Raw genomic sequence first — 72,089 nt, 5'->3', positions numbered from 1 at the left:
GGCTTTGTTATTTCCTTTTTATCCCCTTTGACCCCAGCACCAGTGATAAGGCCAAAAGTGCCTCCACAGAAGCAGCTGTGCTGTTTTTTTTATTTGATGTAATTAATACTGTAGTAAAGGTACCCAGTGGGGTAATCATCGTTCTGCTTTACCCTGGTCCTAAAATTGGTTCTGAGGTCACAACTTCAGTCACTGGTTTTCATTTATTTATCGCTAAGTTAGAATTCCACTGTCTAGTACTATAACCACTGTCCACATGTGGCTATTTAGTTTCAGTAACAATGAAATAAATTAAAATGAACTTCCTCTGTCACACATTTCAGTTGCTCCGTAGGCAGACTTGGCTGCTGCTGCTAAGTCACTTCAATCGTGTCCGACTCTGTGTGACCCCATAGACGGCAGCCCACCAGGCTCCTCCGTCCATGGGATTTTCCAGGCAGGAGTACTGGAGCAGAGTGCCATTGCCTTCTCCCTAGTAACTCCTGAATGGGGTAGCCCCAATGTACAACATTTCCATCATTGCAGGAAGCTGTGTCTGACAGGGTGACTTAGACAATCAGTTTTGCTTGTACACATAGAATGGTTGGAGCATATACTATCACTGCTTTTAGACTCCTTTGCACAGACCGGCTAGCCAGAAGTTTCAGATCACTATAATCATGAAAACAGGAATTGGAACAACCTGACATCTCATATCAAATTCTTTTACAATCTTTGATCCAGTTCCTTTGCTTCTTGTAGGATAATTCTCTACAATATATGCTTCATTTTGTTTTTCCATCCATAGTAAAGACCTGGCAAAATACAACGCAACTGCACAAATTGTTTTGCTTTAGATATTGGAGCTATGTTGTTCTCACTCTGGGCTTCCCTTGTGGCTCAGATGGTTAAGAATCTGCCTGGAATGCAAGAGATCTGGACTCGATCCCTGGGTCAGGAAGATTTCTTGGAGAAGGGAACGGCAAGCCACTCCAGTAATTTTGCCATGGACAGAGGAGCCTGGCAGGCTACAGTCCAGCAGGTTGCAAAGAGTCAGACACAACTGAGAGTGTCTAACACCTGCGGAGTGAAATTACGATGAATGTATTACTCCTCTTCCTGTTTCTTCCCAACTAGGTTACTTGTATTTGTTCCCTTTTGTCTTATTCTCAGTCCTGCTTTCTTTCTATGAATCGTATCAGAACAAGTAACTAGAAAATCAGAGAAGATAGAAAATTTGCCACCACCGAAGAGATGGGAGCTGCTTGATAATCAAGCCTTTACCTCAAGATCATAGTCACTCAGTAGAAAGGTCAGGGTGTGGGGTCCTGATGAGTTGAAGGCATTTTGGTGTGTTAGTGCAGATGAGAGGCTGAACCGCAGGGCAGTTTTCTTGTTCAAGTTCACACGGCTCTTTGCAGCAGTCAGACTTTGACCTAAGGTTTGCCTTGTGCAAAAGCCATTCTCTCTTCATATACTCCAAGCTGCCTCTGAAAATGTTGGCATATGTGTTTCCTTTCTCAAAAATTCACATCTCTCTGGCTGCCTTTGGAGGAATGGTTGTGAGTGGATTTTGGTCTTAGGAGAGGCCTTGAGACATTTTCTGTTTTATTGTCGTAAAAACTCAAGTGTGCTAAGTTGGAACTGTAGCATGCACTTCATCCCGGAGCATTTCAAGGGCAACAGGAGACAGTCCCTTCATCAAGAGAGTGAAAATTACTTTCCAGAAGTGATTTCCAAGGAAGCCAAGAGAAGCCTGGCAGCTTTGGAGCCAGAGCAGTGAAGAAGTCAGGTGGGAAGCTGTGGTCATTTTATAAGTCATGTCCTGCCCATTTCCTGTCCCCAGTGCTCTGAGAAGCCTAGGAAGGAATGAGAGAGGGGGCCTAGGAGAATAAATCACAGTGATTATGTTGGACTGCTTAATAGTTCCGTAATTGAGTGCCGTGGGGAGCTTTTCAGCGTGGTTTGCTGGTACCTGTAGATGAATTGAACGTATTTCAAGGCTATTTCCTTCCACCAGCAACTTGCAAGAAGTGTAATAAAGTTTCTTAAATTTTGCTGCAAGTTAGAAACACCTGGAGGGTTTTTCTAATCTCAGTACCAAATTTGCACTCCAGACCAATGACATCCTAGTGGGTGAGAAGGGCTTCCCAGGTGGCTCAGTAGTAAAAAATCCACCTCCCAACACAGGAGGCATGGATTTGATTCCTGGGTGGAGAAGGTCCCTGGAGAAGGAAATGGCAACCCACTCCAATATTCTTGCCTGGGAAATCCCATGGACAGAGGAGCCTGGTGGGATCCTCTGGGATCCATGGTGGGAGTCCATGGGATCACAAAAGAGTCAGGCACAACTTAGTGACTAAACAACAATAAGTGGGTGAGAATTAGCATCAATAGTTTAGTCTATACAGTGGTCCCCAACCTTTCTTGCACTAGGGACTTGTTCTGTAGAAGACAGTTTTTTCATGGATGAGGACTGCTGCTGCTGCTGCTGCTAAGTCAGATGAGGACAGGGGTGTGGTTTGGGGATGATTCAAGTGCCTTACATTTATTGTGCACTTTATTTCTATTATTACATCAGGTCCACCTCAGATCATTAGGCATTAGATCCCAGAGGTTGGGGACCCCTGGTTTATAAAGATCCTGGATGATTCTAAAGTGCAGCAAATTTGGAAACCTTTTTTGACCTCTCCCTTCTCCCTCTTACTTACACTTTCTCCTATTATCCTTTCTCCGGCTCTTCCTGTCTCTGTGTATCCACCTTAACTGTTGATCCCCAAGGAGGGCCAGTGCCTGTCTCCTGGGAGGATGAGCCAAGCCCTCTACCCCACCCAAAACAAAGACAAAAGGCCACCAAGCCAAAGTGGTCTTTGGTGGCCCCTCCCCACCAGCAGGAGATGTCCCTGATTTGGTAACCTTCGAGTGCTCACTGAAGTTTGCCCCAGCTCTTTTCTGAGCCCGGCTCTTCTCCATCACCCCATCCCTGGTGAGCTGTGTGCCTCCTAGGTCAAGGCTTCCCAGAGCAGTGTCTGCAGATGAGTCTTCAGGCACCTGCCAAATCTGAAGAAGATTTGAAAATGTGTGTCCTTATTTCTTGGTGCTTCGGTTGGAAAATGGGACAATAATAATACTTACTTCACAGTGTTGTAGGTATTATAGATAAGAAATTGCCATCTTTGTAGGGCAGAATGATGGAATAGTGGCCGTTTCATAATGTTGAACCCTATTGTAAGTGCTCAATATATGTTATTTTCCGTTTTATTTAACTGTCATTTAATTTGAATGTGATTTTATTTATAGTAGTACTTTTTGTTTAGCTTTAAAGCTATGACATGGGCTTTAAAGAACTTAAAACCAGTCTTCTGTTTATATGTGAGTAGCAGTATAATTATTATAATAAGGATTCATTAGTTGACAGTAGGGGTAGGAGAGGTTCTGTCAATAAGTCTTTTTTCTATTCGAAGGAGAAAGCATTCTTCAAATTTGAGAAATCCTGCCCTAGCCCTTCCCTAGTCTGCTTCACTTAATTTACCTGCTCCATGTCTTTATCCTCATGGCAGGATGTGGATCAGAGTTCGGGATCAGCTAGAAAATCTGACAAGCAGCCTGGGCTTTTGATTTCTCCTGATAGAATACAATGTTGCATAGGTGCCTTTTGAAGACCTTTCATACCTCCCTTCTGGACAGGAGACCAGACAGTTCTGAACCAGCATGTTGACTCAAAGGAGAAATTGGATGCCTTGCTAGGCCACTAGAGGATGATTTTGAGAATTGTATTAGCCAGCAGGCATGGTTCAAAGTGCTTTATGTGTATCATCTCCTTTATTCCTCATAAGAGCCCTATGACATGGGCAGTATGATTTCCCCCATTTTGCAGATGAGGAAACTGAGGTACAGAGAGGTTAAGAAACCTGCCTATGGTCAGTCAGCTATCAGGAGCAGAGTCAGCATCCTAACCTGGACTGGCTCCAGAACCTGTGCCCTCAGCAACTGCTCCACAGTCTGTCCAGGCATTGTTTGTCCTCAGAACAATCCTAGGTGGTAGGTAGAAAGGTCTGGGGTCTTCCTGGCTCTGCAGCTGGCACTCCACACACTCAGCATCCTCTCTGCTCTGTTGCCCAGTGCCCGGTCAGCCCTGCACGCCCCTGCTGACTATGGCTGGGTGGTTCCCCTTAGACTGGCCTCCGTTCCAGTTCCAGTGCCTCTGCACCTCCTGCAGGAGACACAAGAGATGTGGGTTCGATCTCTGGGTCAGGAAGATCCCCTAGAGTAGGAAATGGCAACCCATTCCAGTATTCTTTTTTTTTTTTTAACTTTTATTTTTGCTTTATTTTACTTTACAATACTGTATTGGTTTTGGCATACATTGACATGAATCCGCCATGGGTGTACATGAGTTCCCAAACATGAACCCCCCTCCCACCTCCCACCCCACATCATCCCTCCGGATCATCCCTGTGCACCAGCCCCAAGCATCCTGCATCCAGTATTCTTGCATGGAGAATCTCATGGACAGAGAAGCCTGTTGGGCTATAGTCCATGGGGTCACAAACAATCGGAAACAACTGAAGTGACTTAGCACACACACACACAAGTGTTGGAGGACCAGCAGAAGGTTGGAGTTACTTGGTTGGTTGATTGCTTTTTCCAGCTCTGATATTACTTCCCTAGTTCTGAGGAGGCCTGCCTCTGTGAATCTGTTGACTTTCCTTCTTTTTCATTTTCTTTTTTTCCTTTCCATGAGAGTAGAATGACAGCATGTATTTTTATTCATTAACCTAATTCCCTCAGGGAAAATGCAAGAATATTATTAGGAGTAGTAAAAGTTTTTGACTTTGCATTATGCTGGCTGAGCCAGGTTTTTAGCGAAGAGCTCTCCTTAAGGAATAGAATACATGAATTGCAATCCTAAATCTAGGAAGGACTCTTGACAGGGGCCCATGCAGTAGGGACCCTGAGGTTTACCCTTCACTGCACGATGAGTTCACCTCTGGCTATGACACTTGGGAATTTTAACATCTATTGTTTTCTCCAATCCCTCAAGTTCCAGTGCCCTATTATTACCAGTATACTTATATGATTGTTCATATGAACCTAGAGATTAACTGGATCTTTATAAAGTGAAATGTGTCATGCCTGTCTCCGTTTCTTCCTTTCTTCCCTTTTCCAGTTAAGCTGCTTCCATAGGAAGGAATATGGACCTCTTATTGGATTTCATTGTTCAGTGTCTTATGACCTCCCACCCAGAGGGCCTGTGGAGGGGTGGTGCAATGATTGTGTTACCTGTCTCCTCTGCTTGGCATCTTACAAACGCGTAGCCTTGGTTGTAAGGAAAGAAGGTTAACATCACACCATGATCACTCTTGACTAAATGACTCAAAGATGCATCATCTGTCTTTTTTAAAAGACTTTTAAGAATTGCATTAATTTTTACTAATAGAGTTGAAAATTTTGTGTATTAAACTGGAGCTATTAACAATAACAAGTGTAACAGGAAACGTTACTTACAGCCACTTAGGTAACTATGGTAGATGGTGAATGAATGAATGAACAATGGTGGAGGATGGTGAATGAATGAATGAATGAGTTAACAAGTGAAATAGAAAGCAAGGGGAATGAATGGGGAACAGAAATAGGAAAACAGTAACAATGGAGAAGGGAGGGGAAACTCACTCTCACATGGCTGAATTCAGTGTCAGCAGTCAGGGAGCAGAATCTGTCTAGATAGCTGCATTTCCTTATACACAAGAAGCTACTCAGTAATTTTTTTCAGTAAGAAGAAAATTAATTTAGATGCAAAAACAAAAAAATCTTCTGTTACCAAGGATAATTTTCTTTTATTAATAATTCCCATATCCTTTTCTGTCTGAATGAATACTATATAAAATCTTATTAGAATCTGTTCTGCAACAGTAGTAGACTTCTTTAATAACCGTTATTTATGGAGGCTTATAAATGAAGATGGAGTGTTACAAAGGAAGGATGCTACCTCAATGATATAGAGTTAGAGAGTCATTTGATACATTCTTTTGCCTTCAAACCCAGAGTGAGGAAAGCATTCCTTCCTCACAACGACTGTATTAATCTGTAAAGTGTTCTTAAAAGTCAAATTATAGTTTGGACTCTGAGTTTTAGCAGACCCCAATACCCTTTCACAAAACCAAACTGATGATCTTTGAGTCATTGGGAGAGAGACATACTGTGTGTTGCTCAAGATATTGGTTATCAGAAACTTGGAGGATGAATGCAAGGATAATTTTGTTTTAAAAAACATACTACTTATTAAATGAGAAACATGGGGTAAGATTTAGTACATGTCTTCCTTGACTTTTGATGGGGTTAGGTCCTGAAAAGCCTATAATAAGTTAAAGTGTCCTGAAGTCAAAAATGCATTTACTACACCCAACCTATGGACCATGATAGCTGAGCCCAGCCTGCCTTAAGCAGAACACTTGTATTAGCCTACAATTAAGGCAAAATCATCCAACACAAAGCCTATTTTATATGGAGGGCTTCCCTGGAGGCACAGTGATAAAGAATCTGCCTGCCCAAGCAGGAGACGTGGGTTCGATCCCTGGGTTGGAAAGATCCCGGAAAAGGAAATGGCAACCCACTCCAGTATTCTTGCCTGGAGAGTCCCGTGGACAGAGGAGCCTGGTGGGCTGCAGTCCATGGGGTCACAAAAGAGCTGGGTACAGCTTAGCGGCTCAACAACAACTTTACAATAAAGTGTTGAATAGCTCGTAGAATTTTTTGAATACTGTACTGAAAGTGGAAAACAGAATGGTTGTATGGGTATATTAATAGAATGACTGTTGTTTCAGTTTTGTACCCTCATGATGGTGTGGCTGATGGGAACTGAAACTGCTGCCCAGCTTTGGGATGGATTGTATTGTGTATCACCAGCCCCATGAATCAATCACCAACCTGGGAAGAGATCAGAATTAAAAATGGATTCTACTGATTGCTTATTGCTTTTGCACCATTGTGAAATTGAAAAATCATTAAGTTGAACCACTATAAACTGTGGGGGTGGGGCTGTCTATAATTAGCTGCAGAGAACCCAGTGATTTGAAAAAAGTATAGCCATAGTGTTTTTACATAAGCCATTGTTTTAATGTTGGCTATTTGATTTTTTTTTTTTTTCTGTTTTTCCCACAAGAAGAGAGAGCAAGGCTGTCTTTCCTACTACACTGTAAGAAATCCTGAAAGGGCCCTCCACACCCGTCAAACTAGCAGTTACACAGTCTTCTTGAACTTGAGTCATCCATGGCTAAATGGAAACAGTTTTCAAGGCCTTTTTTGACAAAAACTTGATTAGGATTCCTAGAACCCTGGGCAAAACTCTATTCCATGCAAGATAGGAAATAAGATTTAAGATTGGTTGATTCTTCTGAATCTTGGATGAAAATCAAAGATTAGGCTGAATGCTGTTAATGGTTGATGGTGGGCTATATCCTTAATATTCTCCAGCCACTTCACAACAGCCACAAGGGCAGCTGGTTTAGCTTTTGAGATGAGGAGGAATATCAGTTGAAGAGGAAGAGCAATGTTTTGTAGGCTGCAGTAGAAGGGAGAGGAATGTTGGCTCCCTCCTGCCCCAGGATCCATGGAGCTTGGGTAGATGAGCACCTTCCACCAGAAGTCTCCGAGAAAGTGTTTTTTTTCTCTATGAGCCAGATTTTAGTCAACCTTTAAGCAACAGAAGGAATATTTCATGAAGAGGTTAGAGATGTGGGGTCATTTGTTTACATCCGGCTTTCTGATGTGTAAGAGGAGGTGAGCGAGGCAGAGAGCACTTAGTATGGATGAGCATGGTAGTGGCCACAGCCAGCTAGGAGGGGTGCCATGAATAATTAATAGGCTTCAAGGTCTCAGAAAGAATCCCCACACCAGGTCTCTAAAAGCAAGACAGAGTGGCCCCAAACACCAGGCAGGTTTCTCTGCCAGTAAACGTGCTTCAAACACTGCAGAACATCCCCATGGATTCACAGTAGGCAGTGCCAGCTTTTAACTGATTATTAGGGAAGTTTTGGAAACACTCTAAATTATCAGGGGAAAGATTAATATACTACTCCAAATACAAAGAAGACTGCCTCTGTATAGAACCAAGGTAACTCTGCTTTGATCTAAATGTTGGATATGGAACTGGGCTGTTTCGAACCCGAGAGCAAATGCGTTTACAATTAAATCCACTTATCGCTATCATATAGTTTCTTTCTTTTGAAAAAATATTTATTTATTTATGTGGCTGCACAAGGTCTTAGTTATGACATACAGGATCTTTAGTTGTGGCATATGGGATCTAGTTCCCTGAGTAGGGATTGAAGCCGGGCTCCATGCATTGGGAGTGTGGAGTCTTAGCCACTGGACCACCAGGGAAGTCCCTATAACTGTCGTATTGTTTCTGAGAATATTTTGAACTTTCACACTTTTGGAAGGTTTCTAAGATGAAAATTCCTAGAAAAAATAAAATGTAAATACGACATTTTTAAACATATAGAAACATTTAGTGAAAAACACAAAAGCAAAACTTTCTCCAAATTGCTACTCCCTTCTAAGTAAATAAAAAATGGGCAGACTAGCTGAAATGTACCCAGTGTCCCATTCTTGCCCTGAGAGTTCTTTGACTTTATCCATTTATGGCTGTGTGTACTTGAAAACCATCTTGTCAGTTCTCTGCTGCTGCTGCTAAGTCGCTTTAGTCGTGTCTGACTCTGTGCGACCCGAGACGGCAGCCCACCAGGCTCCCCCGTCCCTGGAATTCTCCAGGTGAGAACACTTGGAGTGGGTTGCCATTTCCTTCTCCAATGCATGAAAGTGAAAAGTGAAAGTGAAGTCGCTCAGTCGTGTCCGACCCTCAGCGACCCCATGGACTGCAGCCTATCATGCTCCTCTGCCCGTGGGATTTTCCAGGCAAGAGTACTGTCAGTTCTCTAGTACCTTCAGATTAATAGAGGAAGCAAACAAGCATATGGCCAACAAGCAGAAGAGACTTAATACAGCATCTTTAGAAACATGAACATACTGCTAGACATATTTGGCCAGCATCATTTATCCTTCAAGAATTGAAGCATTTTTGATCCAGTTGACCTCAAAATCAGCTTAGGGCAAAATAGAAAGGCAGCTTTTCCCTATAACTCAAGCTCTTGCCAAGGGGTTCCTGAAAAAGAAATACACATTTCTTCAAAGCATTGATTTTTATGCAAATAGATCCTCAATTTAAATTGGGAATATGTGAACATCGATCACCCTTTAGGTTATGGAAATGAAACATCAGTATCTGTGAAGTCTGAAAGAGATAGTTCTCTATTATTGACATTTAAAAAACCAACTCTAACCTTTTAGTTGATAAGTGCATGTTTTAGTTGATAAAGTGCATATTTGTTGCAAAGGAAAATATAACCTAGTGGCTGGACCCTTTTGGAAGAGTCTTAACTTGGTCAGAGCTCCTGATTTCAAGGGACAGAAAGCCACTTCAAACTAGCTTGGGCAAAGTGGTATTTATTGGATGGAAACTGAAGCATCCAAAGGAAGAGTTAAAAATTGATCAAAAAGCAAGGGTTGTACATAGCTTGGCTTTTTTCTCTATCTCTCCTCTATTTCTATTGGCCAGCAAGCTTCATTCTCTTCTTCTCCCTCCTTTCCCATGTTCTTCCACATGGGGAAGAACAGGACATACACATGCTCCTGAGTTTTACTTCCTGGGGGCTTCTTTTTCAGAGAGGGCTGATTAACAATGTCCTGTAGGATGGCTCATGAAAGACCATTGTGCTTGCCAATAGCAATGCATGGTGTGTGTGAATCAAGGAGCCATTCCATTCAGAAGGGGAAAGTGTAGGGCAAAACTGATTCCATACGCCCACGTGAATCGTCTTCACTGTTTAAACCTTATATTTGATTTGAAAGTTGTAATGGAGTAATATTCCATTTTTACAGAAGTAAATCATGTCAACAGGTAACCTCTCCACCTTCTGGCATTTGCTGAAATGTTCATGTGAGCTTCCATTCATTTTACTTTGCACTTCTAGGCTAATGAAGTTACTTAGAAGTCTGTGTTATTAGTTGTAGTGGACATTGGTATAATTCTGCTAGCCCAGCATCCAGTTTTCTTCTTCAGGTAACAACACCTAGATTTTCCTGTGGGAAACCAATATATCCATGTGATTTCCATGAAGTTGATGCTATGTGTTTGTCTCAGTGGTGTACTAGTCACCCAGCCCTGGCTAGTTAAGGTCAAAGGACAAAGCTCGCTCCTTTTTCAGGCTTTGCCTGGAACAGATGGGGAAGGGCCTCCCTGGGAATGCTTCTGAAACTGCTGGTGGTTACAGTTTGAGACCTGAGTGAGAATAAAGGCAAGAGAGAGGACAAGGCAGAAGTCCTCTCAGAGGGATGGAAATTTCTGATAATGGGATTAAAGTCCAGCTGTGTCTGAGCTGGACAGTCAAGTGAGACAGTAAAATTCTGCCCCTCACCCCTATCCTTCAATTTGGGTTACAGCTTGTTTGATTGGATTTCTGTGCCTGCCAACCAGTGTGAAAAGCAGGACTATCTTCTTGAGCAGAACTGCAGTTCCTAATTAGATCTCTTGCTCCAGTTCCTTATGTTCCAGACATCTATTTCTGCATGATAAACCACCTGAAACTTGGTGGCATAAAGCAGTAACCATTATTTCATTTATCTCATGGTTTCTGTGGGTCAGGAATATGCGAAGGGCTTGGCTGGGCAGTTCTCGCTTGGAGTCTCCACGCAGTGGCAATTGGACAATGGTTGGAACTGGGGTAGAAGGGAGGAGAGGGAGCTGGAGAGCTAGGGACCAGCAGGTAGCTCTCTCTGCTCATGAACTCTCAGCCGCTCTGTTTGGATGACTTGAGCTTTCTCACAGCATCTCACCCAAAGTACCCAGACTGCTCGTGCAGCTTCAGCATAAGTGTTTCAGAGCGCTGGCTAGAAGTTGAATCACCTTCTATGACCCAACTTTGGAAGTCACATGGTGTCATTTCCACCACACTCTGGTCAACTGGTCAGGAAGTTTGGCCCAGAATCAAGGGGAGAAGTAGATCCCACCTTGTAACAGTGACCTGTCAACAGGTTTGCAGACATGTTTTAAAACCACCACATATTATGGGCAGTCCCCAAATTGTGAGACAGGTACTATGGTCAGAATTATAATATTTAAGTGGACTTAGTTTTGTGACATGATACCTTTAATTTATACTTTTGGGAGCTGGACTAACTTTTTTAGATCATTAAGGCACCAAGCCTAATCTATATATACTGACAACTGAATCAAGAATTGTAATGATATTTCAGGTTTTAGAATTCTATTTTGTTCTTGTATTAAGGCAGTTCAAATTTTAATATGAGTAGCATTGAAAATATTTATATTTGAGTTAGTTCTCTACTTTACAATTGCTTATATATTGACTTAGTATTGAGGCATGTCACTTAGTACTTAGTTAATATATCTGTAACTTCCAGAAGTGCTTCACTGTTATCCAGTGATCAGTTTAAGGAATAGGAAGTAATCTTCTCTTATGGATTCTATATGAAATAGCAGTTAGGATGTAGATTTGTAAAGTTTGATCTCTGTTCTGACTCTGTTGCTTTGACTCTCTGACTAGAGTTAGAAATCCTCCTTTATACCATCTAGTACCATGGAGTAAAAATCAGAATGTCACTCTTTTCAACTTTCTCCCAAGTGGAGGAAGTCTAATAGATCTTGAACTAATTTTTTTTCTGTTTCAGAATGTAGCAAGTAGTCTATTGGAATAAACCCAGCAGTTGAGTAACTCATGCAAAGGTAATTTAGAGCACAAATTAAATCTGTCAGAATGGTATTAGATTTGCAAAAGCTCATAAATAACAAATGAAAGGTCACAGAGCTGTGAAAATGAGAGTGTACTTCTTCATAAGAGAGCTGTAGTCAGGGATGAATCCTCAGCACATATTCAAATAGCAATACACAAAATGGAAATGCAACGTCTTTTCTAAATCTCTAGAGCATTCCAAAGACACAGTGGACTCTAAGGAAAAGCATCAAAGTCCTAGAAATGACCGTTCATATCAATGAGTATGTCCAGCATGGTATCTGTGGGGTTCAGGGATTAGAGCTCCATAAACTACTGAGAATCTGAAAAGAAAAGATACATCCCTGTCAGCAGAGCCCATATTTCAGTAGCAGTTAGACTAATTGTGAATGCCTGCCGCTCATCTTTCACTTTTCATCTCCTAGAAAATACTAATAGAGTGAGTGGTGCTTCATGATTTATTGCAGAAATGTAAGCAGCTGGTGATATTAATAGGTAGTCCTGCCCATCCTGTTTTCTCATGGAAAAAAGATGGAAAAATAGCTGTGGCTGCTATAAAGTGGATGAGCTCTTTTACTGTTCATTGTAAGCACATCTTTTTTGTGTGTTGCACTGTGTTGCGCTTGACTTGTGTAAGAGAACACAATCTCTGTTTATAAAAAGCAATGTGTGGTCTTCATCAAAATTTAAAAGTTTTGCTTATCAAAATATGTCATCAAGAAAGTGAAAAGTCAGCACAGAGAAAAGGAGAAAACAGTTGCAAATCATGTATCTGAAAAGGGTCCAGAGTCTAGCATATAGAAAGAACCCTTATAACTCAGCAATAAAAAGATAACTCAATTTAAAGTGTGTGAAGTGTTTGAATAAATATTGCTCCAAAGAAGATATACAAATGACCAGTAAGCACATGAATATATGTTCAACTCAGTAGTCATTTGGGAAATGGAACTCAAAGCCACAGTGCTCTTTACACTCTCTAAGGTGGCTGTAATCAAATGTTTCACTGAAAGTAAATGTTAGTGAAGAAGCAGAGAAATTTTACTGATGGGAATGTAAAATAGTGTAGTCATAGTGGAAAACCATTTGGCAGTTCCTCAAAAGGGTAAACATAGTTACCATAAGATCTAGCAATTCCACTCTTAAGTATATACCCAAGAAAAATGAAAACATATGTTTATACAAAAAATGTACATGAATGTTAATAGTAGCATTAGTCACAAATAGACCAGAAGTGGAAACCACCCAAATGTGCATCAAATGTTGAGTGGTATAACAATGAAATGTTATACAATAAAAATGAATCATGTACTGATTCATATTACAATCTGGATGAACTTTGAAAACATTATATGAGGTGAAAGGAGCCAGATACAAAGGACTATATCTTGTATGATTCCACTTACATGAAATGTTCCCAATAAGCAAATCCATAGTGATAGAAAGTAGCTTAGCAGTTGCCAGGGAGTGGGGAGAGGAGAGACTTGGGAATGACTGCTAATGGGTGCAGGATTTCTTTCAGGGGTGATGGAAACATTCTAGACTAGATGGTGGTTGCCCAATACTATGAACATACTAAGAGCCCCCACTACATTGTATTGTTTTTAAATGATAACTCTTATGTGATATGAATTTCATCTCAATAGGAAAAACTTTAAATAAAAATAACGAACCCTGAAACAAAAACCTGTGGCATTTACAAGGATTAATAGCACATGCACTAGGGACAAACCTTGAGTGTCATCTTAGATTCCTGTGGCTGGTGCCTTCTTTCTCTTTCTTGGCCAGAGGTGCATCCACATGGGGTTGACCCTCCACACTGACTGCTGAAATGTCAAGGAGTGAGTTCTTTGTGGAGTGGATCTTGATCAATGGGAGACAAGAGACAGAACGGCACCAGGCAGATAAACTCTCCTTCGTTTCTTCCTCCATGGACCACACTGAGTGCAGCTGCTCCTTGGAATCATCTCTTTGCGGCTTGTTATGAAGTGGTGAGCAGCATAGTAACATAGGATCACATTGCTTTATATTTTCTAGCTTCATCTTGCTGCTGCTGCTGAGTTGCTTCAGTTGTGTCCGACTCTGTGCAACCCCATAGACAGCAGCCCACCAGGCTCCCCCATCCCTGGGATTACCTCTGTCTCTTTCTCCCTCCTGTTCTCTCTTTTTCCTTTACCCTCATTGTCTTGGGTTTGTTCCTCGCGTTCTTGCTGTTCTATCCTTTCTATATGTAATAGTTTACATCTGCTAACCACAGCATCCCACTCCATCCCTCCTGAGAACCCCTCCCCCTTGGCAAACCCAAGTCTGTTTTCTAAGGACAACTCGTAGTACACTTTTTAATATAATTTTATTGATTGATTGATTTTTCACTGTGCTGGGTCCTTGTTGATACATGGGCTTTTCTCTAGTTGCAGGGAGTGGGGGCTCCTCTCTAGCTGTGGTGCTCTGGTTTCTCACTGCGCTGGCGTCTCTTGATGTGGAACAGGGATTCTAGAGAGTGTGGGCTTCAATAGCTGTGGCGCGTGGACTCAGCAGTTGGGGCTCCCAGGCTCTAGAGCACAGGCTCATTAGTTGTGGCGCAGGGCCTTAGGTGCTCCATGGCGTGTGGGAATCTTCCTGGACCAGGGACCAAACCATGTCCCCTGCGCTGGCAGGCGGATTCCTTATCACTGAGCCAGCATAGTACAGTTTTAAGGTTGATAGTATTATCGTCATTTTGCAGATGAGGAAACTGGAGCACAGAGTTGTTAAGTAACTCCCTTAAGGTTGCACAGCAAGAGAGTACTGGAGTAAGGTTTCAAATTCAGGCATCTCACTCTTCCCCTCTGTGTGTTACTCATGCATCGTCAACACAAGCTGTGAAATGAAGGCTCTTGGCTGGGTAGCCATGCCAAAGAGGTTGAAGTAAGGTTAATTTCAGATGACATTAAGTAATGCTTGATGCTTATGCAAGGACTGTGCAGAGGGAGGCAATTTAAATCAATAACTGGAAGGAATACTGTGGTTGAAAGATGCTTTAATGAAAATGAGCCACTTGCAGTGTTTGGTATGTGTTGACATCAAGTTTCAGATTAAAAAGAACTTAAGATTGGCAACTCGTTGATATTTAATGTTAAATTATTCAAAATAAAACCAGAAAGCTCTCCTCACCATCCCTCTCGAACTGAGCCCAGATTGTGAGGAGACTGGTGTCAGTGCGATTCCTTCTGGGGGTCCAGGGGGCGCTGTGCGAATCTGTCCCTCAGATGCTGCCTCACCCGACCTAGTGGATGTACACGGAAGTATTCTTACCCCCATTTAAGGTGAAGTAACGTTTGTGTCTGTCACTCATGGAGGAAAAGAGATACTTGATACTTGTTTTCTCATCACATTATTTAACCAAGTGCCTAGCACAGTGCCTGGCAGTCACATTATGAAGTGAATGAGCCTCTCCTTCCCTTTCTGAATGCAAACCTGTTTGGGGGAACCAAATTATAAATGGAAGCGGTTGTAGTGAGTGTGAAACTGGCAAAGCTGGCATCATCAGGCTGTTACATGGTGATAAGGGTTCTACTCTGTTTTCTAGCAATTCATCTGTTTAAAACAAAATAACACACCAATCCATTTGGAGTTAATTTGAGTGTATCATGCATTGTTTGGTGTCAGTTAATCTTTTTCACAGTTTTTAATAAAGTTATACTATTATATAATATTTTCCTATTCTGTGATTTCAAAAAATTGCTTGTACTGTGAAATAGTTCTATGTCTGAGCTCCCTAGAGTGTTCTATTTTCTGAATTCATTTTTATGCTTTCTCTCATTCTGTTTTGATTAATGTTACTCTGTACTGTATTCTAATATCTGATTAATCCATATTGATTTTCTCTATTGATTTTGATTTGTAATATATTTACTCTTGTTTTCTGTTTGTTTTGGCAGAATAACTTTAGGATTGTTTTGTTATGCTGTTTCAAAAATGTCATTGAATATTTGTATCAGAATTCGTGAACAAAAGGTCCAAATTATTTTTTAGCCAGTTTAAAATAAAGTGAATATCTAACTTGACCCATTGCATGGGTGCTCAAATGATGGTATTCTAAGTAAGTAAGTAAAGATTTTACTGCTATCAATTTAATTGAAAAGAATAAAGAGTCCAAATAAAGGATAGAATGATGATAGCTTAGTATTACGTTGGTGACACGTTGGTCTCATTTCTTCAGGTTTTGTTATACACCGTGAATCAGTCTTTGGAAGAACACAGTATCACCTAATTTTAACTGTGGTCTCAGTGGCCAGACTGGGTATGCACTCAGTCGCTTCAGTCATGTCCAACTCTTTGCGACCCTGTGGACTGTAACCCACACAGGCTCTCCTGTCCATGGGATTTTCCCAGCGTGAATACTGGAGTGGGTTGTCACGCCTTCCTCCAGGGGATCTTCCTGACCCAGGGACCGAATCTAGGTATCTTATGTCTTCTGTATTTGCACACAGCTTCTTTATTAGACTGCCTGGGTTAAAATCAACTTCTCTACATATTTGTTGGATTTGTTACCTCCCAGTGGGATGGTAACGGTGCCTATCTCATAGGGTTATGAGGAGAATCAGCTGATACATACTAAGGACTTCAACAGTAGGCAGCCAATAATGTTAGTTGTGTGAAGGAGATTTCGAGCTATACAGACACATTTTGGTTCATTGGAGAGGCGAGTTTACCTATGTATCTTTTTTCTTCTCTAATCTGAAAGTCTAAAGAAATGCTTCTGAGCTTCTGCGCCTGACTTATTTATTGTCGATTCTGGCAGCCATCCCTTGGCCTCCTGGCAAAAATTGCTGGATTTCATTAAAATTCAATCTCTCTTGATATCATCTCTGCTGGATATTAGAAGGGACTGCTAGCAGTGGAGCTTTAGCAACCTAATTAAGAATGGATTTGGGTTGAAATTTTCTAAGTGCTCTAAAATTACAGTCTATAAAGTTTCTCTCCCTGTCTACCCACATCCTTGTGCCCTGGGCTCCCTGTTTCTCCCCAGCTCATCCTGCCAGCAGAAGCTGGGCCGAATCTCTGTGGCTTACCCCATTTAGACACTGAGATGACTCTGGCTTCTTATTTCAGGTGCAAATCCTCTTTCATCGTCCCGAGTTCCCGCTCCCAGGTACCCTGGATGAGTGAAGCCTTGGTCTGCCATGGAAGCTGGCCCCGCCCTGGCCTGGCTCCTGCTCCTCAGTCTGCTGGCTGACTGTCTGAAAGCCGCCCAGTCCCGGGACTTCACCGTGAAAGACATTATCTACCTCCACCCTTCAAGTAAGACTCCCTTCTCTTTGCTGCAGAAATGTCACCTGATTTCAAATAAGATTTGAAAGCTGAAAACTGTCCAGGAGTAGGCAGCCTTCCATGTGGGGGAAGCCTGGTGACTTTGGGAGTGTACGTGCTGGGCTTCCCAGGTGGTGCTCGTGGTAAAGAACCCGCCTGCTAATGCAAGAGATGCAGGAGATGCAAGAAGTGCAGGTTTTGATCCCTGGGTCAGGAAGAGCCCCTGGAGGAGGAAATGGCAACCCATCCCATTCTTGCTGGGAAAATCCCACGGATGGAGGAGCCTGGTGGGCTGCAGTCCATGGGGTCGCAAAAGAGTCAGACATGACTGAGCCACTGAGTATGCACACATGTGCGTGCTACCAAAATATGCTGTGTGTGTTTACCTCCCCCTTTATAGGGGGTTTGTTTTTAAGTAAAATATTGGGCTTGTTTGCTCTGTTCCCTGCACCATAGCTCTGATTCTGAACCCTGTTCTCTCTGACTGCCAGGTCTGTCAGTTATCAAAGTAAATGACCAAGTCCCAGAGGAAGGTGTTAGTAAAAGATCAGGCCTTTATAAGCAAGATAATAGCTGGCCTTCCTGTCTGTGCATCTAATTCTCAGTTTCAGCATAATTGCCTCTCACTACTTCCTATCACCTATCACTTTCAGTTTCCTGTGTTTAAGAGTTATCTTCTGAGTGCAGAATAATGTGTGTCCCAGGTCCCTTCCCCGGAGTGTCTGACTGCATGTACCTGGGGCGGTCTCCATGGATTTTTGCTTTCAGCAAGAATCAGGTGATTCTGCTGCTGCCTATATTCTAAGAATCACACTTTGGGAAACACGGCAGCTTGGCTTCCTCTACTGGTCACCATCTCTGTATTTATCTCATCTTTTATATTTGCGTGACCCTCTACTGGATTGCCAGTGTGGTGGTGAGTGTGTGTTAGTTGCTCAGTCTTGTCTGACTTTTTGTGACTCCGTGGACGGTAGCCAGCCAGGCTCCTCTCTCCACGGAATTCTCCAGGCAAGAATGCTGGTGGTGGTGAGAGGCGGGTATTTAGTCTGTGGGCTGACCTTTTAGCATTTGCCTCAAGGTGTATCACTCTTTTCAAATATTCTGTTTGACAAACTTTTTTGAGCATGTACTGTGTGTGTCAGGCGTTGTGATGTGATAGGCATGAGAGATGGAAAGGCAAACCAACCACAGTCCTTGCTTTTGAGGAGCTTGCAGTCTGCAGGGTAGAGGCAGTCACTTGGACTCCTTTGATGCCACATAGGTAAAATATTTGATGTCTTCATGTTCTGGTTAAATGAGAGATGGTTCAAGGAATGCACAGGGGCTTGGACTCTACCTGACCTTGGGTGAGCACTGCGGTCAGCTACTTCATAGCCTTCTGACTTAAAATAAATTCTCTAACTTTGTGAAGAGTAAGTAAAAGAACACACACAAAGCGCTTAGCACTGTGAGCCACATATGTGTGCTGAGTCGCTTCAGTCGTGTCCGACTCTGTGCAGCCCTATGGACGGTAGCCCACCAGGCTCCTCTGTCCATGGGATCTGCAGCCAAGAATACTGGAGTGGGTTGCCATTTCTCCTCCAGTGGACCTTCCTGACCCAGGGATTGAACCCATGTCTCTTGCCTCTCCTGCATTAGCAGGCAGGCTCTTTATCACTAGTGCCACCTGGGAAGCCTGTGAGCCATAGTAAATGCTCAGTAAATATGAGGAGAATCTTTTAAAGTTTGATCTCTACATTTCTAGCATGGTTAGAATGATGTATACCCTATAGCATTGTATTGTGGACTAGAGATAGTATTTGTAAAGTACTAGGCACATACATAACATGAAATCAGATGCTTATTATTTATGCTATTGTAATTGACTCAGATAGTAAATTGATAATGCTAAATATACATCACTAATTTTTTTAACTCCAAATATATAGTAGTTTCTGTGGATTTATTGTTCTCACCAGTATAGACTGATGCCTACTAGTTAATTGTGTGGAAAGCTTATCTGGCTGCTTGTTTTTGCAAGGCAGTTTATTTTAGTAACATTCGTGAAAAGAGAGTGCTTTGGTAGTTTTCCTGTTTTCTAGGATTGCATTGTGTTATTTTCTCCAAGGGCTTCCCTAGTGGCTCAGATGGTAAAGAATTTGCCTGCAATGTAGGAGACCCTTGTTCAATCCCTGGCTCAGGAAGATTTCCTGGAGAAGAGAATAAACACCCATTCCAGTATTCTTGCCTGGAGAATTCCATGGACAGAGGAGCTTGACAGGCTCCAGTCCATGGGGTCACAGACATGCTTTTTTTAATTGGAGTTGGTGAGAAAAAAAAAAAAAAAATCCTAGGTTCCGGTCTCTTGTGTTTGATTGCCAGGACTTAAAGTTTCTGTGGGATTCTTTGTCTGCTTCAGTGACAGACTCAGAAGTCACTGGGCCTCATAACAGACCCATGCCTGGCCTTCTCTGAGGCTGTGATTGTACACACAGAATGGGAAGGAAAGTTAAAAGGGGTTGATTTAAGTGATCAAGAATCAGGCAAACATACCCACTGCTTCTGCCTCAGTGGTATGATGTGTCAGTGCTGGTGCTGCGTGGACCTCTGTTTGTTTGTTTATTTTCGGCTGTTTTGCGTCTCTGTTGCTGTGTGTAGTCTTTCTCTAGTTGTGACAAAGGGGGGCTACTCTTCGCTGTAACTTGGGCTTTTTGTTCTGCAGTGGCTTCTCTTGTAGCACAGCACGCGCTCTAGGAACATGGGCTCAGTTGCTGTGGCTCTTGGGCTCAGCTGCTCCACAGCATGTGGGATCTTCCCAGACCAAGGATCAAACCCATGTCCCCTGCCCTGGAAGGCAGATTCTTAACCACTGGGGTACCAAGGAAGTCCTAAATGGGACCATATTTGGAAAGTCCATTTCAGAATGGGATCTTTGAAGGATGACCTTTGAATAGCACAGGAGGGGCAACCATCTGTGCTGTTTAGAAATTGATGGAAAATTTCTACTCAGGTGACCCATGTTACTTGATGCTTTTGAACTGTGGTGTTGGATAAGACTCTTGAGAGTCCCTTGGGCTGCAAGGAGATCCAACCAGTCCATCCTAAAGGAAATCAGTCCTAAATATTCATTGGAAGGACTGCTGCTGAAACTGAAACTCCAATACTTTAGCTACCTGATGCAAAGAACTGACTCATTTGAAAAGACCCTGATGCAGGGAATGATTGAAGGCAGGAGGAGCAGAGAACAACAGAGGATGACATGGTTGGAAGACATCACCAACTTCAATGGACTGAGTTTGAGTAGTCTCCGGGAATTGGTGATGGACAGGGAGGCCTGGCGTTCTGCAGTCTGTAGGGTTGCAAAGAGTCGGACATGACTGAGCAACTGAGCTGAACTGAACTGACCTATGTTAATTGAATAGAGCCATGCCCTGATTAAAAAGAGCTCACTATACAGAAAGAAATGCAAAAAGGCAAAATGGTTGTCTGAGGAGGCTTTACAAGTAGCTGAGAAAAGAAGAGAAGCTAAGGGCAAAGGAGAAAAGGAAAGATATACCCATTTGAATGCAGAGTTCCAAAGAATAGCAAGGAGATATAAGAAAGCCTTCCTCAGTGATCAATGGAAAGAAATAGAAGAAAACAATAAAATGGTAAAGACTAGAAATCTCTTCAAGAAAATTAGAGATACCAAGGGAACATTTCATGCAAAGATGGACACAATAAAGGACAGAAATGGCATGGACCTAACAGAAGCAGAAGATATTAAGGAGAGGTGGCAAGAATACACAGAGGATCTACACAAAAAAGATCTTCATGACCCAGATAACCATGATGGTGTGATCACTCAACTAGAGCCAGACACCCTGGAATGCGAAGTCAAGTGGGCCTCAGGAAGCATCACTAAGAACAAAGCTAGTGGAGGTGATGGAATTCCAGTTGAGCTATTTCAAATCCTAAAAGATTTGATGATGCTGTGAAAGTGCTACACTCAATATGCCAGCATATCTGGAAAACTCAGCAATGGCCACAGGACTGGAAAAGGTCAGTTTTCATTCCAATCCCAAAGAAAGGCAATGCCAAAGAATGCTCAAACTACTGCACAATTGCACTCATCTCACACACTAGTAAACTAATGCTTAAAATTCTCCACGCCAGGTTTCAACAGTATGTGAACTGTGAAACTGTGAACTTTCAAATGTTCAAGCTGGATTTAGAAAAGGCAGAGAAACCAGAGATCAGATTGCCACCATCCTCTGGATCATCAAAAAAGCAACAGAGTTCCAGAAAAACATCTACTTTTGCTTCATTGACTACACCAAAGCCTTTGACTGTGTGGATTAAAACAACTGTGGAAAATTCTTCAAGAGATGGGAATACCAGGCCACCTGACCTGCCTCCTGAGAAATCTGTGTGCAGGTCAAGAAGCAACAGTTAGACCTGGACATGGAACAACGGATTGATTCCAAATCAGGAAAGGAGTACGTCAAGGCTGTATACTGTCACCTTGCTTATTTAACTTATATGCAGCATACATCATGAGAAATGCTGGGCTGGATGAAGCACACGCTGGAATCAAGATTGCCGGGAGAAATATCAATAATCTCAGATATGCAGATGACACCACTCTTATGGCAGAAAGTGAAGAAGAACTAAAGAGTCTCTTGAAGAAAGTGAAAGAAGAGAGTGAAAAAGTTGGCTTAAAACTCAACATTCAGAAAACTAAGATTGTGGCATCCGGTCCCACCAGTTCAGTTCAGTTCAGTCACTCAGTTGTGACTGACTCTTTGCAGCCTCATGAATTACAGCACGCCAGGCCTCCCTGTCCATCACCAACTCCCGGAGTCCACCCAAATTCATGTCCATCGAGTAGGTGATGCCATCCAGCCATCTCATCCTCTGTTGTCCCCTTCTCCTCCTGCCCCCAATCCCTCCCAGCATCAGAGTCTTTTACAATGAGTCAACACTTCTCATCAGGTGGCCAAAGTATTGGAGTTTCAGCTTTAGCATCAGTCCTTCCAAAGAACACCCAGGACTGATCTCCTTCAGAATGGACTGGTTGGATCTCCTTGCAGTTCAAGGGACTCTCAAGAGTCTTCTCCAACACCACAGTTCAAAAGCATCAATTCTTCAGCGCTCAGCCTTTTTCACAGTCCAACTCTCACATCCATACATGACTACTGGAAAAACCATAGCCTTGACTAGACGGACCTTTGTTTGCAAAGTAATGTCTCTGCTTTTCAAAATGCTGTCTAGGTTGGTCATAACTTTCCTTCTAAGGAGTAAGTGTCTTTTAATTTCATGGTTGCAGTCACCATCTTCAGTGATTTTGGAGACCCCAAATAATAAAGTCTGACACTGTTTCCACTGTTTCCCCATCTATTTACCATGAAGTGATGGGACCAGATGCCATGATCTTCGTTTTCTGAGTGTTGAGCTTTAAGCCAACTTTTTCACTCTCCTCTTTCACTTTCATCAAGAGGCTTTTGAGTTCCTCTTCACTTTCTGCCTTAAAGGTGGTGTCATCTGCATATCTGAGATTATTGATATTCTCCCAGCAATCTTGTTTCCAGCTTGTGCTTCTTCCAGCCCAGCGTTTCTCATGATGTACTCTGCATAGAAGTTAAATAAGCAGGGTGACAATATACAGCCTTGATGTACTCCTTTTCCTATTTGGAACCAGTCTGTTGTTCCACGTCCAGTTCTAACTGTTGCTTCCTGACCTGCATATAGGTTTCTCAAGAGGCAGGTCAGGTGGTCTGGTATTCCCATCTCTTTTAAAGCAGAAATAGATATTTTTCTGGAACTCTCTTGCTTTTTGGATAATCCAGTGGATGTAGGCAATTTGATCTCTGGTTCCTCTGCCTTTTCTAAAACCAGCATGAACATCTGGAAGTTCACGGTTCACATATTGCTGAAGCCTGGCTTGGAGAATTTTGAGCATTACTTTACTAGCGTGTGAGATGAGTGCAATTGTGCGGTAGTTTGAGTATTCTTTGCATCACTTCATGACAAATAGATGGGGAAACAATGAAAACAGGAGAGGCTTTATTTTGGGGGGCTCCAAAATCACTGCAGAGGGTGATGCAGCCATGAAATTAAAAGACGCTTGCTCCTTGGAAGATAAGTTATGACCAACCTCGACAGTGTATTAAAAAGCAGAAACATTACTTTACCAACAAAGGTCTGTCTAGTCAAAGATATGGTTTTCCCAGTGGTTGTGAATGGATGTGAGAGCTGGAGTATAAGGAAAGCTGAGCATGGTAGAAGTGATACTTTTAATCTGTGTTGTTGGAGAAGACTCTTGAGAGTCCCTTGGTCTACAGGGAGATCCAACCTGTCAATCCTAAAGGAAATCAGTCCTGAATATCCATTGGAAGGACTGATGCTGAAGCTGAAACTCCAGTACTTTGGCCACCTGATGAGAAGAACTGACTCATTGGGGAAGACCCTGATGCTGGGAAAGATTGAAGCCAGGAGGAGAAGGGGATGACAGAGGATGAGATAGTTGGATGGTATCACCGACATGATGGACATGAGTTTGAGTGGGCTCCGGGAGTTGGTGATGGACAGGGAAGTCTGGCGTGCTAAAGTCCATGGGGTCACAAAGAGTCAGACACGACTGAGCGACTGAACTGATTGATACAGAAAGAAGTGATGGAGTTTTCTGATGTGATTTTGGAATGTGGAGAAGGGCAGAGGCAGGCGTTCGTAAGCTACATTGTATGTTGATTCACCCGCAGGTCTGGGCTGGGTTCTCTTTCAGAGTCTCCGTAACTGGTCACGAGGAATATACGTTCATGCTGGATTCAAGTTCCCATCCATGTTCCCACTTGGCCAGAACTTGGTTTATTCTGCACACTTTAAAGCAGAGTTAACTTCACATTTCTCTGCACTATTTCAGAAGTTTTCGGTGTATGTTTGCTTGTTTCTACACTTGGATTTTTTTAAATGGCCATAGTCGTCTGCCCTTGAGCAGCACCTGGTAGACTGAATTTAGATAAAGCTATCTCTCCACAAATAAGCAGGTTTCTGTAGAACATAGATAATAAAAAATAGATGAGGGAAGTGTGGGATTATTTTGATTTTGAATTATTAATATAATCGCCTCCCTTTGTAGATGGAGGCACAGATAGCCTTCTTGGGGTCAGTGAGTGAGCCCAATTCCATTAATATTAGATACTGCTCAGAACCTGCCCAAGGAGAAATACAGTGATGCTCGAGATGTGAGAAGACACGTTTTCTACACCAGACAAACACGAACTCTTTTCTCCAAGACCCCAAACAGCCCTCAGAGATAGCAAGGTGTGGGACTGGAACCTGGGTTGGCAAAGTTCAGCCTCCCGTGACTAATCTCCTTTGCTCTATGATTCTCTATCATCTTTGAAGTTTCTAAGCCTTTAAAGGAAATAAACTTAATGGCTTTCAAACTTAAGGCACCGTCCTCAATAACATTCTTTTTCATCATTTATATGTTTTTTCTTTTTCATGTGAAAAATGATGGATTTCTTCCCAGCCCATGATTAAAGTACCACAAGCCTAATAAAAACCTTTAAAGCAGGTGTTCATTTTAAGAGACATGGAGCTACTTATTTGATTGTTAGACCTCATACATAATAGCAAAATTTAACATCCTAAGTGACTTCAGCCTGTTATTGGCCTCTTTTCTGTCCTTGTAATAGAAGCCTTTCCAGAGAAATCCTCTGGTTGCATATTCTGTAGCTTTTCTTAATCATGTGGACCAAAGAGTTCTATCTCTGCAGGTGCCTTGTTTACGCCCAGATAGTGAGCCAGTGAAAATTTTCCATAAGTCTACTTTACAAGAGGGCTTCCCTAGTGGCTCAGAGGTAAAGAATCTGACTACAATGACAGACACTGGGGTTCAGTCCCTGGGTTGGGAAGATCCCCTGGAGAAGGGAATAGCTACCCACTCCAGTGGGCTTGCCTGGGAAATTTTAGGGAGTATGAAGACTGTTTAGAAAGGTCCCAGGAAATGCATTTCTATCAGGAATATATTCATGGTATTAAATTATACTGACAACATGTTGTGGCCTAATGGACAGAGAAGGTCAGTTTATTAGATTTCTAGAAATTTTGTGTTTGCATCCAGTTTCCAAAACCAATGGTAATTAATTTAGCAAGAATGAAAAAATAAAAGTTTGGATACATTATACATTTTAAAACAAGACTCTCTTCTCACCGTGATTTTGGTAACTTAAGGCCTGTATCTAGGCAAAATTTCCAAGAGATGGAAACAAAGACCAAATCTTTTCTGATGCCTTACAAATGAATTATGGGCGGTTGAACTATGGCTGACCAGGAAAGTTAATGGACGGATTATATTACAGGGAGTAACTGGGCACTTTGGCTTTTCTTTTTTTCTTTACAATCACCTTCTCTTGAGGGACCAAGGACTTATGCCCTGAAATACAGAGTACTAAGCTTATTAACTCTGTGATCAAGAGCCAAATTAGATTCATTCGCAGCTGGGGCCACAACAATTTGAAACCCTGCTTGCTTTGTAACGCTTTGAAGTAACAAAGAAGAAAATAGCACATCTCTTAGGAACCTCTTTCTGTCCTTTTTTTTTTTTTAAAAGGGAAACAAAACTTTTTTATCAGATGCAGTATCAGTTAGCAAGTTAGTGGGGATAACTGTTCATCTGTAGACCTTGCTTTTTAGCTAAATATTTCCAGGATGGGGAATTTAACCATTAGATAGCATTGTGCTGTAATTATTGACTGAAAGCTTAGTCTGTTTTCAGAGAGTTGTCATAGAAAAGGATTTGATTATTCACTGATCACTGCTACCTGCCAAGATATAAATACAAGTTCCTAGAAGTAAATGTTGAGAATGCACACAGATATGAAGTTGTGGATTCAAAAATCAAGCTCACCAACAATGAGATCATTTGGTTAATTGTCAAACACTTTCAGAGATAAATGATTTTAAACAGAACATCTGTTGCTATCCTAGTATTTCAGCTCATATTCCTGTTTAAAGTTTTATATACTTTGAGTTAATTTCAGAGTCTAGGCCTACTTGAATAAGAAATGGCAGTGTTTAATATTGTCACTAGTCTTTCAAAAGATAATTTTAAGACTCTATTAATCCAAATTTGGAGACACTACAACTTACTAGTGCTAGGTTCTCAATAAGTTTATTTTTGGAATGCCTGGATCATCAGTCTTCGCTCAAAGTTCTTAATTTATCTCTGATGGGAAAGTTTCCAGGAATAACTAATCCAGCATTCCAGCTACTGGCTGCTGTGACAGACAGATAAAATTGGATACTCTAGTAAATTAATCATGCAAGCTGAAGTATTATGGTTAACTTGCAGTCATAAACCTTGGTGAATATGATCATTTTTTGAGAAATGCTCTTCTTTGACAAATCATTTACATCTTTTTTTTTTCAAAACTCCTGCTTTAATAATTCTACTTCAAATCTTACAAAGTTCTACCTGTTACACTTTTTTATATATTGAATACCTTAAAGTAGGTAGCAAAACTATATTTAATGTATCCGATCAGGATAATTTCCTAAAATACTTTGTATGGTTTTTAATGATGGTATTTGTAAAAATGATCTAATTAAAATGTTTGTAAGAATATTGAATGCCTTTTGGAATATGAGAATCTATTTTAAATTCTTTAGGTGTGTACTTACCTAAACCAGAATCTTTTAACTTGAGTGTAACCCAGTTACACTGTCTAGGCAGTAGGATGTAAAGATAGAAAAATTTTCTATATGTAGTTTTACAAAACAGTTAACTTCTGCTTTATTATAATTACATGATAGAGAGAGCATGTTTAACCAGAGTGAAATTTTCTCTCTGGGAAGGCAGTGGTTGGATGGCTATGGCTAGGCTGCCTTCCATTCCTCATTTTTTAAGACAACCCATGCTCTCAGAATCATTCTGCTTATGAACTTGAGTCACCAGTCACTAGGAGGAACATAGGACTCTCAAATGGGCCTGTTAGATGTTCCAGTTATTTGTCTGTTTTAGACAGTTTATAAATTTTGATCATGTTAGCTTATTTGGATATTGTCAGAGTCAGCTCTGTGAAATATTGCAAGCAAGATGGGCAGCTATTCTAGGCAAGGTGAAAATCAAAGTTATATCTGGCCCATAATTCTGGCCTTAAGCTGCTGCCTCCTCCTTCATTTATTTTTGATAACATACTTAATTGGTTCCATGTGGGCAAAGCAATTTACCCTGAGATGATTATTTCCGCCAGTGGGACATGCAGGCTCAGCCATCTGCGAGGAAGAACAGTTGGCTGCTGCAGATGAAGTGTTTGCGTGTTTGCAGCTTTCAAAGAAGCCAGGTAGTTTTACAAATTAGAACAGACACACACACACACACACAAGTTCTGTCTATGAAAGGCAAAACTCTAAGCCACAAAGCAAGCAAATGATTAGAACGAAGCAGCAAATGAAAATACATCAGGGAAAAGGACAGACAGCCTGCCCTGACATTCCCTGTGGATCCTCTTCCTTAAATGCCAAGGAGACCCTGGTGTGTGGTACATTCTAAGAGCCTGACTCTCATAGGTGTATCCCACCTGAACACAGGTGCAAGGCAAAGAATACAAGTACTGGAGGACAGCCCCTTCAGAAGGAAGAAGAGGCAGCTCAGGGATGGGGAATGGGGGAGACGGCTAGGAAGAGCTTCCAGGAATCGTGAATCCTGAGGCCGGAGCCAGGATCCCACAGTGCATTCACACCCCCACCATGCCCTCAGCACGCTGCCCCTGACATTGGCTATGGGCTCCCAGGCCTCGTTAGGAGGGTCACCTCTGCACAGGCAGCATGCATTTTAGTGACAAAGACTATTCTCTTAGCTGACACTTACTATCCCCCGGGATGCCTAGTCATGTCATGTCCAGCCCAATAAAAATTTTAGATTGAGCTAAAGAAATGATGTTGATAAGAAATGATCAAACATCAATAAAGTTTTAATGATTGAGCGTAGTATTTATATTTGCCATGTTAATATGTCTACTTAAGTTGACATATAAAAGTCAATGATAGGAAATCTAGAGTGCCCTTTGTTAATTGATATTTTTACTGAGATTATTATAGCTACATCAGTATTTATAAGAAATTATATGTAGAGATTCCAGGTGTACTTTACCCAGTCTACCGCAATGGTGACATTTTAAAAAGCTATAGAATAATTGCACAACCAGGTTATTGATGCTAGCACATTAATTCACTGGTTTTATTCAGACTTCCCCCATTTTACTTAGGTTCATTTGTGTATTTTTGCATGAGTGTTTTTGTGTATTTACTTCTACATAATTTTATCACATGTAGGTTTGTGGATCCACCACCAAGTCTAGACACTAAACAATTTCAGTAGCACAAAGATTCCTTCTGTTGGCCTCATTCACAGCACGTCCCTCTGACCCTCTCTGTCCTACCGCTCTCATCCCCAGCCTCCTAGCCACCACTAATCTTTTTTCCACTTCTAAACTTTTCTCATGTAAAAAATGTTACATAAATGGAATGTTACATAAATGGAATCATATAGTATATAACCTTTGGGGACTGACTTTTTTCACTCGGGATAATTTCCTAGAATTTCACCCAGGTTGTCGACTATATTAATATTTATTATTATTGCTGACTAGTGTTCCATGGTATGGATGTACTGCAGTTTGTTTAACCTTCACCCATCAAAGGACATCTGGGTTGTTTCCTGTTTGGTAATGTTACAAATACAGTTGCTGTGAACATTGTGTACAGATTTTTGTGTGAATATATGTTTCATTTCTCAGGGATAGATGCCCAGGAGTGCAGTTGCTGAGTCATATGATAGTTGCATGTTTGGTTTTTTAAGAAACTGTCAGCCTATTTTGATAATCCTTTTAAAAAATAATTTTAAAAATTCCTATGTGCATTTCTATATAACACCTAAAACTACATGCCCACACTGTTACATTGCTGTTTTTTATGTTTTGTCCAGCATTTTACAAATTCTCAAATATAGGGCTCAGTTCAGTTCAGTTCAGTCACTCAGTCGTGTCCGACTCTTTGCAACCCCATGAATCGCAGCACGCCAGGCCTCTGTCCATCACCAACTCCTGGAGTTCACTCAGATTCACGTCCATTGAGTCCGTGATGCCACCCAGCCATCTCATCCTCTGTCGTCCCCTTCTCCTCCTGCCCCCAATCCCTCCCAGCATCAGAGTCTTTTCCAGTGAGTCAACTCTTCACATGAGGTGTCCAAAGTACTGGAGCTTCAGCTTTAGCATCATTCCTTCCAAAGAAATCCCAGGGTTGATCTCCTTCAGAATGGACTGGTTGGATCTCCTTGCAGTCCAAGGGACTCTCAAGAGTCTTCTCCAACACCACAGTTCAAAAGCATCAGTTCTTCAGCACTCAGCCTTCTTCACAGTCCAACTCTCACATCCATACGTGACCACAGGAAAAACCATAGCCTTGACTAGACGGACCTTAGTCGGCAAAGTAATGTCTCTGCTTTTGAATATGCTATCTAGGTTGGTCATAACTTTTCTTCCAAGGAGTAAGCGTCTTTTAATTTCATGGGTGCAGTCACCATCTGCAGTGATTTTGGAGCCCCCAAAAATAAAGTCTGACACTGTTTCCACTGTTTCTCCATCTATTTCCCATGGACTGATGGGACCGGATGCCATGATCTTCGTTTTCTGAATGTTGAGCTTTAAGCCAACTTTTTCACTCTCCTCTTTCACTTTCATCAAGAGGCTTTTTAGTTCCTCTTCACTTTCTGCCGTAAGGGTGGTGTCATCTGCGTATCTGAGGTTACTGATATTTCTCCCGGCAATCTTGACTCCAGCTTGTGCTAGTTGCCAGTTAACACTTTCAGACTCTTTGAAAATAATCTGTGATCTAATAATCCTTTATTGTTATTTTTAATAAAAGAAAATAAGAAATACAAATAAAATTTAAAAATATAAAAACTTCTCACTTCACCGTGTAGGCTTTTATGCTCAATCTGTATGCGAGACAGCAAAAGAGACACAGATGTATAGAACAGTCTTTTGGACTCTGTGTGGGATGATTTGGGAGAATGGCATTGAAACATGTATAATATCATATAAGAAATGAATCGCCAGTCCAGGTTTGATGCAGGATACAGGATGCTTGGGGCTGGTGCACTGGGATGACCCAGAGAGATGGTATGGGGAGGGAGGTGGGAGGGGGGTTCAGGATTGGGAACACGTGTACACCCATGGCGGATTCTTGTTGATGTATGGCAAAACCAATACAGTGTTGTAAAGTAAAATAAAACAAATAAAACAAAAAATAAACAAATAAATAAATAATCTTCTCTCTTAATTTTTTTGGTAGCCACACCATATCCTGGTGGATTTAAGTGCTTCACCTGCGAAAAGGCAGCAGACAATTATGAGTGCAACCGATGGGCTCCAGACATCTACTGCCCTCGAGGTAAACTCTCAGTAGGCACATTGGACTGGCCAGAGCTGTCCATGAGCGGAATGCCTTGTTGACTGTGTGTGATGCATGTATGAGAGAGGCATGCTTACAGTCTCAACTTCTCTTGTCTAAGGCTATTAGTAGATCTTTTATGCCACATCAGTAACTTATCACCAGACACTGTCAGAGCTATAAACTGATCTGTAGGCTTATCCCCTTTCTTATGAAGCATCGTTGGAGCTCCAAAAGAGGTAAGTGATACTTCTTACCCCCAGGCCTGACAAACACTGGACAAGAAGAGAAAAACCAGTCTGTAATCCACTCTTGGAAGCATTAGTCATTGCATAGGAACTTCCTTTAAGTAAAAATATGAATTGCTATTCATATAAAGATCCCATTTATTACATATCTTGCCAGAGGCTTCTATCCTGAGACTGCATGAAAGCTAGAATTCTAAGTGTCATCATCGCACAAATAAAAACCCTGAGCTTTTTTAAACTATTAAGTTCTCTTTGAAGGATGTGATGGATGCCCTATGGAAGCATGAAATTTTGACTCAAAGGCCTGTTTCAAAATCAAGTAGATATTTCATATTCAGGTCTCTTTTATCCTATAGAATCAAATAAGATGGTTATATTTTTACATGGTGTAACTGTTAACTGGCTCTTTTAGGTCTGAAGGAAAGTCAGTTCATTTGATGGGGAGATGATACGGATGGGGTGTTTTATTGACAAATGTTTGAGCATATAGTAAGATAGACTTCACTGCTGATCTAATTCACTTGTTAAAATGACTGAATATACCAACACCAAACCTGCTGTTTTTTCAATGTAATGCAAAAGCTCTTATACTCACCCCGGTGGAAGGCACGCTGTTTCTCCTGGAGGATTGGGCATCAGGAGAGCATGGAGATTGCAGTGAAGGGCAGGTGTTATCTCCCTAAGCCAGTGCTATTTATGTGATGCAGGAGTCTCTACCCAGACTGTCCAGCAGAAATACCTGTGGGTCTTTTCAAAATCATCTGGACCTGTGTCCTTCCTGGACCAGTGGTTCTCAAACTTCATCAAGACCATCATTCCCTGGAGTGCTTATTAAAATACAGATTTTGGCCCTCACCTCCACCTCCCCCTCCTTCCTAGTTTTTGATTCAGTAGATCTGGGATGGCGCCTGAGAGTTTGCATTTCTAAAGCAATCCACAGTGTTATAAAAGCTGTTGTTCTGGAGGTCAGGCATTCAGAACCACAGCTCTAGACCAACTGAGCCAACATCTCTGAGGTTAGGGCCATGCATCTGTGTGTTTAAATATCTCAGGTGATTCTAATGAACAGGCAGGCACAAGAACCACTGGGAGCTCCTCTCCCTACTCAGAGAGAAAAATGTAGTATTGTCATTTCTAGATTCTTGTTTACTTTGATGTGGAGTTTCAGAAGACCACAGGGAAGAAGAAAATATGGAAACACTGAAGATCAGCTTAATCACAAGCTAGGTATCTAGTCAGCCAAGTAATCAAAGAGAAGTCCGGTCTGCATTGCCTTCTGCAGTCAGGCATTCATTCCAGAATCAGCAATATTTTCTAATATTATATTACAGAGTGAATTTGGGTGGGTTGCTGATGGACCTGGTTAAAGCATGGCTTCTCAAACTTGGCGGCACATTGAAATCACAGGGGAAAACACTGATGCCTAGGCCCATTCCCAGAGACTCATATTTAGATGGTGTGGGTGCAGCCAGACATATGAATTTTTGAAAGCTTCCTCAGTAGTTCGAATAGGCAGCAAAATTGGAGAATCACTGTAAACAGTGACTCTGGACAAAACAGGATGATTTGCTTGTGTGGCCAATAACCTTTGGGCTGGTTCCTGCTGGGACAAAGCTGGCAGATGAGCTTTTGAAACCACTGGCGCTGGTCAGAGATACTGTATGGGAAACCCGACAGTGCTTCTCTGAGATCACCCTGGCAGAGACGATGCAGAGGAAAAGGAGGGCTTGTGAACTGGTGTTCTCTTGGGCTGCGGGCTATATTTCAGAGAGGCCCTGTCTGAGTCAGGGGGTGTACAAGTTTATTCCTGACACAAAGGGAAAACAGGGAGTGCTAGTACTCTGAATTCCTCTCCGGACACAAGAAAGTTCCATCTTCATGCTTTCTTTCAAGGTCAAAATCTATCCTTCTAAAGTACAGATACCTGGAAATAGCACAGGTCTTTACACAATTTCTCCTTCTCCCTTTTTTATCCTGAAATTTATAGGATTAAATGGAAAGTGATGCTCTGAGGTTCATGACACAGAACCACTTATGCCAAACCCTTTGGGGGATTATATGGTGAAAGATAGGAATCAGGTTTCTTCTTTCAAGGAGCCGGCAGTTTAGCCAAGGAGATACAATCTGAACATATCAAATGTCAAAAATAGCAGGACAAAGGCTAATGCCAAAGGCAGCATGGCATTCAATGCTGTGGGGGTTGAAGGGGAAGAATTGCAGTTGAGGGGCTGAGATGACCACTGACAGTGTTATGGGCTGGGGAGATGGCTGAAGCCCGACCGGTGAGCAAGGAGGGGGAGGAAGAGTGAAGGGGGCGTGTCTTCCAGGAAGTCACTCAGAGCAGAGGCAGAGGGTGCGCCCATGTGGGCTCAGCGGACCCTGAAAGACCTGAACTGTGGTATAGCAGAATGTGCTGGGGAATGGTAGGAGCAGAATAGAGGAGCCATGCTGATTTTTGGGTCTTGAACATTAGGTAAGGTGTGAGGACTGGAGCTGTAACCTGAGAAAAGATTCTTGTGCAGCCATGATCCCCATGAGCCATCGACCTTTCTTCTGGGTTTGCTCCAGAGTTTTCTAAGGATGAAAATAATGCCATCATTACTAGTGCATGATAAGTCACTTCACTCGTGTCTGACTCTTTGCAACCCTAGAGACTGTAGCCCGCCAGGCTACTCTGTCCATGGGCTTCTCCAGGCAAGCATACTGGAGTGGGTTGCCATGCCCTCCTCCCGGGGATCTTCCTGACCCAGGGATCGAACCCGAGTCTCTTACATCTCCTGCATTGGCAGGTGGGTCCTTTACCACTAGCGCCACCAAAATGTAAAATGTGTCTACTGAAAACTACTCATTAAATCTACATTTTCCACCCATTTATTAGTTTGAAACAGCTATAGGACTACCAACAGGTATGGTAAGGACAGCTCAGTAGTTTCTTCTGAGACATTCCTTGTTTTCTGTTGGCTTATTTTGTGATCTATTTAACTAGGTTTCAATTAACACCTGATATGAAAATAACTGGTTGAAAGTGAAAAAAAACCCAGTTTGTGTAAACTTGCATCCCAGATTGCTTAGGAGATTGATTGGATTTCAAGTTCCTCTCATTCTGACTTTTGAAATGTGTGTTATAAAAGTGCTTTCTCCCCCATTGCATTGTTACTGCCTTTGGCACTTATAGATTCATGGGACCATGTTCCTTCCCAAGACATGAGAATTTAGGACAGCCTCCATCACGCACTGCCATCGTTCAGCCCTCAGCTTGCTTTAGTCCCTGAGCACTTCCTTTGCAATAACCTTAATTTCATCAACTGCTCATTATAAATCTATGTAACTTTCTTATCTCTATGAACCAGAATGGGAAAGGATCTGGAAATCATATTATATGAGGGACCAGTTGAAGAAACTGGTGAAGGCAAACACGAGTTGAGCATTCTGTGCTCAGAGGCACGTGTGTTTGCCTGTGACTTTTCTCTGTGCTGAGAGATTAAAATCTCCTTGAGACAGGGACTGTCTTAAGTGTTTATTAAGAGTTTGTAGAATTAAATATCAAGTCAAAAACATTGCAGTTTTTTAAAAGGCTTATTCTGTGGAAGATACCTAAGCCGCTAAGGATTTCATGTTCCTTCTTAATTATAAAGTGCAGGTGCCTCCCTTGAAGGTAAAATCTTCCTTGGAAATTTCTGCTGGTATAAAGTCTGGCCAGAAGTTTGAGATAGAGGGACATATCCTTTTCATTCCAGCTTCTCTGTTGCTCACTGTCTTTCTGAGAAAGTAAAGAAAAATCTGAGCATGTCCCTTGGCTGCTCTTTCTGTATCTGTTATCTCATTTAAACAGGGAATACAAATGTGATCCCCAGCTCAACTGAAGACAAGCCCCACAGTTACAGATTTGCAGGAAAATCTTCCGTATGGTCAACTTTTTTCAGATCGAGCCCAGGCTAGACAGTCTTTCTGTTTACTTTACTTAACTGTGGATTTTTTTCTCTCTCTCTTTCAGACAGTTTTATTCACAGGACATAGCCCTTCAGGGTTCCTGCCCTTATACAGGAGTCTGTACCTCTACACCCCATGAGGACCCAAGGCTTTGCATCTTCTTATCTTTTATCTCTTAGCCCTCCCGTCTCCCACCAGGGTAGAGAATTCAGTGCTTTTCTCAGTGTTGGCCCCTGGGGTTTCCCTAGCTTCCTGGAGAGTTCATTTGTACATTTACAAAAGGTATTGGTTATCTGTTATCCAACACTTCTGGCTGCTATGTAATGAGGTAGTGTTCAGGTGATCTATCTTGTCATATTGCTAAATGAAAGTCTTAGATTTCATCCTTTTAAATTAAAAAAAACCTTTTTTTATTGCAGTGTAATTACTTTGCAATGTTGTGTTAGTGTCTTCTGTACAATGAAGTATATTGGCTATATGTATACAGATAGGTTCCCTCTTGAGCCTCCCTCCCATTTCCCCATCCTACCCCTCTAGGTCATTGTAGAGTACCAAGCTGAGATCCCTGTGCTATGAAACAGCTTCCCACTAGCTATCTATTTTACATATGATAGTGTATTTATGTCAAACCTAATCTCCCAATTCATCTCACCCTCCCCTTACCCCTTTGTGTCCACACAAATGTTCTATATGTCTGCCTTTCTATTCTTGTTTTAAAAACAAACTTGTAAGAATTAAAGTTTAACATACATTCTGTAAAGTGCGTAGACCATAAGTGCACAGTTTGTTGAATTTTCACAGCATGAACACGCAATGTATCTGCTGTTCATGTTAAGTCACAGAAGTCATAGTGGCCCAGAAGGCCACTGGAAGATCCCCAGTCATTACTGTCCATCTCCCGCAGGTGATACAGTTGTGAGTGTTGTGCAGTTTTATATAACTGGAACCATACAGAATGTCCTCCTTTCTTTCCCACCTTCTACATGTGAAATTCATCTGTGTTTTTGTGAGCAACACTCATTCTTTCTCACAGAAGCACAGTAGATCGTTATATGAATATACTAAAACCCATCCATTCCACTGTTGATAGGCATCTGGACTGCTTCTGTGCACCGCATTTTTGCATGTATCTTTTGGTGCACCTGTATGTGCATTTCCAGCAGGTCTGTCCCAGGAGATGGGGTTGCTGGGCACACGGTACTCATGCTTTGGCTTTACTGGATTTTACCTAATAGTTTCCGGAGTCACTGCACCAATTTCAGCCTCTCCAGCAGTGTGTAAGAGTGCCAGTTGCTGCACAACCTTGCCAACACTTAATATGGACAGAAACAATAGCAGCTAGAAGTGGATGGAATGGCATTTCCTAAAGCTCTAGGAGTACATACCTGCCAACCTGCAACTCTACCAAAACTGTCAGTCTCCCTCCTCTGTGCTCCGTTGTCTCTTGGCTGCCCCGCTGCTGCATTCCTGTTTGTGCCTCCCAGTTGAGACAAAGGCTCTGCTTAGCTTCTCCATCTCCCAGCAGGGTTTTCTGCCTGGCTTCTCAGCCTTTTCACCTGTGTATTAGCAAATGCCTTGAGGGCAGAATAGGTATAGAGTGTCAGGTGAAGCTTAATGCATTGTTGGTTTGGCTGGTATCTTACTCATCAAATCCTGTCTGCCTTGGTAGCTCACCTATGCTTTCACAAGATTTTGGTTGTTGTTTTAATATTATCCAGCTATTTTAGTTTTATGCTACCATTTCTTGGTTCATCTCAGGTGGCATTGGAATTCTCAAAATCACTCTTCAGTTAGAACTTTCCAGCAACTTTTTAACCAAAAGTTCTGCTATCAGCCTAAGCAAGATTTTTTTTTTTTTTTGGTACCCTTAGAACATCTGAGGTCAAACCGAAAATCAGATTGATTATATTCTTTGCAGCCAAAGATGGAGAAGCTCTATACAATCAGCAAAAACAAGGCTGGGAGCTGACTGTGGCTCAGATCATGAACTCCTTATTACCAAATTCAGACTTAAATTGAAGAAAGTAGGGAAAACCGCTAGACCATTCAGGTATGACCTAAGTCAAATCCCTTATGATTATACAATGGAAGTGACAAATAGATTCAAGGGATTAGATCTGACAGATAGTCACTTAATAACTCTGGGGAGGTTCGTGACAATGTGCAGGGGGCAGTGATCAAGACCATCCCCAAGAAAAAGAAATGCAAAAAGGCAAAATGCTTGTCTGAGGAGGCCTTACAAACAGCTATGAAAAGAAGAGAAGTGAAAGGCAAAGGAGAAAAGGAAAGATATACCCATTTGAATTCAGAGTTCCAAAGAAAAGAAAGGAGAGATAAGAAAGCCTTACTCACCAATCAATGCAAAGAAATAGAGGAAAACAATAGAATGGTAAAGACTAGAGATCTCTTCAAGAAAATTAGAGACACCAAGGGAACATTTCATGCAAAGATGGGCACAATAAAGGACAGAAATAGTATGGACCTAACAGAAGCAGAAGATATTAAGAAGAGGTGGCAAAAATACACAGAAGAACTATACAAGAAAGATCTTCATGACCCAGATAACCACGATGGTGTGATCATTCACCTAGAGCCAGACATTCTGGAATGCGAAGTCAAGTGGGCCTTAGGAAGCATCACTATGAACAAAGCTAGTGGAGATGATGGAATTCCAGTTGAGCTATTTCAAATCCTAAAAGATGATGCTGTGAGAGTGCTGCACTCAGTATGCCAGCAAATTTGGAAAACTCAGCAGTGGCCACAGGACTGGAAAAGGTCAGTTTTCATTCCAGTCCCAAAGAAGGCACAATGCCAAAGAATGTTTAAACAACCACACAATTGCACTCATCTCACACACTAGCAAAGTAATGCTCAAAATTCTCCAAGCCAGGTTTCAACAGTATGTGAACTGTGAACCGTGAAATTCCAGATGTTCAAGCTGGGTTTATAAAAGGCAGAGGAACCAGAGATCAAATTGCCAACATCCGCTGGATCATCAAAAAAGCAATAAAGTTGCAGGAAAACATCTACTTTTGCTTCATTGACTACGCCAAAGCCTTTGACTGTGTGGATCACACCAAACTGGAAAATTCTTCAAGAGATGGGCATACCAGACCGCCTGACCTGCCTCCTGAGAAATCTGTGTGCAGATCAAGAAGCAACAGTTAGAACTAGACATGGAACAACGGACTGATTCCAAATTGGGAAAGGAGTACGTCAAGGCTGTATATTGTCACCTTGCTTATTTAACTTATATGCAGAGTACATCATGAGAAATGCTGGGCTGGATGAAGCACAAGCTGGAATCAAGATTGCTGGGAGAAATATCAATAACCTCAGATATGCAGATGACACCACCCTTCCGTCAGAAAGTGAAGAACTAAAAAGCCTCTTGAAGAAAGTGAAAGAGGAGAGTGAAAAAGTAGGCTTAAAACTCAACTTTCAGAAAACTAAGACTATATTAAAAAGCAGAGACATTACTTTACCAACAAAGGTCTGTCTAGTCAAAGCTATGGTTTTTCCAGTAGTCATTATGGATGTAAGAGCTGGACTGTAAAGAAAGCCGAGTGCCGAAGAACTGATGCTTTTGAACCGGGTTGTTGGAGAAGACTCTTGAGAGTCCCTTGGACTGCAAGGACATCAAACCAGTCAATTCTAAAGGAAATAGCCCTGAAGATTCATTGAAGGACTGACGCTGAAGCTGAAACTCCAGTACTTTGGCCACCTGATGCGAAGAATTGATTCATTAGAAAAGACCCTGATGCTGGGAAATATTGAAGGCAGGAGGAGAAGGGGATGACAAAAGATGGGATGGTTGGATGGTATCACGAACTCTATGGACATGGATTTGAGCAAGCTCTGGGAGTTGGTGATGGACAGGGAAGCCTGGTGTGCTGCATTTCATGGGGTCGCAGAGTCGGACACGACTGAGCTACTGAACTGAACTGAACTGAGAGCATCTGACCTACTCCAACTCAGTGTTTCTGTCGAACTATTTTCTGTTAACAGAATTGCCGCAGATAGGAAGCATCGATTTGATGCTTTTGTGTTTTGCTTTGATTTTAACTACTGTCCACCATAAAGTTCTATTTTTCCTCACTCGAGTTGCATCCTTTTCAGTCACCTTCTTAGTCTTTGTCTGGAGATAAACACATCACTCTCTGAGTTTCAGGGATTTGCTTTAAAGCAGAGATTCCTGAAGTGTGTTACTTGTCCTTAAGAACTGTGGATAGTGTTTTTAAAAAAGAGAGAAGTAACTGTTTAGTAGTTGCTTCAAGAAATGCTGACTGCAGGGTAAAGGAGAGCAGTTATGACTCAATCTGGTTGAAAAGTATTTATTTACTTTTCCTTTCTGCCTTGAGTCATGTCTTACTTGGGAAAAGAAAACAGTATTTTTTACAGGCCTGTGGATAGCAGTTGATAGGACTAGGAAAGCCACGAGATTAATTAGATGCCTGGACACCAGAGGAGAGCATGTGAACGTTCCTGATTAGGGTACACCTTAAATAATTCAGCTTATCTGCAGCTCATTTGTAGTTCAGCTTTCTTGTAAGTCTATTTTTCTTCATCATGGATTCTTCTTTTCTTTCACTTTCATTTAACTGAACTTAAAATTGAGATATCCATACAGAATAGTGAACAGCATGATGAATTTTTACAAACTGATCTTACCATGTACGTGGCACGCACATTAAGAAATTGACCGTATTCCACTCCCTAGTACGTTCTAGCATGTCTATTTTTAGTCACTGTCCCTACCACCAAGGGCCCTGTTATGGGCTGAATTGTACCATCCACCCAATTCATTCCAGTACCCCCAAATGTAACTGTATTTGAAGATGTCATTGGGGTAGGTTCTAACCCAATATGGTGTCCTTATAAGAAGAGATTAGCGCACAAACATGCAAAGGGAAGGCCATGTAAAGATAAAGAGAGAAGATGATTATCTATAAGAAAGGTGAAGAGACATCAGAAGAAATTAACCTTGCAGACATCTTGATGTTGGACCTCTAGCCTCTAGACCTGTGAGAAAATAAATTTCTTTGGTTTAAGATCCCCAGACTGTGCGACTTTACTATGGCAGCCCTAGAAAACTAAGGAAATTATCCTCCTGATTTCCAATAGCGTAGATTAGTTTTGTTTCTTATCAGGTCTTTTAATAGGAGTGGAATCATACAGTATATACCATCTTGTATCTGAGTTCTTTCCCTCAGTGTTATGGGAGATTCATTCATTTTGTTAGGTCTACTTCTAGGCAATTCATTCTCATTGCTGTGTGGGTATATGCCATAACTTATTTATTCATTCTATCATTGGGATTTTTGTAGTTTCCAGTTTTTTTTGTATAAATAATTTTTCTATGAACATTCAAGTACTTATCTTTTTTGTTGAATGTATATCTAAGGGTGGAATTACTGATTCCTAAGATATGTATAAGTTTAGATTTAGTAAATCCTGGCAAGCGATTTCCCAAAGCAGTTATACTGTGTGAAGGTTGTGCTTCTGGTTGAAATATAGTATTATTTCACTTTCAGATTTGAAGAGATCACTCAAACTACAGAAATGGAAGAGATGTTATAGATATCATAGAACTAAGTTAAAGAGTTGATTTGGTTCAACCTTGAGTTGAAGAGACCAGATATAGATATAGATATATATTCTCTCCACCCATCCACCTGTATTCTTAATACATTAAGCACCTGCTATATTATGCAAGGTCCTGTGCTGTATATTGGAGTGGGGGTGGGGAATGCCGACATACTCAAGAATGAACCTTAAACTCAAGAAGATTATAATCTTGAATGGTTTATCTTAACTGAGAGTGGTTTTGCCCCTCAGAGGACATTTACTAGTATGTTTCCATAGTATGTTTGGTCGTCACAGCTTGGGGTACTACTGGCATCTCGCAAGAAGAGGCCACAGATGCTGATAAATATACTACATTGTACAATCAGTCTCCCAACCCAGAAGTAGCTAACTCAAAATGTCAGAAATGCTGAGGATTTTTGGAAAGACAGAGCAGATGTACTTTTCTGTTCCTCCTGCTAAGTACAACTAAATTCCTGAACATTATATATATTGGTGAAAAGAAAGACTGAAAGAGAGAAAAAGGCAGATTAGCTAAGGTCCTCGTGACCCAAGAAGGTGAGTTCTCTGGGTTTTGTTTTTGTCCTATACATTCCAGACTTGGAGATGACAAAGCTGGAAACCTGGAAATATCACAGGCACCAAAATAATAAACTCCAACAAAAGTTATCTCTCTGTAGCCGAAGGACCAAGAAGGAGGCAGCCTAGAAAGACAGAAATCTAGACAATAACCACTCCAGCCGAATACCACAGAAAACAATTGTAGGTTACCACCACCCCCATGCTAACAAAGGCTCAGACTTCCACCATGAACAAGCTGTAATGAGACATACTAACCTCCCCTGAGATGCTGAGATTCCCCCTGGGTGGTAATGAGGCCTCCCCCATGGTGTCAGTACAGACCATGTCTGGGACCTGGACTTCTACCCTTATCCAACAGTAATGGCGTTGTTCTTCCCCCCAATCCCTGTTGGGACTGTGTCAGAGGAGGCCAAGTGGAGAGTCAGGACTCTACTAGGGAGTGTGTGGTAATAAGGCCAGACTCCCATTAGTAGAGTGGCGTCAGTTGAGGCCATGTGGGAATTATTAACAAGGCACTCCTACCATTCTTAGCCAAGAAGGTATCATAGGAGACCTAGTAGGGAGCTGGAAATCCCACCCAGAAGTAATGAGGAGAGCACTCTCAGTTGTGAAAGGAGACAGTAGGGAGCCTGGACTTGACTGCTACCCAGCAGTAATGAGGCTGCAGACCCCCTCCCCCTCCTGGGACTGAGTCAGAGGAAGTTAGCTAAAACAGGAGGTTTAAATAAGATCTGAAATGTTATAATACCAAAATGTCTAGGTTTCAATAAAAAAGCACTTGTCATACTAGGAAGATCTCAAACAAAATGAAAAATGACAATTAATAGATACTAACATCCAGTCCCATCACTTTATGGCAAATAGATGGGGAAACAATGAAAACAGTGAGAGACTTTATTTTATTGGGCTCCAAAATCTCTGCAGATGGTGACTGCATCCATGAAATTAAAAGACACTTGCTCCTTGGAAGAAAAGCTATGACCAACCTAGACAGCATATTAAAAAGCAGAGACATTACTTTACCAACAAAGGTTTGTCTAGTCAAAGCTATGGTTTTTCCAGTAGTCATGCATGGATGTGAGAGTTGGACTATAAAGAAACCTGAGCACTGAAGAATTGATGCTTTTGAATTATGTTGTTGGAGAAAACTCTTGAGAGTTCCTTGGACTGCAAGGAGATCCAACCAGTTCATCCTAAAGGAAATCAGTCCTGAATATTCATTGGAAGGACTGATGCTGAAGCTGAAACTTCAACACTTTGGCCACCTGATGAGAAAAAATGACTCATTGGAAAAGACCCTGATGCTGGGAAAGATCAAAGGCAGGAGGAAAACGAGACAACAGAGGATGAGATGGTTGGATGGCATCACTGATGTGATGGACATGAGTTTGAGTAAGCTCCTGGAATTGGTGATGGACAGGGAAGTCTGGTGTGCTGCAGTCTATGGGGTCACAGAGTCTGACATGACTGAGCAACTGAACTGAACTGAGCAATGAGATATCTACAAAGATGTTTGAATTAGCTAATAAAGATTTAAAGTAACCATACCAAAAATGTTTCAGTGAACAAATACAAACACACTTGAAACAAATGAGAAATAAAATCTCAGCCAAAAAAAAAAATAGAAAATATAAAGAAGAACCAAATGGAGATTTCAAAACTGTTAATACTGTAGCTAAAAATTAAAACACCATGGATGAGCTCATCAGTAGAATGGAACAAATAGAGGAAAGAATCAGTGAACTGGAAGGTAGAACAATAGAAATTACCAAATTCTGAACAACAGAAAGGAAAAAAAATAATAATTCCCTCCCAAAACAGAGCCTCAGGGATCTGCGGGAGTATAGCAACAGATTTACCAGTGTGTCATTGGAGTCTCAGAAAGATAGAAAAAGGGCAGAGCTGAAAAAAGTACCAGAGAAATTATGGAGGAAACTTTCCAAATTTAGCTAAAGATGAAATCCTGCAGATTTGAGAACTTGAGTGAACCCCAAAGAGGATAAAACTAAAGAAACCTACACAAAGACACATAAATAGTCAAACTTCTGAAACTAAAAACAAAGAAAAATACTGAAAGATGAAGAGAGAAAAAACACCTTGTCAGAGAAAAATTATTTGACAGAAGTTCTCATCAGAAACCATTGAGGATGGAAGGAAATGACACAACATTTTTCAAGCATTAGAAAAAAAAAAAATGCAGAATCCCATACCCAGAGAAAATTTTGTTTGGGAAAGAAAGGGGAAATAAGACATTCTCAGATGAAAGAAAACAAAGAAACTTTCTCACCAGCAGACCTACTCTAAAGGAATGGCCAAAGTAAGTTCTCTATACAGAAAGAAAGTGATGAAAAAAAAAAATTGGAATATCAGAAAGGAAGAAAAAACATGCTAAGCGAAAATATGTCTTTGATAGTACAATATGACCATACTTCTACTCTTGAGTTTTCTAAATTATGTTTGATGGTTGAAGCAAAATTTGTAGTGCTGTCTAATGTGGTTCTAAAGGTATGTAAGGGATTATTGAAGACAATTATATTACAAATGAGATGGTAATAAGACATGGACAGAGGGAAGATTGCCATGCTTCACTTGAACTGATAAAATGATGCCAGCAGACTGTGATGTTATGTGTGTAACACTACCTGAGCAACCACTTAAAAAAAAAGAAGCTATAAAAAGAGATATATCCAAAAACACTGTAGAAAAATCAAAATGGAATTCTAGAAAATGTTCACAGGAATGGAGGAAAAAGAAAATAGACAAAACAAGCAAACACAAAGCAGAACAAACAGAAAATAAAAATTAAAATGGCAGAATTAAGTGCTACCATATAAATAATTAATTACATTAAATGCAAAATTAAAGAAATGGATTGGCAGAGTATACTAAAATACATAACCCAACTTTATGCTACTGTAAGAAACTTTGTGTGTGTGAATTTCATAAAAATTAAATTTTGTGTTTTCCAGTAGTTGATCAAGCTCTCTTACCCAGTTCTGATTTTAGTTGAATGCCTGTGAGTATCATAGTAAAAGACTTTTGTTTCACCACCTCTGGGAATTCCATGCAGTTGTGGAGTATGAGATTTTAGAGGCTGAAACTAACCTGGTAGAAATTCAAATCCATCTTTTATCTTTTAGATAAAAGTCTTTGAAATCCTTTTAGTGTGAAGTTATCAGCAGGCTTGATTCTCATATAACCTCATTACTAACCCAAGGATTATTCAAAATGCATAGAGAGCAGGGCTTGGGGCTGAATTTTTATCAATCCTACGGTCCAGTGATAAGTCACATGTGGTCCACCTAGTTCTGCTTGGGAAATTCTGCCTGCTTGCCCAGCCCTCGCTCCTTGGAGATCGCAATATAAATTCAAGGCTTTCATAAGTTATCCACTAAAGCAAGCTGTTCAACTTTGAGCATTTCCAACACTTATTTAACTCCCGAATCCTTTTCCACATTAACGTTTCACAATTCACCTTGGATTTTGTTTTAAGAATGGATATTTCCAAGGGATTCACACTTCAGATCTGAGGTCTCTATGGCTGCAAGTAATGGGGTGTTCTCAATGTATCTTTGTTTTATGGATTGGACTTGTTGACATGTAAGAAAAAAATTCTTAACCAGTCTCATCACTGATCACCATTTTCCTCACAGAATGGCAAGAATTGGCTTATTACATATTGGGCTTTTGCATATTGTCCCCCACCCCCCAAAAAAAAAACAGGTTCATCAATTGTCTCTACTTTCATTTAATTATTCCAGTAACTAAATTAAAAGAGAGTTTGTTATAGATATAAAAATATGAACAAAAAGTAGTAATATGAAGTTTATTATAAGGCTTCCTTAAAACAAAGTAATTCGATACTTGAGGGACAAAACCTAATTTCCCAAACTGAAACCATGTAATGATTTACTTATTCCATAAATGTATGACTTATCTGCTCAGATTTATATTTGGAGCAATAAAACCTCTGGCAGCTGTTCCTGGTTGTCTGCGGGAAGAAGAGACAGAAGATAAGAACATTCCTGTTTTTATTGCTTTCTTGAATGTCTAAAAGTTGGGGTGGGGGCTGAGAAAGGCATCTAGTAACATGGCTGTAAACATCCAGGTCTGGTACTAAAGTAAGCCAGTCCTCTTCGGAAGATGCGGTAAACCTCTCAGGGCACTGGCTTCCATTTGTTAAACACTGCTAAAGGCTTAAAAAATAAGTAAAAAAATCATGCCACTTCCTCTTCATCAGAAAAGCAACCATTTCAATTTGAAAATATTTTAGAACTTTGAGAGAACCATCGCCGGGTACAAAACGTTCAGGTTTTCTTGTGAGCTCATAGGGTGACCTTACTTTTACCTACTCCAGACAGCCCCCAGATCCTGAGCTTCCCTGAACTGGGACTAGAAACTTCCCTGACCTGTTCCCAAATGATGAAATTCTAGTTGGGTGCAGTGTGAGAACAGCCCTTTGGACACGTTTTTACCCTTAGCAAGACTCAATCAGGCCACTCAGATTCTGTTGGATGAGGGTATCAGGGAAGAATATTAAACCCCTGATTTTCATGACCCTCAGAATATGTCAGTGTGGTATTAGCTCATTCTCTGGGCCTAAAATTCCTGAGTTTTCTTCTCTTAACTTTGGTACTTTGGTGAGGGGAATTTTTATTGCCTAATAAATAATATCACAGAAGGTCATAATTCTATTTTAGCCACTAACTATCCAAAATGTATAAAGCATGCAAAGTTGGGTCCAAGATAGGGATGAAAAACATCTCGGTGGCATTTCTTAAGAGTTATTATTATTTTTTTCAATCTGACAGTGAAGCAGGAACATTCTCCTAAATCCCAGGCTTAGAAAGCTGAACACTGCCTAGAGGCCTTAAAGAATTACATTGACAAAGTCATTTTTCTTTATTCTTTAAATTGCAAGTTAAAAAATTCTCCATGGAATTTTGGAGGAAATCTCAAGTTTTCAGACTCCTAAGCTTAGAGGGACTCTGAAAACTCACTTCATGGTGTCCATCTGCCTTTTTGGAAAGAAACTGAAATCACCCTGGGGAGAGATAACTCTTATTGCTGGATTAGTTTTCTCCTGTCATGAATTGTAGGATTCAATGCTCATAGGCTAAAAAGTTCTTTCTTTTGGATGAAGTCATTTTCTCCAGATACAATGAATCTGTTTTTAATCATTCTGTCATACTTGGAATAGCTGTTTCCCAGTCTTGTATATGGGCACACATGTAAGGACACTTATACACACACTTGGATGGACACACACACACACACACCAGTCTCTGGTATAGTCTTTTCTTTCCTTGAAGATCTTCATTACCTGTCTCACTTTTTGTCTTTTAACCTTGCATTCTTTCGACTTTTCACCCCTTTGTCTTCCTGAAAATTATATGATTCCCACATCCTAAATCATTCCTCCAAACCTCTCATGCCCTAAAAATAAAAATCAGTACCATGGCAAAATTTGGCAGTGGCAACATTTGTTGGAAGACAAAGAGTGGTACCACTAGGTCTTGGTTTATGAGGATTTTATGGGCAGAGAGCAGTGTTATTCAGAAGGTCTCCTTCTATCACAGCGAAGTGGATCTCTCGAAGGAGATCTTGGGATTGGATATCAACTTAACACAGTGTATGTTCAGGGTGCCGTTAGATCTTAGTGTCGACACTCCTGTTGTTTGGTTTTCATCCAGGTTGGGCTAATGTTTCCCATCTCAATTAAAACATGTTTTCCCTATTGACAGAGACTAGATACTGCTACACTCAACACACCATGGAAGTCACGGGAAACAGCATCTCTGTCACCAAGCGCTGTGTTCCACTGGAAGACTGCTTGTCCACTGGCTGCAGAGACTCCGAGCATGAAGGCCACAAGGTCTGGCAACAAAGCAAATGTCGGGACACCATAGTCAGGCTTCCTCCTCTCCAGATGCCCCCTAGGGCTCATGAGCTCCATGAACCTACTACCCCATGTAGGCTGACTTTTGACTGTCTTCATACCATTATGAAAAGATGCTTCCTTTCATGTTGGTGCTAAAAGAATAAAAAAATTATATCAAGGTGTAGGATAACCAGTATAAATTATGTAAGCCAATATAAATTATGTAAACACAACACCAGGAAAGTATTGAAAATTATTGTTAAGTTCATTCAACTGAGGATGGACAAGGCAATTTAGCTTTGATAACTTTCTGTAAAGTGGAGCACGTATCTTTATTGGGACATTGATTTGGAAGTTATCTGCTGGCTCCTGGGGTCACAAAGTATCAGACATGATTGAGTGACCAACACTAACACGTTGGCTCCTGAGTCATTTGAGCCAGTAACAGGAGACCTTGCTGTTTCCTGTGGGTTTACTTTCCTTAAACTCCATCTGGTCCCTGGACAGAAGCACTCAGTGTAGAACAGACGTCAAAGGCAGCCTTGAAGGAAAATGTCAAGACTCAGAGAAGGGCAGCCAGACTCATGATTGGAGTGGGGAACACCCTGGACTCTCCCGCCATTCATTCCAAGCTGGCTGTACCTGTCTTGTATGTCAGTCCTTGACCTTGGAGGCTGCCATCTTCTCCCCATTGGGCCACCTTCCTGGTGGCTGGAGGCAGTCCCCACTCTCACTATTAGCGGGGGCTTCTTTCTCCTAAGACAACACTCAATTTTCAAGTGACTTGTGAAATACACTAGAAATTCATTTTTTTGATTTATTGAGAAATTATGGTCATAAATAATAATTGAAATATGAAACATAAACCCAAAGGTTTTACTTGACCAGATCCCCCTACCCCACTCCAAGCTAAGCTTGGCTTTCAGATATTATGGTGACACTTTACCAAGAAGGAAGCTGTAGGTCAGAGAAGTGATTCATGTGCTCAGGTGAACTAGTGACAGACAGAATCCAAACTCACTTCTGACCTTTGGTTTCTCTCTTCAACATCATGTCTTCCTAGTCCATGTCACCTATGACCAAACTCAGATCTCTACAAGATATTAAGCATCACAGAGTTTTTCAAACATTACTGTGCATATGAATCACTTGGGGATCTTGTTCAAATGCAGATTCTAAATTGCTAAATTTTGGGTGAAGTTTGAGATTTTGCATTTCTAGTAACTTTGCAGTTGAAGCTGAGATTACTGTACTTTGGGAGCCATGGCCTAAAATAATTTCTGTCAATAATCTTTTGGTTTTTTTTTTTCTTATGCTGCATGAGGAAAGCAGTATAAAGCAGGAGTAACTGCATAAATGAAAGCCCTTCAAATTTTAACTTACCCATGGGAGTGGAGATAATTATGGAGACAGTTCTAATGAAAGTTAAATAAGTTTAAATTAACTGGGTTGTAGGCATTTCACTTTCACTGTGAAAACATAGCCAATTAATTACTGTCTTAACAGCTTCCTCAAGTAGTCAGAGAGCCTCTCTGACAAACGTAAGTTTGACAATTCCCATTTCACAGATGGAATAACTGAGACCTTGGAAGGCGGTAAAATGGTATAATAGCCACATGTTGTTGTGCTCAGTTGTGTCTGACTCTTTGCAATCCCATGGACTTAGCTTGTGAGGCTCCTCAGTCCATGGAATTCTCCAGGCTAGAATAATGGAGTGGCTTGCCATTCCCTTCTTCAGGGGATCTTCCCCACCAGGATTGAACCCAGGTTTCCTGCATTGCACACAGATTCTATTACCATCTGAGCCACCAGGGAAACCCATAAGAACCACTTAGTAGGATGTGAAAAACAGAACGCATACCCCTAGAAGTTTAGTCTGGGCGGGAGGTTTTATTTTGATCACAGCGCTTCCGGGTGAAATTTCATCCCACCCACTTAAACACAGAGTTGGTGTTTCCTTTGTAGAACAGGTAATTTTCATTTGAGTCTTGCTGTGAGGGAGCCAATTCCTTCAAAACTCTCTGCCCCCTTCATCTGCCAGCTCCTCATCACCCTTCTTTTTCTCTTCTTTCTTTCAGGTCTGTACTTCCTGTTGTGAAGGAAATATCTGTAACTTGCCGCTTCCCCGAAATGAAACCGATGCCACATTTGCTACAACATCACCCATAAATCAGACGAATGGGCACCCACACTGCATGTCCGTGATAGTGTCCTGCCTGTGGGTGTGGTTGGGACTCACATTATAGCAGCTCAGAGACACCCTGTAGTAGCAATCCCTGGGGGCCTTGAGGGTCCATAGTCATGCATGAGGCATTGGCCTGACAATAGTCACATATGTGAAAACACAGCACTCCGGATGTCTTCACAGCCAAGCACTTCTACTTACCACAGGAACAAGCATTGCTTCAATGTAGTCATTTCAAGACCTCATCAAAGCAGCCTGCCCCCAAACAACCCCTGAATTCTATGCCATAAGCATTTGTTTTCCCTCCAAAAAATAGTTTTTCATTTACTGAGATCTGGGGCTCTTAGTTTGGAATACACGCACGAACCACAGAAGTCCTGGGACCCTCTGAGATGTTGTGTGTCCTCAGTCACTCCGTCGTGTCTGACTCTTTGTGACCCCATGGACTATAACCCACCAGGCTCTTCTATCCATGGAATTTCCTAGGCGAGAATACTGGAGTGGGGTGCCATTTCCTACTCCAGGGGATCTTTGCAACCCAGGGATTGAACCTGAGTCTCTTGTCTCCCGCACTGGCAGGGGGATTGTTTACCGCTAGTGCCACCTGGGAAGCCCCAATATGTTATATGGACACATATAGATCTGTGTTCTTCAGGAGAAAGGTCAATGACCACTGATTTAGGTGGTCCAACCATGAATTCACTTATAGCTTTAGAGTTTTAAAAACTTTGATTCCCAAATGAATGGACAATTTTCTTGGCAATTCTGATCTAAGTCCCTAGAAAAATAGTAAGCATTTTGTCCAATTTAACTGTCCCAATATTCTTCTCCCAGTGATAGCAATCATACTCCCCTTTTTTCTGCATGGGATATAAAGGCAATCATAAGGTTTTTTGTATGAGAGGAGAGGTGGCTGGAAAAGGACTTTTCCCAACTTAATTGAATTAACGTTCATAAGGCGGCTGTTTATCCCTTCATATAATTGGTGAGATTAGCCTTGACTGGCACCTAATTTTGCTCCATGAAATTCTGGATTCTACTTGAACTAATAAGTATCCAAAGTGGCTGACAGCAAGATGGGCTTATTTCCTCCAAGCATGAGCTTCTATTCAGGCATGGCTAATCGAGACAGAGAAAGGATTTCAGAATGAAAGGAAGACATGTGGAATTGATTTGTGAGTGCCCAGTCAGTGTCTCTGCCAAACCTTTCATCTGCAATTTACACTGCCCAGGAGCCTCCTTTGTTCTTTCTCTTCCAAACCCCCGGTGACTTCAGGGAGAAGTTTCTGCATTATGTTGTCTCCAGATTGACAGGGAAAGAAGTCGTAATATCCCAGGATGAGAAGCAAGTGGGCCATTAGGGCCATGATGAGAATAGTACAAAAACCCAGAGAGAAGCTTTTCTTGGTTTCAGATGATTGCTTTTGAATGGTAAAACTTTCACCATCCTTCCTATATTTTTGGCACCTCAGGTTACAATTTTTTCTTCTTCCTTGTAAATCACTTATATATTTATTTTTGTATGGCATAACTAGAAACTAAGATATATTGTAAAAGATTCTTTATTCTGAACAAAACAATCAAATCAGAATGCCTATTTTTCAACGGTGGTAGAGCTTGTAATATATCTTTGTTGAAAGTTATCTATAATACTTGCACCAGTGTTGAAAAAACTTATGAAAAAGAGTAACGTGTTGGCCTCAAGGTTTTTGCTCATGGTTTCCTCAGTGGTGCTGTCCGAGAGGTATTCAGGTGGTGACCATCACTGGTATGAGTTTCTCAGCAGGGTTAGGGCATATCTTTGCATGGACTTCAGTGGAATCATTACTGATTAGGAGGACAGTTGTTGATTAGGAGGACAACTGTTGATTAGGAGGACATTTGTTGGGGGCCATCTGCCCTGCACCGGAAGAGATCTTGGACTCATAAAATGAGACACCCTCCCCCCCCCCCCCCCACTCCGCGAAGGGACCAAATGGGAACTGACATCAGAAACTCTGATACAAAATCATTTTGATTGCATCAAATGGCCTTAATTCTGAGTTTGGTAGGCTTATCAATATGTCGCTTACAGCTGGGGTAGGGGAAGTAGAGGGAGAGAAAGCAAAACATTTACTAAGCACCTCTTAGGTGCCAGACGCTAGGCTAAGCACTTTATGTGAGCTGGGTCATATAAGCCCTGTGAGAACCCTGTAAGGAATGTTACCAGTATTTACACTTGACAGATGAAGGTACGGAGGCTCTAAGAAGCTTTTCCTTCTGGTTTAGGTTATGAGGGATGAGGCAGGATGGAAGAGGAAGGGAAGGTAGAATTGCCACCCCTAGGAAAACTCCCAGGCCTAACATCATGGGTATCTTTTCATCTTATGTGTGGAATTTGTTTAGTCCTGCTTCTACAGGATGTCATTTGTGCATGACCCCAGACAGCGTTTCTTCTTTTGGGGGGTGAGGTATGGCTTCTTCATTCATTCCTTTTGCTATCAAAGAGGAGGCAGGTGGTTCCTGCATGTGAAGATGCCATGAGACAAGGACAATTTGATGTTGTATATCCCTACAAATACATTTTCATGCATGGGTCACTCTCCACTGACACCTTCCACGTACTGCATGTGATTAGAATAAGAGAGAAAGTCCAAATCTTGGTTCTTTGTAAGAAGGCACCTCTCCGAAGCCTCCCTGACTGGTGTGGAGGGACCAGTCCGCAATGGTGCAAACTTATCTGCCACCTGAGGGGTCACTGCAGACTCCACATGGGTTGACTTTGTGCACCCGTGTGCCTATAGAATGGCTGGTATTTCACTCTCTTCAAAGAAAGTAGTTTACTCACCAACCCCAGCCTCGAGGAGCCAAGGAAGGGCTATTCATGTGGAAGGTCCAGGACCAATCATCCATCTGAATTTTCTACCACCTTAAATCTTCCATTAAATCCTACAGTTGGTGATGAAGTGCAAAGAGCCGCAGTGTGTATATGAACCTACGTGCCATTTATTTATTTTTAGATTTCCCACAGCATTCACGTCAATATGGGATTTAATGCCTAAATTTTGTAAATATTGTACATATTGTAAATCAATGAATAAAGATTTTAAGTGTATCTCACCAGGCTCCTCCCTTCAATGCACATGCCAATCAATGACAAAGGCACCCGGGTTATGTACAAGGCATTGACTGGGCTCAGTGTTGAAGGGAACTTCCTTCCAGGAGCTCACTTAGTTGTATAGACAAGAAATACATGCATGAAAATACACAAGACAGTTCATCCATGCCAAAGGTTTCATACAGACAGTAAGTGCTGCAGAAAATCAAAGAAGGAAAGATTACCAGACCCTTCAATCAGATCTGCAGTTTCCCTAGACCATTTTCTTTGTTAAATCAGGAAATAGAAAAAGGTGTGTGTGTGTGTATCTATATATTTAAGTGCCATCCCATTAACTTTATTTTTAAATTTTATTTTATTCTTGGAGTCGATTATATTAGTGATGATGCAATAGAAAACATTTTCCCTTGACAGTATCTTCTGCAACAGGAAACAAATATTTAAATAGTAAAAATGTCATTTTTAGCTATGCAACGCTTTTATTGCATTTTTCTTAGTAAAATGATAGACATTGAAAATGACCTTGAAAAACTCCAGCTCATTTATGATTCCTGGTTATTCTTTCAGTTCAGTTCAGTTCACTCACTCAGTCATGTCCGACTCTTTGCAACCCCATGAATCACAACACGCCAGGCCTCCCTGTCCATCACCAACTCCCGGAGTTCACTCAGACTCGTGTCCATTGAGTCAGTGATGTCATCCAGCCATCTCATCCTCTGTTGTCCCCTCCTCCTCCTGCCCCCAATCCCTCCCAGCATCAGAGTCTTTTCCAATGAGTCAACTCTTCGCATGAGGTGGCCAAAGTTCTGGAGTTTCAGCTTTAGCATCATTCCTTCCAAAGAAATCCCAGGGTTGATCTCCTTCAGAATGGACTGGTTGGCTCTCCTTGCAGTCCAAGGGACTCTCAAGAGTCTTCTCCAATACCACAGTTCAAAAGCATCAATTCTTTGGTGCTCAGCCTTCTTCACAGTCCAACTTTCACATCCATATATGACTACTGGAAAAACCATAGCCTTGACTAGACAGACCTTAGTCGGCAAAGTAGTATCTCTGCCTTTGAATACGCTATATAGGTTGGTCATAATTTTGCTTCCAAGGAGTAAGCATCTTTTAATTTCATGGCTGCAATCACCATCTGCAGTGATTTTGAAGCTCCAAAAAATAAAGTCTGACACTGTTTCCACTGTTTCCCCATCTATTTCCCATGAAGTGATGAGACCGGATGCCATGATCTTCGTTTTCTGAATGTTGAGCTCTAAGCCAACTTCTTCACTCTCCACTTTCACTTTCATCAAGAGGCTTTTGAGTTCCTCTTCACTTTCTGCCATAAGGGTGGTGTCATCTGCATATCTGAGGTGATTGATATTTCTCCCGGCAATCTTGATTCCAGCTTATGTTTCTTCCAGTCCAGCGTTTCTCATGATGTACTCTGCATAGAAGTTAAATAAGCAGGGTGACAATATACAGCCTTGACGTACTCCTTTTCCTATTTGGAACCAGTCTGTTGTTCCATATCCAGTTCTAACTGCTGCTTCCTGACCTGCATACAGATTTCTCAAGAGGCAGGTCAGGTGGTCTGGTATTCCCATCTCTCTCGGAATTTTCCACAGTTTATTGTGATCCACACAGTCAAAGGCTTTGGCATAGTCAATAAAGCAGAAATAGATGTTTTTCTGGAACTCTCTTGCTTTTTCCATGATCCAGCAGATGTTAGCAATTTGATCTCTGGTTCCTCTGCCTTTTCTATAACCAGCTTGAACATCAGGAAGTTCACGGTTCACGTATTGCTGAAACCTGGCTTGGAGAATTTTGTACATTACTTTACTAGCATGTGAGATGAGTGCAATTGTGTGGTAGTTTGAGCATTCTTTGGCATTGCCTTTCTTTGGGATTGGAATGAAAACTGACTTTTTCCAGTCCTGTGGCCATTGCTGAGTTTTCCAAATTTGCTGGCATATTGAGTGCAGCACTTTCACAGCATCATCTTTCAGGATTTGAAACAGCTCTACTGGAATTCCATCACCTCCACTAGCTTTGTTCGTAGTGATGCTTCCTAAGGCCCACTTGACTTCACATTCCATAATGTCTGGCTCTAGATGAATGATCACACCATCATGATTATCTGGGTCGTGAAGATCTTTTCTGTACAGTTCTTTTGTGTATTCTTGCCACCTCTTAATATCTTCTGCTTCTGTTAGGTCCATACCATTTCTGTCCTTTATTGTGCCCATCTTTGCATGACATGTTCCCTTGGTATCTCTAATTGTCTTGAAGAGATCTCTAGTCTTTCCCATTCTGTTCTTTTCCTCTATTTCTTTGCATTGATTGCTGAGGAACACTTGCTTATCTCTTCTTGCTATTCTTTGGAACTCTGCATTCAGATGTTTTTATCTTTCCTTTTCTCCTTTGCTTTTTGCCTCTCTTCTTTTCACAGCTATTTGTAAGGCCTCCCCAGACAGCCATTTTGCTTTTTTGCATTTCTTTTCCATGGGGATGGTCTTGACCCCTGTCTCCTGTACAATGTCACAAACCTCTGTCCATAGTTCATCAGGCACTCTATCTATCAGATCTAGGCCCTTAAATCTATTTCTCACTTCCACTGTATAATCATAAGGGATTTGATTTAGGTCATACCTGAATGGTCTAGTGGTTTTCCCTACTTTCTTCAATTTCAGTCTGAATTTGGTAATAAGGAGTTCATGATCTGAGCCACAGTCAGCTCCTGGTCTTGTTTTTGTTGACTGTATACAGCTTCTCCATCTTTGGCTGCAAAGAATATAATCAATCTGATTTTGGTGTTGACCATCTGGTGATGTCCATGTGTAGAGTCTTCTCTTGTGTTGTTGGAAGAGGGTGTTTGCTATGACCAGTGCATTTTCTTGGCAAAACTCTATTAGTCTTTGCCCTGCTTCCTTCCGCATTCCAAGGCCAAATTTGCCTGTTACTCCAGGTCTTTCTTGACTTCCTACTTTTGCATTCCAGTCCCCTATAATGAAAAGGACATCTTTTTTGGGTGTTAGTTCTAAAAGGTCTTGTAGGTCTTCATAGAACCGTTCAGCTTCAGCTTCTTCAGCATTACTGGTTGACCCTTTATTTTGAAATTTCCAGCAAAATATATGTTTTCCCCAATGTTAGAGATTTTCTATTAGGCTCTGGATTGGTGATGTGATTGGTGCTTATTAAGGTGTCACACTTTGATGAACATAGCTCTTACTACTAACCTCTGTGAATAGCTCTGTGTGTTTAAGGTTACAGTGCTGTAGGTAGACTGTGCTTTTATAGAAAATCTGGTTTTGAAAACATAGATTTACATGGTAACCCAATTTGGAGTTCCAGAAAGGATCCTTTGGTTTATATATCCCTTTTATATCCCCTTCCTAACATATTTATAAGATTCTATTTACAAATAATGTTCAGGGCGTATCAGGTATGTAAAGCTAGATGTGGTATCTTAGCTGCATTATGGTAACTTTTATCTGAAATACCAAAAGGGCTTTCACAAATACTTGAAAATAAATTACTTTTAACTTTCATACTAGAGTGAAATATGTGAAAACTCTGAGCATCTGCTATCAATCCACTTTGTGACTGGGATAACTTGATCTTAAGAGATTCCGCCAATTTTCTAAGCTTGCATAGCAACTCAGGAGCAGGACTAAAGGATGAACATGAGCCAGTATGACTTTAGCCTGGTGTGTTCGCCACTGGAATCTGCTGAAAAACAGGCCTCTGAATTTTTTGAACATAGAAATTTCTAACTTACAACTTGACATTACAAAAGCAGGGCAGATTTCCAAAGTGACTTTCAAATCAAGCCTTCATTTTCAGGGGTTACTCTCCATAGCTCATTTTAGAATCATGGCTTTTCCCATTAGCAAATTACTATTGTTTTGTTATTTCCTTTCGCAAATTTTAATTCATTGCAGTTGTTGACACTGGATAGGGGACAGTGGGTGGGAGGAGGAATCTCTATATGGTTATATTTTAAGCTGACTAGAGACCTAAAATTCAGAAGCTGAGAAATGGTTTCTGAAAGAGGCTTTTTGCTATTCTCTTAATAGCAACTCCTGATTCTTTGTATTTTAGTTTATCGTCAAAGCACTTCCAACAAATCATTGCTTCAGTTAGTCAGCATGACCTCACTTACAGCTTTTACAGCTAAGACTTGAGAGTAGCTAAGGGAGGTCCAACTGGTAGTGTCTACCACAAGGCCTTTGCTCCTGATCCAGGACTCTCTTCCACACACACTTGTCACCAGGATGGCATGAGTGACAGCTCTACCTTTATGCAGCACTTTTACTAAAAAGCCATCTCTCAGGTCACAAAGTTAGAGATGACTGGGAACTTAGAAAACACCTAATCCGCCCCCTTTATTGTATAAGTGTTAGTTGCTCAATCGTGTCCAACGCTTGGCGACCCCAGGGACTATAGTCAGCCAGGCTCCTCTGTCCATGGGATTCTCCAAACAAGAATACTGGAGTGGGTTACCCTGCCCTCCTACAGGGGGTCTTCCCGACCCAAAGATTGGACCCAGGTCTCCCACAGTGCAGGCAGATTCTTTACCATCTAAGCCTTCAGGGAAGCCCACTTCTTTGTATACAGGAGGGGAAAAGAACCCCAAAGAACCCAGACCATTAGTCTCAGTAAGCTATATTGCTTGTGCTTGAGTTATAGAAAAGATAAACTTATCAAAATGTTCCTTCTTTGCTGCTCAAAGTAATTAAGACATAGGTAATGGAGAGCAGTTTTAGAGGCCTCCTCTTCCTTCATTCAGCCATGAGATGGGCAGGGCCACTAGCATTACCAACCTAGGGAAGGGCAGAGAATAAATTTAGAGGGAGCAAATTTTAACCGAAAAAGCAAGCTAACCTGATGGAAACATAGACTGTTCATTCTCACTTGAGAAGAAAAAATGTTCAGTGGGAATAATCATTTTCAGAATCATGGCCTAAACAAGCAGGATTATTTATCTAAATTAAAGATAATCACTTATTCAAACAGTTTTCTCAGGGTTTTCAGAACATCAAATGTCAAAAACCAGCTTGCAAAGCCACGTTCAGGCTAGGAATTGAGACCTCCACTGAAGTCCTCCTGTGAAAGGGACAGGATCATTCTGTAAATGTGGGGAAATGTGTGTGACAAGAAACTCTGTTGAAGCTAGGCAAAATGGAAAAAACACTGTCAGAAATTACCATGATGTAAAAGGAAGGGCTAAAAATAAGTCATAACACATCCATTCATCTTTTAAGAAGCATTCAAAAGCGACTTACTGTCTGACGCCTAATCTCTCTAGAGAGGACTGTCACTATCTGGGTCACGGGGAGTCTGCACCCAGAGCTTTGCCTTCCCCACACTCTGTCTGCCTTCTCCCTGGTATTCACGGGCCCAAGGCTACTGGTCCAGCTTCCTAGCTGCCCATCAGTTTAGCTTTGCCTTGACCCCAGCCTCTCCCAGCAGTAATAACACAGGCCTTAGTGAGCAACGAGGGGCTGTATCACACAGTGGTGTTGTGTGAAGACGAGTTGTTTGAGGACAGGGGTCATGCTCAAGGTGCTTTGCATTGAGGTATCTGGGTGAAAAGGTCCAGAGAGAACACATTTGGGCTCACTCATGACTCACGCTTGGCCCCGGGAAACATTCAGACCTGGGAGTCTCCCTACCTTTAAAGTCTTTCTCAGTGCATAAAGGATTGGGCCCATCCCTAGCTTTATTATCATATTTAATTAATTAATGACCTTGCGTGTGCGTGACCTAAATACCAAGTGTACCATGTAGAAATGCACCCTCCTCCATGCAAGAGAGCCAAGATCAACACACAATGTGCAATCAGACCTCCCAGGAAGGTCTCTGTCCTCCCAGATCTCTGTCCTCAAAGCGGGGTAATTTACTAGAAGGTCTATTTGGAGTATGAGAAGTCTGGGAGAAAAGCCTAATGGTAGTGTTCAGGCAAGGTTAGAGTTGAATGTGTTGAGACTAGCCAACATGAGTATCTAGTCCAATTAGCTGGCCTCTCATCATTTTCATTTTCTGAAAAGGGGACAGGGAATTCCTTGCTGCTCACCTACCTCAGGACCTTCAAGCCACCTAGGTGGACTACTAGGAATCTGATTTGTACTAGGGTCCCCAGGTACCTGGTTCAGAAGTCCTACCCATGAGCAAATAGGGTAGACAAATACTGCCTCAAATTCTCAGAAGATGAACTCACCCTTTGGTACACAGAGGTGAACATTCGACTTAGCTGGGAAATGCTTCTTTTAAGCACGAGCATGGACACTTCTACTTTGATATGTGTAGCCTGCTACCTGGGGCACTTTATCCCTGGTATTTAAAGTGGGAAGAACAGGGCAAAGTTTGGAGGCTCAAGAGAGGAGATTGAATGAATGATTGTAGATCTCTGCAGACACCTAACTCTTCCAATGCTGTGAGCAGTGGGGGAGCATCACTGAGAGAGCAGCTGAGAACACTGCCTGCTGCCCTGCTGGCCAGAACAGCCACAAAGGCCTCAGCAAGGAGGGCAGGTGGATGGACGGTTGGAGTACCGGTAAACGAACTAGACAAGGATATGAGGCCCAAATTACCGAGATGCACGCAAATGTCACAAAAGGAAGAAGCAAGAGCCTGTTCAGACTCAAACATATGCAAGAATTCAATTTCTCAGACCTGGTGGAAGCAGGAATTCCCTGAGGCATTTGAAGGAAGAGGGTGGAGCTGAGGGATGCGAATGCTCCTGCCCTAATTCTGATACCTGAAGTTGGGTGTCCTGAGGGTTTGGCACCAGTGCACCCACATCTCCCCACAGCAGAGGGGAGAGGAGGTGGGGGAGATAAAGGGGGGGGCCTCAATGCCAGCTCCACATTAGAATCACCTGGAAGCTTTCTAAATAATGGCCAGGCTGCACATGGAGTGATTCTGATGTAGCTGGTCTGGAGTCCTTGTGCACAAGGTAACTAATGGGCAGCCATTAGCTAAAGGACTTGAAAGGCTAAACATCCATCAGGGATGATCCATAATCACAGAAGCAGCCTTAGTGAAGGTGAGTCTGGAAAAAGAAATCATGACTAGTCTATTGGCACCCAAAACTTTCCAAGTTAGAGTCACTTACAGCTGATTACCAACTTCTCCCAAGATTGACCTCATACCTTTCTTAAGATGTAATGTCCATGACCCTTTGATGCTCACCCCTCCCTACCAGCTAACTCTTATCATCTACTCATTTTTCATGTCTTAGATGCATCCCTGGCGTTTGAAACAGCAGGGCCTTATGGTCCTTGCCCCTCCACCATGACCTCTGCCTACCTTTTGTCTATGGAAAACTTTAGTCAAAGAATAAGTTTAATCAGAGAAGCAAGAAATGGGGAAACAAAGGAAGGCTGTCAAAGAAGACTAAACAATAATACTGTAGTCATGAAGCATAGTCAAGGACAGAGCCATGTCCTTATAGATACTAAACTACCAGGTGGAAAGTTAATTACACGATGACCAGACCGTACCCAGGACGTGAGCTGCCACAGTTCCAAGAACTGGCCTCAGAGAAATGGGAACAAATGGACTCTGGAACTGAAGATCGGTGGTGGCGTAGTCACGAAGTCACGTCCAACTCTTGCGACCCCATGGACTATAGCCTGCCAGGCTCCTCCGTCCATGGATTCTCCAGGCTAGAATACCAGAGTGGGTTGCCATTTCCTTCTCCAGGGGATCTTCCTGATCCAGGAAATGAACCCAGGTCTCCTGCATTGCAGCAGATTTTTTACTGACTGAGCTATGAGGGAAGCCCTGGAACTGAAGATTAACTATATCTAAAACAACAAAGATGACGCTGGTCAGACCACCGATGACCAATTTGAAGATGACTGTTACGGATGACTGTGCTATTTCTGCATGTAGTTCTCCACCACCCCCCACCCCCACCACCCAACACACACTTTTGTATATAAAAGCCCTTTCCCTCACTGGTTGTCAGTGCAGGGGAATCGGCCTTTGGACAGATGTCTGCAACCCCTCTTCTTGTAGTTACTGGCATCTGAAATAAAGCAAACTTTCCTTTCCACCAACTTGGCCTGTTTATTGGCTTTTCAATGGTGAGCAGCTGGACCCCACAAACATAGGTTTCGATAACATATTCACCTCTAACATAAAGTGGTGGAGAAGGCAATGGCACCCTACTCCAGTCCTCTTGCCTGGAAAATCCCATGGACGGAGGAGCCTGGTGGGCTGCAGTCCATGAGGTCGCTAAGAGTCGGACACGACTGCGACTTCACTTTCACTTTTCCTTTCATGCATTGGAGAAGGAAATGGCAACCCACTCCAGTGTACTTGCGTGGAGAATCCCAGGGACGGGGGAGACTGGTGGGCTATTGTCTATGGGGGTCACACAGAGTTGGACATGACTGAAGCGACTTAGCAGCAGCAGCAAGATAAAGTGGAGCCCTCTCTACTGATTGCTATGCATGTGCGCACGCTCAGTGGTTTCCCTCATGTCCGACTCTGCGATCCCAGGGACTGTAGCCTGCCTGGTTCCTCTGTCCGTGGGACTCTCCAGGCAAGAATATTGGAGTGGGTTGCCCTTCCCTTCTCCAGAGAATCTTCCCAACCCATGAATCGGGCCTGCATCTCCTGAGGCTCCTGTGTTGGCAGGCGGATTCTTTACCACTAGTGCCACCTGGGAAGCCCACTGATTGCTGTAGAACTAAACTCCCTTAGATACTTTGCTCACTTATAATTATTTAATTAGTTATTATTATAAGTCCCCACTATACTGTAAACTCCATGGAAATGGGTAATATCTCATTTTCATTCTCAGCTCTTCTCTTAGTATCTGGCACATATGGGACACAGAAGAGACATATATTACTTAACCAGATCAAACTGATACAAAAGGACCTTGCCAATACAGTATTCCCTGTGGATGCCTCTGAAAAAGCCTGATCTTGACCAAGTTTATGCATAGGAGTTGGAGGGTTATCTTCCACCAGCTGATCCTGTCCAGTGAAATCAACCTAGCCCACAAGGAAGAAGTAACTCATTCAAACTGAGTTATTGAGCAACAGACCTAAGACATAGGCAGGGAGGATTAGAGATGTTTATTTTCATCTGGTGCAAAGATCTTGACCTAGAGGTCCTTGCCTTACCAGGACCAGCCTGTAGAGCCACCTCAGCTCTCAGCTTCCTCCAACACTGTGCTTTACCTGTATCTTGGAACTCGCAGGCACTCTCTGCTGGAGAACTTCACAAAGTATTTACTCTCTTCAAACCTCCAGCTTTCCGCTCGTCCTCCACAGATGAAATTCTCCTCCTACTTTACATGAAAAAGAAAAATGAGCAATAGGGAACAGCTCAACTTACTGCCACTAAACCAGGCACCTCATTCCGTCCACACTGATGGTCTCTGTCCCTCCCATTATGTGCTGTGGACAGGGTTAATCCCCCGTCTGTGCCCAGGATCCTCAAGGACCTCACTGAATAGACCACTCCCCAGCCCCCATCTTCAGGTTCTTCCTTCATTGTGTCTCTCCCGTCCACACTCAATATCATAAAAGCAATGCAAAGCCAAGTTGACTTGAACCCTACTTCCCCCTGCAGCTACCCCCTCTCTCTTTGCTGTGTCCCACAAGCCAACCTTCTTGAAAGATGGTGATGCTCATTGTCTTCATTTCCCTGTTACCCGCCCCCCCCCGCCCCATCACATTCTCATCTGTCTGCTGAGCCCACAGTGTATCCACTGAACCCACCAATGAGGAATAAGCTGCTCAACCTCGTGTCACACCCCAGTTCCCTCCTCACCCAACTTCTCAGCGTCGTTCAGCACCTGGACTACTCCCTCTGTCCTGAATTGTTTCCTCAGTTCATTTTATGGATGAGGTCATGGATACACAGAGAAGTTATGTCACTTACCCCACGTCACACGGTACGTTGGTGGCAGCTCTAGGACTCAGCCCTAACCCCCTTGACTCTAAGTTCGGTTCCCCCTCCTGCCGCGATACAGCCCCTCCCAGGGTTAAGGTCATCAGGCGGATGGTGAAAATGGGAAACAGACACCAGGCAAAAAAAGGGTAAAGCTGTTTAGAGCAAAGGGTGGGGAACAAGAGAGAAGGAAAAGAAAGAAGAAAGGAGGAAAAAGGAGGCAAAGAATTTGGGTGGGAGAAGCCAAAAAGAAAGAGTTCATGCCAAAGATAGATGATATACTGTAAACGAGCACATCCTACCTCAAGAAGAATTTCTTCTAAAGAAGCTGAGATGCTGTTTGTCACTAATATTCCAATAATATTAACTAAGGTTCTAAAAATTAAAAGTGATCATTGTAGCCATGTATTTCTGCCCCTACTTTAAAATGTGGACCTATGATAATTGGAAGTAAGGATAATATGTTGAATTCTCAGCAGCATATGCATGTTTGGTATTGAGAAAGCAATTTTGATAAACAGAGTGTTCCTGAATAAAATGATATATGTCCTTCTAGAGTGTTCACCTCCCTCCCTACACTCTGCCTGCCCTGTCCATGACTTGGAGCAGCATATATGTGTGCTGAATAAAACGATGCACTGATTCTACTAAAATTAAATGGATGCCGCTCATTTCACGGATCCAGGGTTTACTTTCTATTGTATTGTATTGTATCCAGCATTTGTGTTGTCATCCCTAGTCAGGGATGTTTCCTCCGGAAAATCACCCCTGCCAAGAGCCATTTTCCATGAAGCTCAGCCTTTTTCATCTCTGTAATTATGATACTCTGGTCTTGCTCCTAAACAACAGGATAGCCACAGGCAAGACTCTGGGCTACACCCACATTCAAGAAATATTTAATGAAAGTCTTTCTATTTTCCTGGAGAGACTGTTGCAGGTCACTAATGGCAAAATCAATAGGAAAAAAATTACTCTAATTTGGGAAATTCTGGTTTCTCCAACCAGTGATACAGAGAAGACAGGAAATAATCTGCTCAGTTCAAATAGCAATGGTGATTTGCTAAAATCAGGCTAAAAATGTTAAAGAGTTGCCTAGAAGTTAGGGGGACCCTGGAGCTGGTTCCAGACTCAGAAAATTCTGGACCTTTGGGATGAATTGGGAAAAAAAAAAAAAAAAAAAAAACAATAAACAAGAGGCCTCATGTCAACTTGTGTACCAGCGTGCTGTAGCTAGACTTCCAGAAAAAAAGAGGCCCAGCTATAGCAAAATTCCCTCTCACTGTCTACAGAGCCCTTGCTCTTGGTAGCAGACAGGAGTCTGACCTGGTACCTACTGCATGGGGACATATTTTTAATTTATTCTAATTTTAAATTCACCATCTGTCATCTTTTAATAGGTTATGAACATGGTAAACAACAACCCTAAAATCTCAGTGGCTTCCCAAACAAAGGGTTTTTGTTTCATTTTGTTTGGTTTTTCTCCTTGCTCACAGTATGTATCAGCTGCAAGTTAGCTCCCTGGATTTTCTTTATTCTGGAATTCAGGCTAAAATGGCAGCCTCTTACTGTAATACGCTGTCCTCTTGGAGGCAGGAAAGGTGAACAAGCTGGCTAAAGGAAAGACCAATGCCTCCTGGAGCTTTCTTTGGGGACTGGCACCTTTTGACTCCACTAATGTTCCCTGGGCAAGCTGCTGCCCATGGGGGAGGGCAGGGCTGTCCTCCATGGGGGCTCCAAGTCATGGACAGGGCAGGCAGAGTGTAGGGAGGGAGGTGAACACTCTAGAAGGACACAACCTACTACACGGCCGCAGACTCAGCTGTTTGTCTGGGTCCTGGAAACAATATTGCGTTATCAAAAATTAGAATAGAGTTCATGGCCCTCTGGGTTCTAGTTCCCCTGCCAAGGATCGAAACTGTGGCCCCTGCATTGGGAGCATGGAGTCTTAATCACTGAACCACCAGGAAAGTCCCTGAATTCATGCCTTTTAACATGTTCTGACCAGTAGCTTTCAAGCCGAGGGCATCACTATTAAGTTATTATTTTAAAACTAGAAATGAGTTAAGGTCAAGCTTGACAGAAGTGTGGAAGAGTGGTTTTTCCCCATCCATCTTTTTCCCATCACTTATAATAGGTGGGTCTGATGTGGTACCAACATTTTCCAAAATTGGACAAGATGGAAAAATAGGAAAATATCGATAGGATGTTTTCTGTAGGGCTGAGGCTTGGCTACTTTATGTGGAAAACATGGGGGATTTTGAGTGGAAACTATAAAAGAAAAATCCAATTTTGAATGATTTCTGAGCCAACTTTCCCTACACATATGTTTAGATAAAGCAAAGAGGAAAAGCAAGCCTGAAGATCAGCTGCTTTTTGAAAATTGAGTTTGCTTTTTTTTTTTTTTAATGAAGATCAGCTTCAGACATCAATGATTCTGAAATGCAAATCCAACTCCAGGCAAAAGATTTTCAGTAGACAGTTTGCCTAGATGATTTCCCTCTGGCATCTTCAGGCATTCAGCACGTTTACTCTGCCCTCTGCCAGCAGAGAGCCCCCTACAGCACGGTCTGGACCCAAAATCTACAAAATCATCAAAAATGTAGGAAGCATGTAGTCAGGGCTGGGAACTGTGCCAGCTGGAGAACTCTTGATGGTTTCACACAGCCTCTCCCTACGGAGTCAGCGATGCCAGAGTGGGCACAAACAAGTAAATGTGAAGTTGTTCTAGAGTGCTAACTGCAGCAAGGTGGAGCACACAGACAGCTTGTCAGTGCAATGGAGGGGAGTAGAACTCACTCTTACAAAGTAGGAAAAGAGGTCCTGAGAGAAGGATGTGTAAGGTGAGAAATGAAAGGTGAGGTGGAGATAGACTCAGGTGATGGGGCTTCCAGCTGCAGATCTCGAGGAGATGGGGTGAAATGGTGAAGGGCCAATGTGCCTCCCCACCCACCTACCATCAGTGCTAAGGTTTGGAGCAGCATTTGGGATCTTAGTTAACTATCTAGCTATTGAACCGGGGTCCCCAGGAGTGAAAGTGCAAGGTCCTAACCACTGGACTGCCAGGGAAGTCCTTGTGCTGAGCTTATGGATGGCCGTGCCCTGTTACAGTCTTAAAAAGAAATCTCAACTCCAGTTTCAGTGTTTTCAAAAAATCCTTATAAATTTTCATAATTCAGTTTGAAAAATAATTTAACCAAAAAGTTTTTCAAAAAGATAGTAAGATACCCATGCACCTGCCTACCTAGAATTAACAAATATTAATATTATGCCACATTTTATCTGTGTCACATTTAACTTTATTATCATAAAGTTAAAGTCTTCTATAAATCTTTCCCTCAACACAATTTCTCCTTATTCCTCTCTTCACAGTTAACTGCTGTCATGAATTTTGTGATCGCAGTCCTTGTTTTTATGTTTTCTAAATATAGATTAATAAACAACACATTATTTTATGAGTGTGTAAATTTTATGTAAATGATTGACTGGACTATAAATAATCTTCTGCAACTTGAATATTTCTCAACATTGTGTTTTCAAGGTCACTTTTACATGAATGAAGTCCATGATGTTAATATACCAAAGTTATTTTGGCTATACCACTGCTACGAACATATAGGTTGACCTCAATTTTTGGCTCTTACTAGAAGGACTGCAATAAAAGCCTTTGTATGAGGTTTATTTATCTATTTGTTTATGTTTACACATTTAACTAAGGTACTTACCTGAAAATGCAGTTGCTTGGCCATTGAAAACATGTTTTAAATTTTGCTAGAAATTAATATCTCTTATAATAAACTATCAGTTTGTAGCTATTTCCTTTTTGAAGCCTTGATGAGGATATTTCTTTTCTCCTGATCCTCGGTGATTGTTTGAAAGTCCCATGTTAATTTTATTTAATTTGCAAATTCTATTTAATCTGCAAATTCTCAAATGAAGGAAGAACTCTGAAGATACACTCTGTTAAATAATTGGATATGTCCCTTCTCACCTCTGGTCCCTCTGGTTTTTTTGAATTCATTTCTCATATCTGCAGATCCAGCACTCTCTCCTCTCCACATTCCATGTGGACAACTTCACTTCTTTTCTTCATGAAAGAAATAGAAATAATCAGACGAGAACGACCTGGTAAACCATCTCCAGATTTGCTGATGTCCCATGTTTGTATATCCTACCTGCCTTTACCCCAGTGACACATGGGAAATGTCCCCGTTCCTCTTCAGGCTGGCACCTCCACTTGGAACCTAGCTTCCAGCTCTTGTCTTCAGGTCCATTATTTCTCAAATTCTTTCCTTTTATGTTTTATAATAAGATTCAGCATACATTTCCTGTAAAGACCCAGATAGTAAGCATTTTAGGCTTTATGGGCCTAATGTTTTTCCAAAGAAACTTTATTTATAAAGGTAGGCAGATATCTGCTCAGGCTGGTAACAATAGCTTATCCATTCCTGTCATTAATAAATTCTCCAGACTGACTGGAGTTTAACCCCCAGCAGTTGATGGTGGTGCTATGATATCACCGATGTTAATAAATGCTCTTTGTACTATGAAACATCCTAATTACTCTACTGAGTTAAAATGCAATGAGAATCTGTATTGTAAAAAGGAAAGTGCATTTTTAATTTTGTTGATCTCAAGAAAGCTTTCCCCTAACCTTCCCACTGGCTTCCTACCTCAATTTCAAGTCCTCAGGAGGACTTCCTCCTCAGGCCTTCCTACACTCCCATCTCTACCTTCTTATTCAGATATAACTTTCTTCATAGCACTTGCTGTTGAGTTACAACATTTGTTTTTTATTTATTTCCCACTTTGCAAGTAAGCTCCTTGAAAGCAATTATTTACCCAGTGCCGAGACTAGTGTCTGGCATATAGTAGGTACTCAGTAAACACTGGCTGAATGAATGAATAATTTTGCCCTTGAAGGATTTTATGCATAGCTCCAAGACCAGTTCCTCATACCCCACACATTTTCTTCCAGTGTGGCTCAACTGGACTGTGGCAAGACGCTCTGACACTCAGAACATCCAAAATAGGTGAAAATGTACCTCTCCCAGCATGCAATGCCCTTATTGCCTTCACACATTCATATCCTGCCATCAACATCATCAGTCCACCCCAACCCATCTCTCTCCACCACCTGCGTGGTACAGAGACAGTTCCCCGTATCTCTGGGTGATTCAGCTTTTACCTGCTGGGCCAGGGACAACAGGGAGGGTGGTTGAAGGTTGTTCAGATTTGCTCTCTTTCTAGAGATGAAGAATTAGAAGACCACAGAATGTGTTTCTCAATCCAATTCCACCATCCTTGTAGTTCATGGAAATTCCTCCTAGATTCTGGCAATAGCTTGATTGTTAGTACTAGCTCTAGCCAGTGTAAAAAGTTCACATCCATTTCTGGGTTTTATGAGATTTAGTGGAAAGTTGGGAGAGAAATGCAGTGGCGGCAGGGGGTTGTCTTCAAACCACATTCTGTTGTCAAATGGAACTTCCTCTCTCCCATTATTTCAAAATGTGTAACCCCGGTCAATGAATACTTTTTTGCCTTCCTCCTCAGGCGTCTTATATCTGGAAACTAGAACACAAAGGTAATGAGTAATTAGGCAGAGTTTATAATTTTCATTATAGTGTTTATTTAGTCGTTTCTTGAAAGCTACTTTTGGAAGTGTCAGGTTTACACTAAAAGAAAGTTAAATCTGAAGCTCACATTTTTATGATTCTAGATATGAATGGGACACATTTGGTGAGAATGTGAAACGACAGGCAGCCCTTTCTATAGAGACAGGCTGTGTTTCTGCCTGCTTGTCCCTCCTCACCCTTACCTCGAGCTATGAATATAGCAGCTCTGCCCTGTAAATACATATGACAATTAGAGATGCGGCTCTTCCAGGCCTCAAGACCTGGCTCTTCAGCCATGAGTGCCTTTCTGCAGCTGGGCGTCCAGCTGAGGGAGGGGGCAGCTCATTGGAGGGGAACAAGTTCTCCTGTTGTAATAGGTTTGGAATGTAGACGTGGGATCTGTCAAAGGAACTTCTCTGTTCTCCATGCTGACAGCTTATGCTCGCTCCAGGAAACATGCGCTGCAGAAGCATGACCTGAAACTGATGTGTCTTGGCAGAAACAAGCTGGGAGCTTTCATCCTCTTGCTATCTGCCTTTCTCTTTCCTCCCCAATGGTATTGAACTGTTGAAGGGGTGGAGGGGGCATGTAACTGTCAGAAGAGGGTTCCCAGCTTCACCATCAAGCCAGTTCTGTAGCCACTAATTCCAGGAGAAGGTGATTCCCTGATTCTTGGAAGATAATGTTATTTGCATGTGGGAATTTACTAAACATCATAAAAACTCCAGGATGAAATACCTGCAAAATAGGAACTGAAACAATGAAAAAACAAAAGGAACTTTGTAAACACAAGGAAATGTGACCATTTAGATAACAAGTAATACAAAAAAGGAAACAATGACCTGGTTATCCAGTTCAATATACACACTCAATTTTGATGTTGGAAGATAAAGAATCTATTATGATCAGATTTGATTATCTATCCAATGAAAGTCTACTCTTTTCTGTATACCTTTAACATTTGTTTTGCGGAGTGAGGAGAAATGAAGTTTAGCTTTTGAAAATCCTACCCAAGTCATCCAGCAGTATAGTCATCAATTCTCTCAACAAATATTTAAAGAATACTTACTCTTTGTTAGGTCCTGGGAATGCAATGGTGTAGAGGTAAAAGATGATTCCCAAAGGGTCTCTTCTTTATCAAAGGCAGAGACTGATAAAAACAAGTATGGAAATAAAATATCTGATAAGTTATAAAGTATAAATACACAAGTATATGAAGGAATCCAGTGAAGGACTGAGAAAGGATATGAATGAAGAGAAAGAACATCTTAAGTGGGCATGGACTTCTAAGGTGAGATTCAAAGGATGAGACAGTCCTATGAGAGTAGTCAGGTGAGGTAGAGGAAAGAGCATCCAGGTAAAGGAAAGAGTAGCTTCCAAGGCTCTGTCCTGGAAAGAGCATGATTTGTTCAAGAAATGAAAGAAAAGCAGTGTGGCAGAGTTAGCAAGGCTGAGAGATGTAAAAAGGGAGTTGAACAGACTCGCAAGGGCAGAATCTCTTTTATATAAAGTTAGCTATTAAACCCTCTGTGCTCACACACATTTTGCATTCATGTTGCTATAGCAAATATATGATTCTGCTCTTTGATTACAATTAATTATTCAAAATTCAATTGTGAAGTCCTTGGGGGCAAGACCTTGACTGATTCTGACATGACCATTTCTATGAATCCTACATCATCCAGCAGCTAGTACCTAGCAAATTTGTAAAGTAGGAGAAAATAATAGTGGCTCACAAGGTTGTTGTGAGGATTAAATGAGATAATACATTTAAATAATGATGGTATAACTAACCTTTATTATACTTTGTTCTACAATTGAATTAATTGGCTTAAAGTCACACAAATAGTAATGGGTACAACACAAGAGATGCAGGTTTGATCCCCGGGTCAGGAAGATCCCCTGGAGAAGGAAATGGCAACCCACTTCAGTATTCTTGTTTGGAAAAGCCCAGGGACAGAGGAGCCTGGTGGGCTACAGTCCATGGGGCTGCCAAGATTTGCACATCCTCTTCATTTTGAGAACCAGTATCCCACTTGCCCATCACCAGCCTTTCAACAACTCTCCTTCTCTCCGTAATTTCCTCATTGGAGAAACAATCTGAGAATCTCAGGATTCACTGAAACCTCATGAAACAAATCTTAGCCTCCCTTAAACAACAACAACATATCCAGGACTCAAACCAAGCCCCACAAGCTTAACCATCACATTAATCTGTCTCAGTTAACCGCTTCACCCCTAGGAAGCACTCACAAATTTGTGACTATTATTATCACTTTAACAAAAGGGTGTTGGATCAAAACTGAACAAATGACTTGGCAAAAACTATAGATTATATGTAAAAGCCTTTGTGTTTAGGGATAATTCCGTTCATCATTCTATTAGTTTGCTATTTAATCTGCTGTTTTATTGTTCTGTGTGAGTGGGCTGTGACTATATGATTAAAAATCACCAGATCAGGAAAATGAATTTACTGTCTTCAGTAGACGGAAAACCACATCAGATTAACTGCAAGACTGATTCAGCTATGCACAAATTAGATGTTAAGATACATGAAAAGAATCCAATTTGACCAAGAAAATGATTTTGAGACTGCATAGATCAAACTAAGTTTCTTCCTTTGTGTGAGTGATTCAGTTCAATTCAAACCTTCAAATATACAGTGCAAGGCACTGCAGGGACAACAAGAAAAATAAGCACCATCCCTTGTTGCCAAGGAGTTCATCATCAAGTTTGACGATCTTGAGGGTGGGGGTGGAGGGAGTAAGATGTTACACAAATAACCCTAACATGAGGGAGGCTAAGATTTGTTTCATGAGGTTTCAGTGAATCCTGAGATTCTCAGAAACAGATTGTTTCTCCAATGAGGAAATTACGGAGAGAAGGAGAGTTGTTGAAAGGCTGGTGATGGGCAAGTGGGATACTGGTTCTCAAAATGAAGAGGATGAAGCATTTTCCTCCCTACGCTTTCTTGGAAATATGATTCTAAGTAAGATTCTAGGATTACTTATTAACAGGATGGTAGAGAGAGCTTATAGGCGTCCCTTGTGGCTCAGTGGTAAAGATACGCCTGCAATGGAGGAGATGAGGGTTCACTCCCTGGATTGGGAAGATCCTCTGGAAAAAGAAACGGCAACCCATTCCAGTATTCTTGCCTGAAGAATCCCATGGACAGAGGAGCCTGGAGGCCTACAAGTCCATGGGGTTGCAAAGAGGTGGACATGACTTAATAACAAGAGAGAACTTATACACAGGAGGAATCTGGTGATTAATAGATATCATTGAAGAGGTAATGTCAAATGAATCTTTTTTTTTTTTCTGATTGTCATGGTTGTTAAATTGACACAAGTGAAAAATGTGATACATATAGAGCAGCCAAGTTGCAAGATAGGTCTGGGGACAAAACAGAAGAAAAATGAGGTACATTTAAATAGATGAATTGAACACTTGTATTCAAAAGATGCTAATTAACAGATAGATGTTACTCTGAAGGACACTCTTTAGTGTCTTTTCATAAGTCTCTAACTTTAACACTGTTGTATTCATATTTAATTTAAAAAAACTTGGATAAAGATATAGAAGACACATTCATTAATCTGCATGCGACCTGGAGCTGGGAAGAATGGCAAACAAACATTGACAAAATCAGGATCGAAAAAGATCTTCATTAGGTTGAAATGCGGAGAAGGCAATGGCAACCCACTCCAGTACTCTTGCCTGGAAAATCCCATGGACGGAGGAGCCTGGTAGGCTGCAGTCCATGGGGTCACTAGGAGTCGGACACGACTGAGTGACTTCACTTTCCCTTTTCACTTTCATGCACTTTCATGCATTGGAGAAGGAAATGGCAACCCACTCCAGTGCTCTTGCTTGGAGAATCCCAGGGACAGAGGAGCCTGGTGGGCTGCTGTCTATGGGGTCACACAGAGTCGGACATGACTGAAGCGACTCAGCAGCAGCAGTGGTGTTGTTTAAAACTGGAAGCAGTGTTTCCTGTTGCCAGATGCTCAAGTATAGACTCATCCCTCTTTGGGGCCTTGGGCAGGGGTTCAAGCATGTGACAAGTAGCTTCAGGGGCCTCCCTTCCTTCTGTTACAGGATTCACACTTGCTCTACACGGGAAACTTGCCGATTTCCCCCAATGGCTGACTCCCACTTGGCCATCTCTCCCGGCCCCATTCCTATTCGACTTTAAACAAACATGATCTCCACCATCATAAACACTAGACCTAAGGCAAATTTCTGTGCCTGAAGCATAGATTCTGAAACAAGAACTCACAAGTAAACAGGATTTTCAAATCACGAGAAATTTTGACTTAGTAATAACTGCCTTTTGTGGCAAGTAGGAGATGTTTGAAATCATCCGTCTCAGAAAGATCTCTGAACACTTTAACATACCCTTGATCATCAAAATTCCTTGTGCAAAGTGCGATTGCAAAATAGCTAAAGGCTTGCTGGAAACCATCAGTAGATGGCATTTAAAGAGAAGCTGAATTTTCTTCTCACATTTGACGTGGAGCTCAATTCTTCTTAGCCATAAGGCAGCATTTGCCTTCTCTGCTAAATAGCCATTT

General features: G+C 41.7%; 1 protein-coding gene across 1 annotated transcript; it reads left to right on the top strand.

The window, feature by feature from the left end:
- Positions 1-16,951: 16,951 nt before the first annotated feature.
- On the top strand, positions 16,952-48,967 carry LYPD6 (LY6/PLAUR domain containing 6). The gene is made up of 4 exons (XM_052636139.1): positions 16,952-17,069; positions 30,396-30,494; positions 46,585-46,715; positions 48,800-48,967. Exons 1-4 carry the CDS (start codon positions 16,952-16,954, stop codon positions 48,965-48,967), a joined length of 516 nt encoding a protein of 171 aa, XP_052492099.1.
- Positions 48,968-72,089: the final 23,122 nt, after the last annotated feature.

The sequence above is a fragment of the Budorcas taxicolor genome, chromosome 2, assembly GCF_023091745.1.
Source record: "Budorcas taxicolor isolate Tak-1 chromosome 2, Takin1.1, whole genome shotgun sequence".
Classification (NCBI taxonomy): Eukaryota; Metazoa; Chordata; class Mammalia; order Artiodactyla; family Bovidae; genus Budorcas; species Budorcas taxicolor.
Note: the sequence above shows the minus strand (reverse complement) of the source record. Positions and strands in the feature narration are given on the sequence as shown.

Excerpts from the sequence above, each read along its gene's own strand:
- LYPD6 (XM_052636139.1), top strand. The coding sequence starts at position 16,952 with ATGGAAGCTGGCCCCGCCCTGGCCTGGCTCCTGCTCCTCAGTCTGCTG. Across the intron at positions 17,070-30,395 it reads TATCTACCTCCACCCTTCAA|CCACACCATATCCTGGTGGA; the intron begins GTAAGACTCCCT and ends TTTTTTTGGTAG. Across the intron at positions 46,716-48,799 it reads CCGAGCATGAAGGCCACAAG|GTCTGTACTTCCTGTTGTGA; the intron begins GTCTGGCAACAA and ends TCTTTCTTTCAG.